The 72,089-nt window shown below is 43.6% G+C and overlaps 1 protein-coding gene across 2 annotated transcripts; it reads left to right on the top strand.

Annotated features, from left to right (window-relative positions):
* The first annotated feature begins 23,019 nt into the window (after positions 1 to 23,019).
* ICA1 (islet cell autoantigen 1) lies at positions 23,020 to 67,066 on the top strand. Of its 2 annotated transcripts, XM_075271794.1 has the most exons (15): positions 23,020 to 23,038; positions 34,887 to 34,929; positions 41,371 to 41,542; positions 44,425 to 44,497; positions 44,920 to 45,043; positions 47,259 to 47,457; positions 53,192 to 53,317; positions 57,257 to 57,355; positions 61,603 to 61,694; positions 61,902 to 61,954; positions 62,198 to 62,233; positions 62,323 to 62,382; positions 64,779 to 65,051; positions 65,500 to 65,610; positions 65,881 to 67,066. In XM_075271794.1, the coding sequence occupies exons 2-15, from the start codon at positions 34,913 to 34,915 to the stop codon at positions 66,000 to 66,002; spliced, it is 1,557 nt and encodes a 518-aa protein (XP_075127895.1). In that variant the 5' UTR covers positions 23,020 to 23,038; positions 34,887 to 34,912; the 3' UTR covers positions 66,003 to 67,066. The 2 variants fall into 2 exon arrangements, with proteins under 2 accessions (XP_075127895.1, XP_075127894.1); XM_075271793.1 differs by lacking the exon at positions 23,020 to 23,038 and having other exon boundaries at positions 34,721 to 34,929.
* Positions 67,067 to 72,089: the final 5,023 nt, after the last annotated feature.

Raw genomic sequence — 72,089 nt, 5'->3', positions numbered from 1 at the left:
GGAGCAGCTTTGAAAACCACTTCTGATTTATCAGCCTTGGAAATGAAAAGGATGTTCTTTTTAACTCCCATAAGTGTTTAGTTCTAGATGAGAAAGATGGGAAAAAATGTTCCTGCTCAGATTTTTTTTTATATATTTTTCTCTCACTCGACATGTTTCTGTGTGCCGGGCTTTCAGGAGTAGTTATCTGATGTATTCTACCTGAAAATGGAAGAGAGTCCAATATTGACGGCTTTAATTCTTCATTACTAACGCTTAGATGGGACGGATCGCTGTCTTTACTGAAAGTGAACGGAATTAATAGATAGAAAATTCTGCGCCGATCAAGGTCTCGGTATATACAAGTATCTGTCTATCCGTCGTAGACTCATGTGCTCTAAGTCCCCTGACGAGACATTAAGATTAAGTGATAAAATTCTGCCTTCAGCCACCACTAGAGGGAGCTCAGGAGTTGACTGTAGGAATCTTTTTATTTTATTTTTTTCACTTTTTTCATGTTTTTTACTTATTTTTTGAGACACAACCTGCGCTTGATATTATACTATTTAGCATTCTGGACAATGTACTAGGAAGCTGAAAAATATTCAGAATGGGGCAAAACTAGAAAATATTCTATTAGTGCCGCTTTTTATGGGTTTTATTATTACGATGCTCACCTTGCAACCAAACTGACTTGCTACCTAGAGTCTGCAGCTCGCTACGATGATGGCGATACTAAATCTATACAGTTTATATTATATTTTAACACCTTTAAAAAAAAATCTAGAAAATTTTTTTTAAAAAAAATTTGAGTAACTTTTTTATATTTCTGTGTACAGAATTGACTAAGAAGTTTTTTTCAGTTTTTTTTAACGTTGTATTTCTTTATTGATACTCAGATGTTTTGATCAATTTTTATGCAATTTTTAGAGAGGTAAAAATAAGAAAAAACCTAAAAAATGTGCCATTTTAATTTTTTTTACCGCTAAGGCATTCATTGTATAGGAAAAATATTTTTATGTTTATTTATTATTTTTACTTTTATTTTATTTATTTTATTTAACTTTTTTACTTTTATTTTTAGACCCTCTAAGGGCTTTGAACCCTCGGGGGTATTATTTTATTTTATATTATTATGTAGATCGTGAGCCCCATACATGGATCACAATGTTCATTTTGTTCCCCTATCAGTATGTCTTTGTAGAATGGGAGGAAACCCACGCAAACACAGGGAGAACATACAAACTCCTTGCAGATGTTGTTCCTGGTGGGATTTGAACCCAGGACTTCAGCGCTGCAAGGCTAATGACTGAGCCACTCTGCTAAAAAACTTTGAAAATGCTTGAAAATCTTCTTACACCCATGACATTTTTATATCTCTGTTTTTACCTTTAATAACCGATAAGGCCTCCTTCACATGGCCGGGTGCAGTGTTGCAGATCAAAGTGTACGGTCGTGTAATGGAGGCCTTAGTTTCGACAGGTTTTAAGAACGTTACCGTCAGCAGCCCAGGGGACTGTGATTGGGTCTTAGCAGTCACGTGGGATGCACCAATGTCATGACGCTTATATGACAGCCCACTTGACCACTGAGGCCCAATCACAGGCACTGAGGTAACTCCAGAGATCAGTAGAGGCCCAAAGAGGACACCAAGGAGCCTCCGGACCAGGTGTGGTGAGTTAGAGTAAGTTCACACAGGGTTTTTTGGTTGAAATCAATGGGAGCCGGTCATGCTCATTCTTTCAGGCGGATTAGCCTCGCGACATCCGCCTGAAGACACTCCCTCCTCCCAACTAGGCTCGTTCATTTGGGCCTAATCCGGAGCGGAGTGCGCAATTGGATGCCGATGCACTGCACCGGCATCCAGTCGCAGCTACCCGTATTTTGGACTGGGGCCTGAGGCGGCTTCTGCCTCAGGTTCCAGTCCGAAAAACTCCATGTGAACTTACCCTATGTTTTGGTAGGTTTTAAGAATGTTCCCATCAGCAGCCTGGGGGACTGTGATTGGGTCTTAGCTGTCACATGGGATGCACCAATGTCATGACATTACATGATATTTGCCCAGCCCATTTGACCACTGAGGCCCAATTACAGACACTAATGTAACTCCAGAGATCAGTAGAGGCCTGAAGAGGACACCAAGGAGCCTCCGGAGCCTTCACAAAGAGTAACGCGTCGCTCATTCTGACACGTAAACATGTGTCAGAGTGAGCACTATAAAACAGAATCCCATTGACTTGAATGGGTTCTGTCTTACATGTGCTACACATTGAACTCAATGGGAGGCTTTTTTTTACCTATTGCTTTCAATGTGATATGCGTGTAAGACGGAACCCGTTGACGTCAATGGGATTCTGTTTTACAGCGCTCACTCTGACACGTGTTTACGTGTCAGAATGAGCGGCGCGTTACTCCGTGTCAACGCAGCCTTACTCTGTTTGTTATGTTTACTCCCCTCCCCTGGGCCTCAACTCTGAACACACCCAGTGTACAATTGGGGTTCTTGGTCGGCACACCACCAAAATTTTGGATTTGGACAAATCCGAAATTTTTAAAAAAAATTCATACCAAACTAGACTCATTATGAACCCTCCTAAGATGCAATGAATTATTCATAGGGGTGGATGTTTTTACAAAACTATTGTTGCGGCCACGCATTTTAAGACCAATAATAACAGATCTCACCACCCCCAGGGCACATCACTTATCTCTATGGGGCCGCTCCCTAATAATCTACACCCCACAACCAGCGAGCGCTTTCCTCACCAGTTCTATCCTTTGGCTTTGGTTTGTTCGCCTCTCCCGCCTCAAGCCGAAAAATATATTCGACATTAAAACTGGTGGCTAAAAATTACAACTTTGCAATTATAAAACCTGCCAAAGCGAAACGGACATAAAAAGGGAGGAAGGAGGGGGGATGGGGGGGGTGCGGAATAAAAAAAAAAAAAAAAAAAAAACAGCCCCACAGATTCCTGACTGTGTACCTCCATTAATGCGATCAGAATTAAACTGTGGGATAATGTGCAGAAGATCTCATTAAGATAATGGAATGAAGATTATGAAAGTTGTTACTCAGTGTCTATAGAATTTTAATATACGGAATTAATAAAATGGTTGGTATTAATAAAGGGAAAAAAAAAACAGAAAGAAATCCTTTTTTAATTACTCGCATTGTGTGCAATAGTCCATCTCGTCCTGCTGAGCGTCTGCCGAAAAAACACTGGCGATGGCTTTCTAGAGTAATGAGACAAACTCTATGTGTGACAGTGGCCATGGCGGCTGCAAGAGACTCAGAGGATGGGCCCTGTGTATGGAGGAGAACAAAGATCAACAACCTCAGCTCTGCTACATCGCAACATACACATGGAGTATACATGACATTGTGTGAGGGACTGTGTCTGCTCTGCTGAACCTGCACATACAGGGTGGGGTCGTGTAAGTGACTAACTCAGCTCTGCTGCATGTAGTGTATAGGTAATACATAACCTCTATACTGCGCCAATGACAAGCACAGCTAGGATGGAGAATATCTGTTACACACCATAATAATGACTAGGAAGACTTTTCTAAAAATATCAGCTGTGCTACATATATACAAGAAATAAATAGATAGATAGATAGATAGATAGATAGATAGATAGGAGATAGATAGATAGATAGATAGATAGATAGATAGATAGGAGATAGATAGATAGATAGGAGATATATAGATAGATAGATAGATAGATAGATAGATAGGAGATAGATAGATAGATAGATAGATAGATAGATAGATAGATAGATAGATAGATAGATAGATAGATAGATAGGAGATAGATAGATAGATAGATAGATAGGAGATAGATAGATAGATAGATAGATAGATAGATAGATAGATAGATATATAGATAGATATGAGAGATAGATAGATAGATAGATAGATAGATAGATAGATAGATAGGAGATAGATAGATAGATAGATAGATAGATAGATAGATAGATAGATAGGAGATAGATAGATAGGAGATAGATAGATAGGAGATAGATAGATAGATAGATAGATAGATAGATAGATAGATAGATAGATAGGAGATAGATAGGGAGATAGATAGATGATAGATAGAGAGATAGATAGATAGATAGATAGATAGGAGATAGATAGATAGATAGATAGATAGAAAGATAGATAGATAGGAGATAGATAGATAATAGATAGAGAGAGATAGATAGATAGATAGATAGATAGATAGATAGATAGATAGATAGATAGATAGATAGATAGATAGGAGATAGATAGATAGATAGATAGATAGGAGATAGATAGATAGATAGATAGATAGATAGATAGGAGATAGATAGATAGATAGGAGATAGATAGATAGATAGATAGATAGATAGATAGGAGATAGATAGATAGATAGATAGATAGATAGATAGATAGGAGATAGATAGATAGATAGATAGATAGGAGATAGATAGATAGATAGATAGATAGATAGATAGGAGATAGATAGATAGATAGATAGATAGATAGATAGATAGATAGATAGATATGAGAGATAGATAGATAGATAGATAGATAGATAGATAGGAGATAGATAGATAGATAGATAGATAGATAGATAGATAGATAGATAGGAGATAGATAGATAGGAGATAGATAGATAGATAGATAGATAGAAAGATAGATAGATAGGAGATAGATAGATAATAGATAGATAGAGAGAGAGAGAGAGAGAGATAGATAGATAGATAGATAGATAGATAGATAGATAGATAGATAGATAGATAGGAGATAGATAGATAGATAGGAGATAGATAGATAGATAGATAGATAGATAGATAGGAGATAGATAGATAGATAGATAGATAGATAGATAGATAGGAGATAGATAGATAGATAGATAGATAGATAGATAGGAGATAGATAGATAGATAGATAGATATATAGATAGATAGGAGATAGATAGATAGATAGATAGATAGGAGATAGATAGATAGATAGATAGGAGATAGATAGATAGATAGATAGATAGATAGATAGATAGATGATAGATAGATAGATAGATAGATAGGTGATAGATAGATAGATAGATAGATAGATAGGTGATAGATAGATAGATAGATAGATAGATAGAAGATAGATAGATAGATAGATAGATACATAGATAGATAGATACATAGATAGATAGATGATAGATAGATAGATAGGAGATAGATAGATAGATAGATAATAGATAGATATTTGCAGATGTTTCTGTAGCCATGGTCACTGTCACCCTCTTCCCATAGACTCCCTGACCGCTTCTTATTACTTAGTAATTCACCTTCACATAAGTGCATCTTATTTGCATGTTAATGAGATATTGGGCGATTGCCATAGACATGTATGTGCTCTCGGGGCCCAGAGGGAAGGTCTGGAAACCAGTTCATTAGACGGGATTTTTTCCTCCTTGCTGGGTATCAGCCGCCTCATATTCTCCATATCACCCTGATGTCTGTGGAATGGTTTATCTGCTGCTATTCCATTCCGGGTGTATGATACGGCTTAAAGGAGACATGTGCCATATGTAACGTGTGCTGTGATGAGTGGGTGACCATATGGGGACGCCCATATATATAGTCAGGAGGCCTCCGCCCGCTGTCTCCATGTATCTATACATTATAGCGGATTGTTGCGGCCTCTCATATCAAATTAATACAATGTAACATTTCTTTGCAATGTTAATTACTAAATAAGAGCATCTTAAGCTGCTGCCAGGCCAAGCGTTACAAGGAAACCTGTCATATCCGAATGTAATTAGTTAATTACTTACTGCACTGTGGTAATGAAGATTTACTCTAGGTAAGAAAGAACCACAAATAAGACCGAATATGACAGAACTGGAGGCTTGGAAATGACCAGAACCAAGAAACTGGGCAGAGATGGAAGAATAGCTAGGCAGATCAATATGGAAGAGATAGATAGATAGATAGATAGATAGATAGATAGATAGATAGGAGATAGATAGATAGATAGATAGATAGATAGATAGATAGATAGATAGATAGATAGATAGATGAGAGAGAGAGAGAGAGAGATACAGTGTTGGCCAAAAGTATTGGCACCCCTGTAATTCTGTCAGATAATACTCATTCTTCCAGATAATGATTGCAATCACAAATTCTTTGGTATTATCTTCATTTAATTTGTCTTCAATGGAAAACCACAAAAAGAATTGTCAAAAAGCCAAATTGGATATAATTCCACACCAAACATAAAAAAGGAGTGGACAAAAGTATTGGCACTGTTTGAAAAATCATGTGATGCTTCTCTAATTTGTGTAATTAACAGCACCTGTTACTTACTGAGGCACCTAACAGGTGGTGGCAATAACTAAATCACACTTGCAGCCAGTTGAAATAGATTAAAGTTGACTCAACCTCTGTCCTGTGTCCTTGTGTGACCACATTGAGCATGGAGAAAAGAAAGAAGACCAAAGAACTGTCTGAGGACTTGAGAAGCAAAATTGTGAGGAAGCATGAGCAATCTCAAGGCTACAAGACCATCTCCAAAGACCTGAATGTTCCTGTGTCTACCGTGCGCATTGTCATCCAGAAGTGTAAAGCCCATGGCACTGTGGCTAACCTCCCTAGAAGTGGACGCAAAAGAAACATTGACGAGAGATTTTAACGCAAGATTGTGCGGATGGCGGATAAAGAACCTCGACTAACATCCAAACAAGTCCAAGCTGCCCTGCAGTCTAGGGCATTGACACAGTTAATGCTAAAATATATGATGGTTTAGGAATGCAAAGTAGTTAATGGTAAGACTTGAGATGGTCAAGGATGCTGAGGATACTGATGGCAATATCAGTGGTGGTCTAGGGTGGCAAGCAGGTTAATGTTAAAATCTATGGTGGTCTAATGTGGCTATTAATTAACATTGTATTCATTGCAATTTCTATAGTGATGTAGGACAACAAACGGGTTAAATCTATTCCTATAGTGTAGCTTTACAATGCTTGGAGCTCAATTTTCCTACGCTTTCCATTGCAACGCCTTATAGTTAAAGTGTATCTCCACTTCTATACAATTTTGCATACTTGAACAGTACGGGTATATATTTGAGACTTTGTAATATATCTTATTAAAGAAATCTGTTTCCTTCTCCACTTACACCGCTCCCCTCCTCCTTATCTTCTAGTATGCAGCTCACACAGAAATCTATGGAGAGGGGAAGGGGGAGGAGGAGGCTGTTCAATGGTTTATTCTCCACTGAGATTGCTCCCCTCCTCCTTATCTTCTAGTATCCAGCTCACACAGAAATCTATGGAGAGGGGAAGGGGGAGGAGGAGGCTGTTCATTGGTTTATTCTCCTCTTAGACCACTCCCCTCCTCCTTATCTTCTAGTATCCAGTTCACACAGAAATCTATGGAGAGGGGAAGGGGAGGAGGAGGCTGTTCATTAATTTATTCTCCACTTTGACCGTTCCCCTCCTCCTTATCTTCTAGTATCCAGCTCACACAGAAATCTATGGAGAGGGGAAGGGGGAGGAGGAGGCTGTTCATTGGTTTAATGCCTCACTTAATGCAGCGTTGGAGTCTTATCTTGAAGACTAAGCCATGCCAGATGGACCTTTAAACTCCCAGTGTAGTCTCCCCCTCCATAGACTTCTATGTAAAAAGTAATTCAGTCTTATATGTGGAAAAGAAAACCTATATCTTTAATGCAATATATCATAAAGTTTCTTATATCCATGTGCACTAGTTGTTTAATACCTCTAAATGATAAAATATCTCTTATCTATAGCTGCCAATGGGGGAGCTCACTGTATACTGGGTCATATAAGGAGCTCCCCCTAGTGGCAAGAATGTACTAATTTCACACTGACTTTTTGAGTATTTGGGGGTCTATGTAGGAGAATATAGATGTAAGCACATTACTATATCCCGCTGTCCCGGCTGTGTTACACTGTATATTGTCCTTACTGTAATGGCGGAATGATATTGGCCGCTTTCCTCCGGAAAAACCTTTGTTTATCCTAACACCTTCATTGAAATTGTCCTTACCCCCCCTAAGTCTGTCTCGGCACACACATTTCCTCTATTGCTTCTCCCAAGAAGAATTGGATTGCTCTTATCTCGCCTCTCCCCTGCTCACAGATAACAGACTCTCCATTCTATAAATATCTTCACTCCTTCTCAACAAAAGCCGCCGCCGCTCTCGCCAATCGCACAGAAAACCGGTCATTGACAATCCGGTCCAGCATTCATCTTATAAGATAAAAGTCTCCTTGTGCCAAGTCTCTGTCTGGCCGTATCTCATCTGCAACAGGCGTTATTTAGATAAGCTCATTTAGTGGGCGGCACAATAAACACGAAACATCGGAAATATGAGAGCACAATATCAGGAGGGGACACAAAAGCCCTCGTATTCAAGAGAGTCCATCAAAACGCAGGATCGGGGCATCCAATACACCACAGCGGGCCAGGGGCCGGTCCTTTGGCTCCAATAAAGTCCAATAGAGTAAATGAAAACGCAGGATCGGAGCATCCAATAGACTGCAACGTACCAGGGGTCGGATCACTGGCTCTAATAGAGTCCATGAAAACACAAGATTGGAGCAACCAATAGACTGCAACGTGCCACGGCCCGGATCATTGTCTCCAATAGAGTCCACGAAAACACAGGATCGGAGAATCCTATAGACCATTCAGATCATTTGATCCAATAGAGTCCATCAAAACACAGGATCGGAGCATCCGATAGACCGCAACGTGAAAGGGTCAGATCATTGGCTCCAATAGAGTCCATGAAAACACAGGATCAGAGCATCCAATAGACCGCAATGGGCCAGGGGTTGGATCATTGGCTCCCTTAAAGCCCAATAGAGTCCATGAAAACACAGGATCGGAGCATCCAATAGACTGCAACGTACCAGGGGTCGGATCATTGGATCCAATAGAGTCCATAAAAACAAAGGATCGGAACAACCAATAGATTGCAACGTGACAGGGGTCAGATCATTGGCTCCAATAGAGTCCATAAAAACACAAGATTGGCGCAACCAATAGACTGCAACGTGCCACGGGCTGGATCATTGGCTCCAATAGAGTCCACGAAAACACAGGATCGGAGAATCCTATAGACCATTCAGATCATTTGATCCAATAGAGTCCATCAAAACACGGGATCGGAGCATCCAATAGACATCAACGCACCAGGGGTTGGATCATTGACTGGAGTTGGGCTATTATAACGTATCATCTATGAGAATGTCTTAGGCTTGTAAGATGGGACTGCTGGAAATTTCTATAGATTATAAAAGGACATGATTGGGCGATGACGGGGTCCGTTTCTTCCTCAATCATCACCTTTCCCATAATGCCATGATACTAAAAATACAAAAATATACCCCAAAAAAAACCTTAAATTTGAGACTTCTATTTGTTCCCTGGAGGCATCCATTTTTATCTCCGCCCTTAACCCCTCCCCTCTAATGTTTTTGGATATGATCCAGGAAGTTTTCGATTATCCCCTTCTCACAACGGCCATTTTTAAGTTTTGTTTATTACCCCGATTCTGTGTCTTATTTACACATACATGATAGCTGTGATCACTAGTATGCTGTAAGTGAGGTGACTGCTGCAAAGAGATCTTCAACAAAAAAATGGAAGTCTTTGCACATTATTTGGATTAGTGGCCAGAGTCAGACTCTTTAAAACCCTCTGAAACATTATTTAAAGGGATTCTACCATTAAAATCAAATTTTTTTGTCGGTCACAAGTCGGAATAGCCTTAAGAAAAGCCATTCTTCTGCTACCTTTAGATGTCTTCTCTGCGCCGCCGTTCCGTAGAAATCCTGGTTTTCGTCGGTCTGTAAATGAGTTCTCTCGCAGCACTGGGGGCGTCCCCAATACTGTGAGAGAACTCTCTAGCGGCGCTCCATCTTCTTCAGGAACAGCCTCTTCACATTTCAGCGCTGGGGGTCAAACTTCTAGGCCTCAGACAGAGCCGACAGCACATGCGCACAGGCCACAAAAAAATGGCTGCTTACTTGTTGAGTAGAATCACTTTAAAACCATGTTTAACATAAATCTTGTTTAAACTCATTGCCTTTAAGGACTCAGCCCGGTAGAGTTATGTGCGGGGCAGGAAGGGGGATAATTTTCCAGTGTTTTTCAGTGTTTGACCTCTGCAGAGGCTTAGTACATTTGTCTCTTTTCAGGCAATCCGATGAGCAGTGTGTCTGCCTCTAGCACAGCGGGAAGTCCCAGCATTGTATCCAGCATCATCCAGCAGCTGCGTCAGGCAGCAGAGCCCTAGGAGCCTGTTTACACTCATGTATCATTCTGCTTGTTGGCAGCAAATAAAAGTCTTAATGATCTGGATAATATCTGAGAAATCGCGGTCACATCTGATTCTTGATCTGATGATGCTTCATCGTTGCGTCTTACAAGATTCGGCAGCCTGACGGACAAAAAAAAACATATTCACAAAGCCAATGTTTGTATCCTGGCGGCTCGCGCTAGGCTGACATTGGCAACAATCTCTCGTACGTTCATTATACTAAGAACCATGTGTGAGCTGTAAAATAAAACATCACCGTCCCACTGATACCATCAAACGCAACGTTTGGTGACATTACAAGCCCAATGCAACCAGCGTGACATTTATTCTTTCCAGACCGAGGACATAACGACGCCCCGGACGCTACTCCGACACTTGTTTCATGTGTTTGGCCGGAACTGCCAGCTCCATCAGATCCACACGTTACAATTTCACTATCCATTTGCTGGATGACCATTGGAAAAGTGAGTGGAACATATGTCTGGGAGAGCGGCCATTGTATGATGTGTGGTCAAAGGGCCGAGCCTGACAATAATAACACTGACTACAAGGAGACATTCGTAACCGCATGAGGCTCAAGATATCTGCGGATTGTTTTGAAAAACGTATTCATCTCTAGTGACAGAGTACATATATACTGGAATACATCACTGTGTGTATTACCCTGTACTGTGACATCACTGTGTGTATTATCCTGTACTGTGACATCACTGTGTGTATTATCTCTGTACTGTGACATCACTGTGTGTATTATCCCTGTACTGTGACATCACTGTGTGTATTATCTCTGTACTGTGACATCACTGTGTGTATTACCCTGTACTGTGACATCACTGTGTGTATTATCCTGTACTGTGACATCACTGTGTGTATTATCTCTGTACTGTGACATCACTGTGTGTATTATCTCTGTACTGTGACATCACTGTGTGTATTACCCTGTACTGTGACATCACTGTGTGTATTACCCTGTACTGTGACATCACTGTGTGTATTATCCCTGTACTGTGACATCACTGTGTGTATTATCCCTGTACTGTGACATCACTGTGTGTATTATCCCTGTACTGTGACATCACTGTGTGTATTATCTCTGTACTGTGACATCACTGTGTGTATTATCCCTGTACTGTGACATCACTGTGTGTATTATCTCTGTACTGTGACATCACTGTGTGTATTACCCTGTACTGTGACATCACTGTGTGTATTATCCTGTACTGTGACATCACTGTGTGTATTATCCTGTACTGTGACATCACTGTGTGTATTATCCTGTACTGTGACATCACTGTGTGTATTACCCTGTACTGTGACATCACTGTGTGTATTATCCCTGTACTGTGACATCACTGTGTGTATTATCCCTGTACTGTGACATCACTGTGTGTATTATCCCTGTACTGTGACATCACTGTGTGTATTATCCCTGTACTGTGACATCACTGTGTATATTATCCCTGTACTGTGACATCACTGTGTGTATTATCCCTGTACTGTGACATCACTGTGTGTATTATCTCTGTACTGTGACATCACTGTGTGTATTATCCCTGTACTGTGACATCACTGTGTGTATTATCTCTGTACTGTGACATCACTGTGTGTATTACCCTGTACTGTGACATCACTGTGTGTATTATCCTGTACTGTGACATCACTGTGTGTATTATCCTGTACTGTGACATCACTGTGTGTATTATCCTGTACTGTGACATCACTGTGTGTATTATCTCTGTACTGTGACATCACTGTGTGTATTATCCTGTACTGTGACATCACTGTGTGTATTATCTCTGTACTGTGACATCACTGTGTGTATTATCCCTGTACTGTGACATCACTGTGTGTATTATCCCTGTACTGTGACATCACTGTGTGTATTATCCTGTACTGTGACATCACTGTGTGTATTATCCCTGTACTGTGACATCACTGTGTGTATTATCCTGTACTGTGACATCACTGTGTGTATTATCCTGTACTGTGACATCACTGTGTGTATTATCCCTGTACTGTGACATCACTGTGTGTATTATCACTGTACTGTGACATCACTGTGTGTATTATCCCTGTACTGTGACATCACTGTGTGTATTTTCCCTGTACTGTGACATCACTGTGTTGTATTATCTCTGTACTGTGACATCACTGTGTGTATTATCCTGTACTGTGACATCACTGTGTGTATTAACCTGTACTGTGACATCACTGTGTGTATTATCTCTGTACTGTGACATCACTGTGTGTATTATCCCTGTACTGTGACATCACTGTGTGTATTATCCCTGTACTGTGACATCACTGTGTGTATTATCCTGTACTGTGACATCACTGTGTGTATTATCCCTGTACTGTGACATCACTGTGTGTATTATCCTGTACTGTGACATCACTGTGTGTATTATCCTGTACTGTGACATCACTGTGTGTATTATCCCTGTACTGTGACATCACTGTGTGTATTATCACTGTACTGTGACATCACTGTGTGTATTATCCCTGTACTGTGACATCACTGTGTGTATTTTCCCTGTACTGTGACATCACTGTGTTGTATTATCTCTGTACTGTGACATCACTGTGTGTATTATCCTGTACTGTGACATCACTGTGTGTATTAACCTGTACTGTGACATCACTGTGTGTATTATCTCTGTACTGTGACATCACTGTGTGTATTATCCTGTATTGTGACATCACTGTGTGTATTATCTCTGTACTGTGACATCACATAAGGTTTTCTGTTCCTCTGTGCTGTGTACATGCTGGTGTGGGCCCTCATTGTAGCTCTTGGTATGGTATCCTCTGTGGTATACACTTCTGCCTAAGAGATTTGTGACTGAGGAAAAAAAACAGGCAATGTTATTACAGCCTGGACTAATATCATGCCTGCTATAAAACAGATATTGTGTGATATAAATAGTGAAGGGCCCCCTACAGTATTATATTCTCCACAGTCCCCCCCCCACACACACAGTATTATATGCGCCACAGTGCCCCCCAGTATTATATTCTCCACAATGCCCCCTACAGTATTATATGCTCCACAGTCGTCCCCCCCCACAGTATTATATGCTCCACAGTGCCCCCCAGTATTATATTCTCTACAGTGCCCCCTACAGTATTATATGCTCCACAGTGCCCCCCCTACAGTATTATATGCTCCACAGTGCCCTCCCTACAGTATTATATGCTCCACAGTGCCCCCCCTACAGTATTATATGCTCCACAGTGCCCCCCTACAGTATTATATGCTCCACAGTGCCCCCCTACAGTATTATATGCTCCACAGTGCCCCCCCTACAGTATTATATACTCCACAGTGCCCCCCCTACAGTATTATATACTCCACAGTGCACCCTACAGTATTATATGCTCCACAGTGCCCCCCCTACAGTATTATATGCTCCACAGTGCCCCCTACAGTATTATATGCTCCACAGTGCCCCCCTACAGTATTATATGCTCCACAGTGCCTCCCTGTTGTATTATATGCTCCACAGTGCCCCCTACAGTATTATATGATCCACAGTGCCCCCCTACAGTATTATATGCTCCACAGTGCCCCTCTACAGTATTATATGCTCCACCGTGCCCCCTACAGTATTATATGCTCCACAGTGCCCCCCCTACAGTATTATATGCTCCACAGTGCGCCCTACAGTATTATATGCTCCACAGTGCCCCCCTACAGTATTATATGCTCCACAGTGCCCCCCTACAGTATTATATGCTCCACAGTGCCCCCTACAGTATTATATGCTCCACAGTCAGGGCCGCCATCAGGAATTTTGGGGTCCCATACAGCCTAAGTGTCTGCCCCCCCCCCCCCCCGCCGCCGCCATTTTAAAACTACTTTAATTTGCGACATACCAATTCTGTATTACATTTCCCTTTATTTTGCAGCATTACAAGGCTTCATCAGATTCTATTTTCAGGTAAAATCTGCTACATGTGGCAGCGCCTATAGAGAGCCAACACCATTTATAAGAGCCCTCCTAATAAATCCTCAGGGCTTTTTCACGTTGCGTTTTTGGCCTCCCTTGCTGGGATACGTTGGTAACCAGTCAGAATCAGCTGTCAACTTATCCCTGCACGAAGAACTGGCCATTAAAAAAAAAGGGGGGGGCCTGCAGTTCTCCGTGCAGGGATAAGTGGGTAGCTGATTGTGACTGGTTACCAACGTATCCCGGCAAGGGAGGCCAAAAACGCAATGTGAACACTCCTTTATAGTGAAAGTCCCACCCCCAAACAGGCTGCTATGCTAGTAACATAGCGGCCTACATCATTATTAATACAAAGCACACATACCTTTGGAGGTCTTGTGTGCTTTGTAGTTCTCCAGCTAAAAACTTATATATTATATATTATTGCCCCAGTTCCCTCTCCGCAGTGCCGCGCACCCGATGCCCCAACAATTCCCCTCCCCCCCCCCCCCCCCCGTCCACCTTCTAACATCTTTCCACTGCCCCCTGTACCCATACCTCCCAACTTTTGAAGAACCAAAAGAGGGACAAAATGTGCGGCGCGCTTTGCGCGCCGCGGCAAATTTGGCCCCGCCCACCGTTATGTTGACTCCACCCATTCTCATTAATTTTTCATGTGCCCGCACACAGTATAATCCTCCTACAGTCACCCGTACATTATATGTCCCCCCTCTATCTCTCCCCCAGCTTCATATACACCCTTCATCTGCACCCAGTTTCATGTCTCCCACCCAATCTCTGCCCCCAGATTCATGTCCGCCCATCCATTTCTGCCCCCCGTTTCATGTCCCCCCCTCCATCTCTGCCTCCAGTTTCATGTCCCCTCCATCTCTACCCCAAGATTCATGCCCTCCATCTCTGCCCCCATATTCATGTCCCCTCCATCTCTGCCCCCATATTCATGTCCCCTCCATCTCTGCCCCCATATTCATGTCCCCTCCATCTCTGCCCCATATTCATGTCCCTCCATCTCTGCCCCCATTGTCATGTCGTCCTCTCCATCTCTGCCCCCATATTCATGTCCCCTCCATCTCTGCCCCCATTGTCATGTCGTCCTCTCCATCTCTGCCCCCATATTCATGTCCCCTCCATCTCTGCCCCCATTGTCATGTCGTCCTCTCCATCTCTGCCCCCATATTCATGTCCCTCCATCTCTGCCCCCAGTGTCATGCCGTCCTCTCCATCTCTGCCCCCAGTGTCATGCCGTCCTCTCTCTGCCCCCAGTTTCACCCACATTACACTGACTGACTTACCTTCTCCTTCGTTCCCTCGCAGCTCTCTGCGCGCCTCTCTCTCACTGGCGCACAGTTATAGACGCGATGTGACGGCATCACATCGCGTCTACAAGCCAGTAGCGGAGGCGGCGAAGCGAGGAGCTGACACAGGTCAGCTCCTCGCTTCAGCCGCATATATGACAGCGAGAGAGGCGCACAGCGGCGAAGCAAGGAGCTGACCTGTGTCAGCTCCTCGCTTCGCCGCCGGCTACTGGCATGTAGACGCGATGGCTGAAGCAAGGAGCTGACCTGTGTCAGCTCCTCGCTTCACCGCTGCCGCCGGCTACTGGCTTTTAGACGCGATGTGATCACATCGCGTCTACAAGCCAGTAGCAGCGGCGGCGAAGCGAGGAGCTGACACATGTCAACTCCTCGCTTCAGCTGCATATGTGTCAGGGAGAGAGGCGCAAAGCGAGAAGCTGACCTGTGTCAGCTCCTTGCTTCAGCCACGTATGTCTTCAACTCAGATCTGCGTCCTCTGGATGCAGATCTGAGTTGAAATATGACATACAATGACTGCTACGGGCGCCAGGGGGCCGGCACACGGTGGCGGGCCAAAACCGGGCCCCCCCCCATTTTTCAATTTGGCCGGGCCCCTGACGCCAGTACCAGTAGTACTGCCCTATCGGCGGCCCTGCACTCTATTATACTTACCCAGGAAGAGCTGCTGCGCCTCCTCCTCCTTTTGACTGCGGGTGCTGATGACTGACGTCATCACGCCTGCGTCGGGTCACACTCTGCAGTCAGTGTAGGCCGCGGTCACGCTAATCACACTGACAGCATTTGCACATACAACTGAATACAGTGATTGCTCATCAGCGGGGAATCCTGTACTGGATTCCCGGTCAGTGAGCGATTCGGGGCGACTGTCCGCCTGCCATAGGTTTGCTATCACGGTAATAGATGAAGATATTTAGTAGGTTCCTGCACTTCATTGTAGAGCTCTGTGTGATCTCCCTCCCCTTGGATGTCTTCCCCTGTCTTTTCACCTTCTGTTCTCCTGTCTCGTCTTACCTTGTCTCATTGGTTTTCGGTGATTTGTTGATCATCTGGCTGGTGTTTTTATCACCACTAGGGTTTTCCTCTGTGGTTATTTTACCTCTTTGCACCGTTTTGCTTATTGTATTGTTTTATCACTTTTCTTAATTGTCAAAAATCTGTAAATAAACAGTTTAAAAGAAAATTGGAACTCTACGTGCTGCAATATACAAGACAACCACTAGGGGTCAGTAAAGGCCCACAGAATAATACAAGGTGTACCGCTGAAGACTAGAGATGAGCGAACAGCGTTCGATTGAATTGATATTTGATCGAATATCAGGCCGTTCGAGGTATTCGATTACAATCGAATACCACGAGGCAAATGCACTAAAAATTCGTATCCCCTCCCACCTTCCCTGGCGCTTTTTTTCCACCAATAACTGCGCAGGGGAGGTGGGACAGGAACTACGACAACGGAGACATCGAAATCAGGTGACCTCCAATTTATACGAATGATCGATTTCAGATTCGGGTCTTATGAGACTGTGAACTATGTGACTGTGAGACAGGGACAGATGTACAGGAGGGTTAGCTAGGGATTACCTTTATTTAGGGGGGAATGTCACTCACCCAGCTTTTGGGGCTCTATCTGGTCGGGATCCCTGTCAGCTTGCGATATGCACGAGCTGACTTTTTCCCATAAGAATGCATTGACCAGCGTTGATTGGCCGAATGCCATACAGAGTACAGCATTCGGCCAATCAACACTGGTTCTGCTACATCTCAGGTGTAGCAGAGCTCAGCACACGGCCAGCTCTGCTAAACCTGTGCACTCAACACTGCTACATCTGAGATCGGACCACAATGGAAACTGCTGTGGCCTGATCTTAGACTCCGCCTCCTCCAGCAGAACCAGCGTTGATTGGCCGAATGCTGCACTCTGTATTGCATTCGGCCAATCAACGCTGGTCAATGCATTCCTATGGGAAAAAGAGCTCCTGCATATCGCAAGCTGACAGGGATCCCGACGACATAGTGGCGTAATACAGTGACTTGGGCTTGTTAGATGCCCCCAGACATGCTTCCCCTGCTGTCCCAGTTGCATTCCAGGGTGTTGACATCATTTCCTGGGGTGTCATAGTGGACTTGGTGACTCTCCTGAGTCAAAGTGAGGCTTCCCCTGATACTAAGCATATTTCCCCATAGACTATAATGGGGTTCGATATTCGTTCGAATAGTCAAATATTGAGCGGCTATTCAAAACGAATAACGAATATTTTACTGTTCGCTCATCTCTACTAAAGACTAAATCACTTCTACTTACAGTGAGGTCATAGTCTATTGCATCCGATCTATCTATCTATCTACAGAGTTGGCCAAAAGTATTGGCGCCCCTTCAATTCTGTCAGATAATCCTCGGTGTCCCCCAGATAATGATTACAAGCACAAACTCTTTGGTAATATCTTCATTTATTTTACTTGCAATGAAAAAACACAAAAGAGAACGAAAAAAAAGTCACATCATTGATCATTTTACACAAAACTGCAAAACTGGTGCGGACAGAAGTATTGGCGCCCTCAGCCTAATACTTGGCAGCACAACCTTTAGACACAATAACTGCGCACAACCGCTTCCGCTAACCAGCAATGAGTTTCTTACAAGGCTCTGCTGGAATCTTAGACCATTCTTCTTTGGCTCCTGCTCGCGGTCCCCCCTGAGATGTGAAGGGGGCCTTCTCCAAACTGCCACCAAGAGATCTCTCCTCCCCCTCCCCCACAGGTGTTCTATGGGATTCAGGGCTGGACTCATTGCTGCCACTTTACAAGTCTCCAGGGCTTTCTCTCACCACCATTTTCTAGTGCTGACCTGAAGTGTGTTTTGGGTCCTTGTCCTGCTGGAAGAGCCCTGACCTCTGAGGGAGACCCAGCTTTCTCACACTGGGCCCTACATGATGCTGCACAATGTGTTGGTCGTCTTCAGACTTCATAATGCCATGCACACGGTCAAGCAGTCCAGTGCCAGAGGCAGCAAAGCAACCCCAAACCATCAGGGCCCTCCGCCATGTCTGACTGTAGGGGGCGTCTTCTTCTCTTTGAAGGCCTCTTTTTTTCCTGTAAACTCTATGTTGAGGCCTTTTCCTACTTTTGTCTCATCTGACCAGAGAACATTCTTCCAGAACGGTTTTGGCTTTCTCAGGTAAGTTTTGGCAAACTCCAGCCTGGCTTCTGTCTGTGGGTAAGAAGTGGGGTCTTCCTGGGTCTCCTACCATACAGTCCCTTCTCATTCAGACGCTGACACTGGATAGTACGGGGTGACACTGTTGTACCCTCGGACTGCAGGGCAGCTTGGACTTGTTTGGATGTTAGTCGAGGTTCTTTATCCACCATCCGCACAATCTTGCGGTGAAATCTCTCATCAATGTTTCTTTTGCGTCCACATCTCGGGAGGTTAGCCACAGGGCCATGGGCTTTACACTTCTTACTGACACTGCGCACGGTAGACACAGGAACATTCAGGTCTTTGGAGATGGACTTGTAGCCTTGAGATTGCTCAGGCTTCCTCACAATTTTGCTTCTCAAGTCCTCAGACAGTTCTTTGGTCTTCTTTCTTTTCTCCATGCTCAATGTGGTCACATAAGGACACAGGACAGAGGTGGAGTCAACTTTAATCCATTTCAACTGGCTGCAAGTGTGATTTAGTTATTGCCACCACCAATATCTCTCTCTCTCTCTCTCTGCTGCCTCTGCTGACTGAGCCGCTGACGTCACTCCCAGCCGCACCACGTGACCTCCCATCTCAATGAACCTGCTGGTGGAGGGGGAGGGGCACACTCGTCTCCGTGATGTCACCTATGACACCTGGGGACATGTGGCTTCATGTTACCTGACACCAGCGAGCACAGGTGGGAGGAAGAGACATCCCTGCACCTGGAGAGACATCCCTGCAGCTGGAGAGACAGACCTACACCTGGAGAGACAGCCCTCGCTTGGGGTAGAGGGGTATATAGTATATACACTAATAGCATCCTCCTATATATACTGTACCCTATAGAGATTGAAAGGCCTGAGCTATAAGAGGTCACATGACCCCTCTATAGGGGGCTCCGCAGGGCTATATATTACATGGCCATCCACTGACTTCTATGGACGCTGTGTAATAGTATATATTATATAACAGTATATATTACATTGCCCTGCAGAGACAGGACAGGGCATTACTATGGGGCCCTTAGTGGTAGGGGCCCAGCACTGAACAGTTTCTCCAGCTTGTCATAGTGACATCTTCCACCAGGGGGCGCTCACTACCCCTAGAGCTATACAGTTACCAGTTAGTTTCCCATATGCTGAGAGCTCCCCCTAGTGGAGAATGCACAATGTAAAATATATATTATGTATCAAGACAGAAAATCTACAGTCTCCTAAATATTAATCAGAACACACCTTAATACATGGAAATGTCACAAAATTACTATTGTAATGGCGTAGTATGTAGAGTGAGGCTCTGTGTGCACCTCTGGGGGGCAGTATCTAAACAAGGTGTCTATATACCTGTGACTATCTAAGTAATGGGCCAATAAAAGAACTTTCCCATACTTGGTGACATCATAGAACTCCCAAGATAGCCCCACCCCTCACTCTTTGCATCATCTGCCCTCCCAGACACCTCACCCACTCAATCTATGACATCATCAGCCTTCTCCTGATAACTCCGCCCTCTTCACCTTGTGACAACACCAGTCCTTTGAAGAAAACCTACCCACTCACTGTATGACATCAGCAGCTTTCCCTAGATAACTCCACCCTTCTCAAACTGTTACATCACTAGTGACATCACTAGCACCCGCCAGACAACCTACCCTCTGTCATTCCACTCAATCTGTGACATCACCAGCCCTCTCAGACAAGCCATGACATCATCAGCCTCCCCTGAAGAACCCCACCCACTTGATCTTGTGACATCACCAGTCCTCCACAGACAACCCACTCAATCTGTGACATCTCCAGCCCTCACAGACAAGCCAACCACTATATGATATCATCAGTATCCCCCGATAACACCACTCTCATCACCCTGTGACATCACCAAGCCTTCACTGACATCCCACCAACTCTATGACATCATCTTCTCCCAAGATAACCCTGCCCACTAAATCTGTGACATCATCTGGTCTCCAGACAAAGACAAACCACCCACTGTATGACATCATCAGCCTCCCCTGGATAACCCCACCCTCTTGATCCTGTGACATCACCAGCCCTTGACAGAAAACCTGCCCACTCTATGACATCAGCAGCCTTTATTCCAGGCTTCCCAGTGCTAATGTCAGCGTGACAGCCGTACGGTATTATAGGCGGTACAGTATTATAGGCAGTACGGTATTATAGGCGAGCCAATTCCCCACTGACCCTCTACTTTTTAGTTACTTCATTCAATTTTACAGCAGGCTGGAAATCAAGATGCTTCCTGTGTGGATCGGTCTGTAGTACAGCCTGTTTGGCCACTAGATGTCAGCACTTGTAATACTAAAGCATGTTATATTATGTAATATAAAGTGGCCAGAGCGACATAACCTATAAGACCAGGCGGGCGGCGTACTGTGCCTTTAAGTGAGTGCGGTGCAGTAAATGGCAGTAGCTTATCATAGGAGGTGATAAGGTGTTTTATGACTTAGGGTAGAGCCCATAAACCTGAGATAAGGGCGGGAAAGGGAGGAGTCATTTGGAGAAGAAAGGTTTTACATTAGTGGTTGATATATTCAAGACAAATCCAAGCAATCTGGATTTTTTGTAGCACTTAGTCGGTGACTACGAGATTTTTGAGGGCTATGGTGAGAGCAGGCCTCACAAGTAACTCCATCACCAGCTTCCTATAGCTGCCACTAGGGGCCATACAGCCCCCCACTATATTCAATACTTGCTGTATAAATCTATATGCAGAGAGCTCCCCCTAGTGGTGACTGCAGGTAATGAGAATTATATCCTAAGTATATTTTGCTGCAATGTGTAATATTCTATTTGGGGTCCATCTGGCGTATCACCCAGCTTTCCCAGAAACAGATAAAAACCTGAATTGGTTAATGTTTCTACAAAATCTGGATGCCATCTCCTATGACAATCCTTACATCTCCCACAAGGGTGGAGAGTCATCCCTCTTTTCCAGACTCCTGAATGGCAGATCTGTTTGGTTTGAAGACATACAGTAGTATTGAATGTATCGCTGCATATATAGACACAGAATCACCCAGCTTTTCCAGAAACGGATACAAAATCTAGTCAATTCTAGTCATAGCAAATATGAGTTATAACAGAGCTGTCATTCAGCTTTCCTAGATCCCTGAATGACATTTTCACCTCGTTTACAAGAAACACAAGAGCAGACAATGTAACTAGATTGGTTTGGCCTTAAAGGGATTTTCCAGGGTTTTGCTCTGTTTCAGAAATGCCGCCATATCTCTCTATGGGGCTCAGCTGCAATACTGCACATTACCTGTGGACAGGTGTGGCGCTGTTTTTGGATGACATCAGTCATGGTTGTCTAATCCTGGACACCCCCTTTAAGAATTGTGGGGCTTCTATACTGCTGAAGCCATAAGAATAGTCCTGTAACTTATCACACAACTTTCCCAGGAGAAGATAATCATGATATTGGTTTCATTGCATAACTTTAACGATCTGCCTCCCAGGTTTCTAGGAAAGTTGGGTTATAGCTTCCACAGCTTTATAAATTTGACTTATTCAACAATATGAGAGACAGCTTTTGCTTTCAGGATGCTAGAAAAGCTGGGTACAAAGCTTGTAGCAGCTCTATTGGTTACCATAAGACATCTATATTCTTCATTCCTTATATCTAGATCTGAGAGCCGACTAATATAACCACAATTAGATCATCCAACTTTCCTACAGTCCTGAAAGGCAATACATCTAGTCATAAAAGATCAGGCATAACAGATGTGCCATTTATTGCAAACCTGGTGCAAACTGCTACCCAACTTTCCTTGACTCCTGAATGGCAGCCACCCAGTAATAAAAGGGCACTGGCTTATAAAAGATCTAAATATGTGCTTCAGAGCTGAATTTATAATGCAACATGTGCCATCTTTTGCAACCCTGATGCAAGCTGCACCCAACTTTCCTAAAGTCCTGAATGGCGACCCATCCAGTAATAAAATGTCACCCAGTTGTTTGATCTCAAGGTGTGCGCTCCGGAGCTGAAATTATAATGCAACATGTGGCATTTATTGTAAAATTTGTGCACCCCTGCAATCGCTGGCACCTGCTCACATACATAGCATAATAGTACGTGCGCCAGACTCGTGTCCAATCCCTTCTGCGTCCTGTACACGGAGGCTGGGCGTGTAAGAGGAGGAGTGTGAGTTCAGGCACAGCTGACGTTGCACGGGATCCACTCTGCTGCTTCCACCCCTTGCACAGGATCAGCTCAGCCGTGTCATCCCACTTCATGTAATTCCACAGGGTGGCCCCCCCCGGCAGCTGATAATAAGGTAATTGGGGGTACCCGCTCTATAGGGCGCCGGGCACAATACCGTCATGATATAACGTCTAGCCTTATACCGCCATATGTTCAACTTTCTTACATAGTGGCCTGTGCCTTTAAGAGTAGCATTACTGTATGCGGCAGGTTCAGCCAGGTGTAATCTGTTCTGTAATGTGGTCGGGCCAGTTGGGTGAATCGCAGCGAGGAGAACAGGTGTACGGGGCGGCCGGGGGAAGGTGGATGTGATGCTGCACCTGTATCCGGGACGTCTCCTATGTGGTTCAGTTTGGAGGTACGCTGTAGGAAATACCGGAGAATCGCGTAGAGAGCGGCGACCTGGTGTCATATTATATGCAAAAATATCAAGATGGCCACTGGAGGTAAATTGGCCCTTCTGCTTATGGGGAGGTCTGAGCACCAGGGGAGCGCAGGAGGTAAGTATAAGCTGGGCTTTGGTTGGATATAATGGGAGGACATGCTGGACGCCATCCTAGGCGATGTCCACCAGATACGCAGAAGATTCATCGTGTAAGGGTCTGTTCACATCTACGTCGGGTCCTTCGAAGTACCTAAATGACGGATCCATCTATGGACGGAGAAGGATGGGCCCCATGGACTATAAGGGGCAGCCACTGAGTTTGAGCTTGTCGGACGTTATCGTGGTGATTTTAGACGGACTCTGAGTCTGGCCTAATACAGTAAAGTGCAGGAGATGCCGCAGAAAAATATATTCGAGAAATCGACAGATTTTTCACTTCTTTCGCTGGATTTGCACCACAGGTTTTACCCTTTGTCATACAGAGGATGAAATCCTGACAAATCCCAAATATGCAAAGAAAATATACAGGTTTTTCCAGGGATTCACAACAGAGGGAGAGCAGAGGTGTCCGCCCCCCGGGTGTTCATATATACTCCCCCCATACTAGGCCCAGGAGCCTGAGGGGCCCGCTATAAACAGTACATTACACAAGACAGATTTTGCAGGGGGCCCAGGAGCTTCCTGTCGTTGCTTATGGGGCACTATGGTGGGCACTGTTTAGGTGACTCTGTGGCTGAGTTAATGGTTATAATGGTGTTATGGGGAAACTGTGGCCGCCGTTATTATAGGGGTAGCTGCCTGACTATGGTAAGGGAATACTGTGACTCTGGTTGTCATTGTTATGGGATCAGTTCATGGTGGTCACTAGTGTAGATCACTATGGGGTCACTATTATGTGGTATCATCTGTAGCAGTCACTGGTGTAGGTCACTATGGGGTCACTATTATGTGGGTATCATCTGAGACTATCACTGGTGTGAGATCACTATGGGGTCACTGTTATGTGGGTACCATGTGTGACTATCACTGGTGTAGGTATCTATGGGGTCACTATTATGTGGGTACCATGTGTGACTATCACTGGTGTAGGTCACTATGGGGTCACTGTTATGTGGGTACCATGTGTGACTATCACTGGTGTAGGTCACTATGGGGTCACTGTTATGTGAGTACCATGTGTGACTATCACTGGTGTGAGGTCACTATGGGGTCACTGTTATGTGGGTATCATCTGTGACTACTAGAGATGAGCGAGTACTGTTCGGATCAGCCGATCCGAACAGCACGCACGCATTGAAATGAATGGACGTAGCGGAAGTACCAGGTGCTTCCATTCATTTCAATGCGTGCGTGCTGTTCGGATCGGCTGATCCGAACAGTACTCGCTCATCTCTAGTGACTATGACTGGTACCAGATTCGGCCTCAAAATCCACCTGCAAAAACCGTACCCTTAGTCAGAGTCTGTGATGGCTCCATCATGTGATAACGCTCCGCACATCCAGCTCTGTCACTCTTGGGCCGTGTTCACATGTCCGTCAAAATGTATGCTGTTCTGTTCATTATAGTAACAGAAAAATGGAGATCCTGGCGGTGATGGATCTGTCATATGACGGAAAAACTAAATGTCGATGGACCCTATTGATTGTAATGACAGACATTTGTGATTCTAGAAGGAATCTGCGACAGATGTGAACAGAGCCTTACAGACAATGTGATGTCGGGGTTACAGGGAAGCCAAGCTGATTATTTTTTTCTTTTTTTGGACAATTTATCCCCAAATCACAGACGGAAAAGATAAAATATATAAAGTGGTTATTACCAACGAGGGGTAAATATACTGAGATGGACATCAGCACAACCACAGGAACACAGACAGGGAAAAAATGGCCTATTTGTATGAACTGTCCATAAGTTTATGTCTGACGTTCCTCTTATGGGGGCACTGAATGGACGGTACTGGTATGGAGGGTCTGTCACTGGTACAGATATAGGGACACTATGGCTGGTACTAGTATGGAGACACTATGGCTGGTACTAGTATGGAGACACTATGGCTGGTACTAGTATGGTGACACTATGGCTGGTATGAGCACACTATGGCTGATATTAGTATGGAGACACTATGGCTGATATTAGTATGGAGACACTATGGCTGATATTAGTATGGAGACACTATGGCTGATACTAGTATGGAGTCATCATGGCTAGTACCGGTATGAGGACACAATGGTTGGTACTATTATGGAGACACCATGACTGGTACTGGTATGAAGACACTATGGCTGGCATTAGTATGGAGACACTATGGCTGGTATTATTATGGAGACACTATGGCTGGTATTAGTATGTAGACACCATGGCTGGTATTAATATGAAGACACTATGGCTGGCATTAGTATGTAGACACCATGGCTGGTATTAATATGAAGACACTATGGCTGGCATTAGTATGGAGACACTATGGCTGGTATCAGTATGGAGACACTATGGCTGGTATCAGTATGGAGACACTGTGGTCGGTATTATATGGAGACACTATGGCTGGTATTAGTATGGAGACACTATGGCTGGTATCAGTATGGAGACACTGTGGTCGGTATTATATGGAGACACTATGGCTGGTATTAGTATGGAGACACTATGGCTGGTATTAGTATGGAGACACTATGGCTGGTATTAGTATGGAGACACTATGGCTGGTATTGTTATGGTGACACTATGGCTGGTATTAGTATGGAGACACTATGGCTGGTATTATTATGGAGACACTATGGCTGATATTAGTATGGAGACACTATGGCTGGTATTAGTATGGAGACACTATGGCTGGTATTAGTATGGAGACACTATGGCTGGTATTAGTATGGAGACACTATGGCTGGTATTAGTATGGAGACACTATAGCTGGTATTAGTATGGAGACACTATGGCTGGTATTAGTATGGAGACACTATGGCTGGTATTAATATGGAGACACTATGGCTGGTATTATTATAGAGACGCTATGGCTGATATTATTATGGAGACACTATGGCTGGTATTATTATGGAGACACTATGGCTGGTATTATTATGGAGACACTATGGCTGGTATTAGTATGGAGACACTATGGCTGGTATTAGTATGGAGACACTATGGCTGATATTAGTATGGAGACACTATGGCTGGTATTATTATGGAGACACTATGGCTGATATTAGTATGGAGACACTATGGTCGGTATTAGTATGGAGACACTATGGCTGATATTAGTATGGAGACACTATGGCTGGTATTAGTATGGAGACACTATGGCTGATACTAGTATGGAGTCATCATGGCTGGTATTATTATGGAGACACTATGGCTGGTATTAGTATGGAGACACTATGGTTGGTACTAGTATGTAGACACCATGGCTGGTATTAATATGAAGACACTATGGCTGGCATTAGTATGGAGACACTATGGCTGGTATCAGTATGGAGACACTGTGGTCGGTATTATATGGAGACACTATGGCTGGTATTAGTATGGAGACACTATGGCTGGTATTAGTATGGAGACACTATGGCTGGTATTGTTATGGTGACACTATGGCTGGTATTAGTATGGAGACACTATGGCTGGTATTATATGGAGACACTATGGCTGGTATTAGTATGGAGACACTATGGCTGGTATTAGTATGGAGACACTATGGCTGGTATTAGTATAGAGACACTATGGCTGGTATTAGTATGGAGACACTATGGCTGGTATTATTATGGAGACACTATGGCTGGTATTAGTATGGAGACACTATGCCTGGTATTAGTATGGAGACACTATGGTCGGTATTACTATGGAGACACTATGGCTGGTACTGGTATGGAGACACTATGGCTGGTATTATATGGAGACACTATGGCTGGTATTAGTATGGAGACACTATGGCTGGTATTAGTATGGAGACACTATGGCTGGTATTATTATGGAGACACTATGGCTGGTATTATTATGGAGACACTATGACTGGTATTAGTATGGAGACACTATGGCTGGTATTATGGAGACACTATGGCTGGTATTAGTATGGAGACACTATGGCTGGTATTAGTATGGAGACACTATGGCTGGTATTATTATGGAGACACTATGGCTGGTATTATTATGGAGACACTATGGCTGGTATTATTATGGAGACACTATGACTGGTATTAGTATGGAGACAGTATGGCTGGTATTAGTATGGAGACACTATGGCTGGTATTAGTATGGAGACACTATGGCTGGTACTGGTATGGAGACACTATGGCTGGTATTAGTATGGAGACACTATGGCTGATATTATATGGAGACACTATGACTGGTATTAGTATGGAGACACTATGGCTGGTACTGGTATGGAGACACTATGACTGGTATTATTATGGAGACACTATGGCTGGTATTAGTATGGAGACACTATGGCTGGTATTATTATAGAGACGCTATGGCTGGTATTATTATGGAGACACTATGGCTGATATTATATGGAGACACTATGGTCGGTATTATTATGGAGACACTATGGCTGGTATTATATGGAGACACAATGGCTGGTATTATATGGAGACACAATGGCTGGTATTATATGGAGACACTATGGTCGGTATTATTATAGAGACACTATAGCTGCTGTTGTTATGGAGACACTATGGCTGGTATTAGTATTGAGACACTATGGCTGGTATTATATGGAGACACTATGGCTGGTATTATTATGGAGACACTATGGCTGGTATTATTATGGAGACACTATGGCTGGTATTATTATGGAGACACTATGGCTGGTATTAGTATAGAGACACTATGGCTGGTATTAATATGGAGACACTATGGCTGGTATTAGTATGGAGACACTATGGCTGGTATTAGTATGGAGACACTATGGCTGATATTAGTATGGAGACACTATGGCTGGTATTATATGGAGACACAATGGCTGGTATTATATGGAGACACAATGGCTGGTATTATATGGAGACACTATGGCTGGTATTATATGGAGACACTATGGTCGGTATTATTATAGAGACACTATAGCTGCTGTTGTTATGGAGACACTATGGCTGGTATTAGTATGGAGACACTATGGCTGGTATTGTTATGGTGACACTATGGCTGGTACTGGTATGGAGACACTATGGCTGATATTAGTATCGAGACACTATGGCTGGTATTAGTATGGAGACACTATGGCTGATATTAGTATGGAGACACTATGGCTGATATTAGTATGGAGACACTATGGCTGGTATTATATGGAGACACAATGGCTGGTATTATATGGAGACACAATGGCTGGTATTATATGGAGACACTATGGTCGGTATTATTATAGAGACACTATAGCTGCTGTTGTTATGGAGACACTATGGCTGGTATTAGTATGGAGACACTATGGTTGGTATTAGTATGGAGACACTATGGCTGGTATTAGTATGGAGACACTATGGTCGGTATTGTTATAGAGACACTATGGCTGGTATTAGTATGGAGACACTATGGCTGGTATTAGTATGGAGACAGTATGGCTGGTATTATTATGGAGACACTATGGCTGGTATTAGTATGGAGACACTATGGTCGGTATTATTATGGAGACACTATGGCTGGTATTGTTATGGAGACACTATGGTTGGTATTATATGGAGACACTATGGCTGGTATTAGTATAGAGACACTATGGCTGGTATTAGTATGGAGACACTATGGCTGGTATTAGTATGGAGACACTATGGTCGGTATTGTTATAGAGACACTATGGCTGGTATTAGTATGGAGACACTATGGCTGGTATTAGTATGGAGACAGTATGGCTGGTATTATTATGGAGACACTATGGCTGGTATTAGTATGGAGACACTATGGTCGGTATTATTATGGAGACACTATGGCTGGTATTGTTATGGAGACACTATGGTTGGTATTAGTATGGAGACACTATGACTGGTATTGTTATAGAGACACTATGGCTGGTATTAGTATGGAGACACTATGGCTGGTATTAGTATGGAGACACTATGGCTGGTATTATTATGGAGACACTATGGCTGGTATTAGTATGGAGACACTATGGCTGGTATTAGTATGGAGACACTATGGCTGGTATTAGTATGGAGACACTATGGTCGGTATTATTATGGAGACACTATGGCTGGTATTGTTATGGAGACACTATGGTTGGTATTAGTATGGAGACACTATGGCTGGTATTAGTATGGAGACACTATGGCTGGTATTATTATGGAGACACTATGGTTGGTATAATATGGAGACACTATGGCTGGTATTAGTATGGAGACACTATGACTGGTATTGTTATAGAGACACTATGGCTGGTATTAGTATGGAGACACTATGGCTGGTATTAGTATGGAGACACTATGGCTGGTATTAGTATGGAGACACTATGGCTGGTATTAGTATGGAGACACTATGGTCGGTATTATTATGGAGACACTATGGCTAGTATTGTTATGGAGACACTATGGTTGGTATTAGTATGGAGACACTATGGCTGGTATTAGTATGGAGACACTATGGCTGGTATTATTATGGAGACACTATGGTTGGTATAATATGGAGACACTATGGCTGGTATTAGTATGGAGACACTATGACTGGTATTGTTATAGAGACACTATGGCTGGTATTAGTATGGAGACACTATGGCTGGTATTAGTATGGAGACACTATGGCTGGTATTAGTATGGAGACACTATGGCTGGTATTAGTATGGAGACACTATGGTCGGTATTATTATGGAGACACTATGGCTGGTATTGTTATGGAGACACTATGGTTGGTATTAGTATGGAGACACTATGGCTGGTATTAGTATGGAGACACTATGGCTGGTATTATTATGGAGACACTATGGTTGGTATAATATGGAGACACTATGGCTGGTATTAGTATGGAGACACTATGACTGGTATTGTTATAGAGACACTATGGCCGGTATTAGTATGGAGACACTATGGCTGATATTGTTATGGGACACTGTGGTTGAATACATTATAGTGGCTAATCCTATAGTTTGCCCCTCTAGCCACGTATGTATAGCCATAGTATGTATAGCCATCCACCTCTGACATGCGCCATATTTGAGGCCTTCATAATACATCAGCTTGACCACCATTGTTGTAGTGTGTTCATAGCAACCAATCACAGCACAGCTTTCATTTTGTACAGCACCATTAGAAATGAAAAGTTGTCATGTGACTGCTTGCCAGGGGCAACAAAGACAGTTTCTGTCTTTGACTTTCAAAAATTTGCCCCCCAAAAATGAGAATTTTGCCCCTAGGTAATGAGATTGAATCTAATGATGATATAATATCAGGGGACTGCCGGTTAAGCAATTCCTTGGTATTTCCTGAAATCTAGCTCCAAAGTGGAGATGCCCTTTAAGCCCGGCCTACATCTACCTCCATCTTTGTCAGCCTACCCCACAGCAGGACTTTCCTTCCCCCATTGCCTACCATGTTATTGTTTGCGGCCGTCTTAATAGACTTTCTGCACGGTGTGTAAATATTGCACACGTCCTTGTGTACCGTACATGGGTTTAACTCCTTATTTGCCTAAGACGTATGAGTCAGCTGATGGTGTAAACTACACCGCCACCTTAGCTCTGGGCTGTATAATTTGTGGTATCGCCCGGCTACATAGTGAAATCCCAGTATCAACACCAATAAAACAGATATACCGGACTATGAGATATTCCAGATCATCAGATGATCCAAAGTGTACAAGAGCACCCAAAGAAACCACAAAAAAACTCCCCTGTGGACGCCTAAGGGTCTAATACTGTAATACATGACAGTCATGTTGCCGTTTTGTCACAGTTTTCCAAAACTGACAACGTCACACACTATGGCGGTATTATGAGGACATTGTATGATGGTATCATGTAGGCACCCTTGTATGGCAGCATTATGTGGGCACACTATGACACTATTATAAGGACAGTTTATCATGTGGCCGATCTGGCAGCATTACATGAAATATAACTGTGTGGCGGTATTTTGTTGCATGGACTAGCAGTATTTTATGGGCACTGTGTTGGCAGTATAGTGTGGACAAGGTACAATGATGTTGTCATGTATTATGTAGGCACTTTATGGCACTATTATGTGAGCACTGTATGCGGTATTATTTGGGCACTGTATAGCAGTATACTGTATATCTGTGCATTTCTATAACCGCCCCACCGTGCAGACACCTCTGGGAGATCCACGTCATATAGTCACCTGCTGTTTCTGGCCTCTATTGTGTACATAAGACAATGCAGCTTTCCATTATTTATAACCTGCTGGCAGTGAGTGGGGGTTTACTACTATGGCGGTTCAGTGTACATGTACAGTAAGGCGGGGGTTGTATTCTTGTGTCTGTGATTTTTAGGGTTTTCCTAAAGCTCCACATTCTATGTCCAGGTTTTTCAATGTCAATATTCCCTTGCTGATCTACAGTGGCGCTCTAGTCAGCGACTACTTTAACCTTTTGGCGACATCCCTAGTTATATATACACAGCACTGCTATATGGCATGGAATCTTCCAGATCTGTGATATTGATGGCATTGATCCTTGGTGTAGGAGGTCATCTTTATCTGATGAGTAGGGGGCTGATACCCGGCACCCCCGTGATCAGCGGGCTAAAGACGTTGCAGCTTTTGGAGGAGTACAGCGTCCTTTTTGGTGAATACCAAGCACAGCGCCGTACATTTAATAGTGGCTGTGCTTGGTATTGCACCCTGGTCATGTGACCAATGAATGTGATGTCACTGGCCTGAGAAGAAGACTCAAATAAACTCTCAAACAGCTGATCGGCGGGGGTGCTGGGTGTCGGATCCCCACCGGTCAGATATAGATAACCTATCCTAAGGACAGATCTTCATACCATAGTCCCAGAGAACCCATTTAATTGGAAAAAAATATATATTGTTTTACCCTTAATAAACGGACGCAAATAAAACGAACCTTCAGCCACAAGAAGGATTAGATCGGAGTTTGCGTTCCATTTGCTTTCAGGGAAATGTTCATTACAATATGAATAAACTTTATTACAAAAACTGGACAAACGCCTTGAAGGTTTACCTGTTTTTCCAGTTGGTTATACAATGATTTACTAGTGCGCTATTGTGGTTTGTTTAGGAGGAAAAAAACAGCAGAGCGGGTTATCTTTAGGGTATGTTCACACAAGACACAGGCGTCATTGCTGCAGGTTTGCTTCAGATTTCACATATTAAAGGGGCCTTGTACGAAATGATCACCTCTAACTGATATAGAGGGAATGATAAACTCCCCCCAATAACATGGAGTCGTTTTTGTGACACGACCGCCTTCGCTTTAATTAGTAATAATAGCTGCGACACCCCACAATCTATAGCCGCACAGAGTCACCGCAAAGTCACCATGTACCCCTAAAACGTAAAGGGGTTTTCTAAGTTTATTAATAGACGACCTATCCTTAGGCCTCATGCACTGTAGGGGCCACTATGGGACATTATACTGTGTGTAGGGGCCACTATGGGAAATAATACTGTGTGTAGGGGCCACTATGGGACATTATACTGTGTGTAGGGGCCACTATGGGAAATAATACTGTGTGTAGGGGCCACTATGCATACCTCCCAACCGTCCCGATTTCCGCGGGACATTCACGATTTCGGTGACGTGTCCCGCGGTCCCGGTTGGAGGGAGGTATGTCCCGATTTCAACTCAGATCTGCTTCTGGAGGACGCAGATCTGAGTTGAATACATACGCGACTAAAGCAAGGAGCTGTCAGAGCTCAGCTCTTTGCTTTGCCGCTGCACTCCGGCTAGTGGCTGTGTAGACTCGATGTGATGACGTCACATCGCGCCTACAACTCAGTGAGACTACGGAGAGAGCGGCGAGGGAGCGAGAAAAAAGGTGAGTTTAAGTGGTTTCTGTGTTTAGACATTGAGGTGGAACATGAAACTGGGGGCAGATGAAAGAGAGGACGGCATGACACTGGGGGCAGAGATGTGGGGGACATGAATCTGGGGGCAAAGATGGGAGGACATGAATCTGGGGGCAAAGATGGGAGGACATGAATCTGGGGGCAGAGATGGAGGGACATGAATCTGAGGGCAGAGATGGAGGGGACATGAATCTGGGGGCAGAGATGGAGGGGACATGAATCTGGGGGCAGAGATGGAGGGGGGACATGAATCTGGGGGCAGAGATGGGGGGGGACATGAATCTGGGGCAGAGATGGAGGGACATGAATCTGGGGGCAGAGATGGAAGGGACATGAATCTGGGGCAGAGATGGAGGGGACATGAATCTGGGGGCAGAGATGGAGAGGACAAGAATCTGGGGGCAGAGATGGAAGGGACATGAATCTGGGGCAGAGATGGAGGGGACATGAATCTGGGGGCAGAGATGGAGGGGACATGAATCTGGGGGCAGAGATGGAGGGGGGACATGAATCTGGGGGCAGAGATGTAGGGGACATGAATCTGGGGCAGAGATGGAGGGGGGACATGAATCTGGGGGCAGAGATGGAGGGGGGACATGAATCTGGGGGCAGAGATGGAGGGGGGACATGAATCTGGGGGCAGAGATGGGGGGGGACATGAAACTGGGGGCAGAGATGGGACACTATGGGACATTATACTGTATGGAGGGGCCACTATGGGACATTATACTGTTTTCTCCCCGGCCATTTTCCATCGATATCCTAAGGTCGTCCATTAATAAGGTGCAGACACTTCCTTCTCGCTCTGGATTCTCCTAGTACAATAACACTGTGGACTTTCTGCTGCGACATATCTGTTATGTGTGAACAAACCCTGAGGATGCATTCACACCGTGCAGATAAAACATTGGAATCAAATTCAATTTTTATTTTTAGCACAATTTTTTATATATTAGGGGTGAAACATGTTATATAAATGTGTTTCACCTGTAAAATTAGGAAACTTCTCCAAAAGCAGCATGCTGTTTATTGCCTATGCAGCTTTGACTGCATCTCAACCGCACCGTGTGAATTTCCCCCTAAAAAAAAACCTCCTGCACATGCAGTTGGGTAACCCTGCCTTACAGTCACAGTAATGAACACATTATTATTATTATTAGATTAGATTATTATTATTATTATCATGCAGTGTTATAGTCTCTGTTATTATTATTAGATTATTATTATTATTATTACCATGCAGTGTTAGTTATAGTCTCTATTATTATTTCGCCTCCCATAACACAGCGACACCTGCTGGCAAAACCCGCGTCATACCGCGATGCTTTAGGCGCATGCGCATAGGGTTTCCCCCCTCGCCGCGCTACTCCCCGTCTCTGTGCGAACTGCGCCTGCGTATCTAGAAGACAGCCGAGTGAAAGTGACGCACGCGCGATTAAGCGTCACCCGGCTGGCTCTCCCTTACGCGCACGCGCGGTGCTTCCCGTCCACAGATGTAATATCCGCACATCCCCGGCGTTTCTATAACAACTGCGTCAGCGCTGACATGACGAGGCCGTCTTCTGACTCCTGTCTGTTTCCTCCTTAGGTCTCTGAAGAGAAGGTGAAACAAACATGGACGGCCACAACTAGTAAGTATTGAGCTGTGTGTGGTTGTGTCCTAACCCTGGAGACTTTTGTGGGATTTTAGTATTTAATGTATTTTTATTGTATTAGTTTTTGTGGAAATATAACATGGCTGTATCATTCAGCAGCGATTATTCATGTACGTGAAGCGTCGTCGTGGTCGGCCGCCATTCCCCCGTGGTGCGAGATCCTGCGTCCTGGGGCTGCCACAAGTCGCCCTCTAGTGGTTGCCCAGATTAACCCTTTTGAGGCGCGGTTTTGGTGCAGATGACGGCGATATAATGTACATAATACATACACGGGGTATCCAGTCCTACGTACCTCCCAACTTTTGAAGAGCCAAAAGAAGGACAAAATATGTGGCGCGCGTGCATGCCGTGGTAAACTTAGCTCCGCCCACTTTATGTTGACTCCGCCCATTCTCATTCATTTTTCACGTGCCCCCACACAGTATAATCCTCCTACAGTCACCCGTAAATTATATGTCCCCCCTCCATCTCTCCCAGCTTCATATACACCCTTTATCTGCCCCAGATTCATGTCCCCTCCATCTCTGCCCCCAGATTCATGTCCCCTCCATCTCTGCCCCCAGATTCATGTCCCTCCATCTCTGCCCCCAGATTCATGTCCCCCATCTCTGCCCCCAGATTCATGTCCCCCATCTCTGCCCCCAGATTCATGTCCCCCCATCTCTGCCCCCAGATTCATGTCCCCCATCTCTGCCCCCAGATTCATGTCCCCCATCTCTGCCCCCAGATTCATGTCCCCCCATCTCTGCCCGCAGATTCATGTCCCCTTCATCTCTGCCCCCAGATTCATGTCCCTCCATCTCTGCCCCCAGATTCATGTCCCACATCTCTGCCCCCAGATTCATGTCCCCCCATCTCTGCCCCCAGATTCATGTCCCCCATCTCTGCCCACAGATTCATGTCCCCCCATCTCTGCCCCCAGATTCATGTCCCCCCATCTCTGCCCCCAGATTCATGTCCCCTCCATCTTTGCCCGCAGATTCATGTCCCCCCTATCTCTGCCCGCAGATTCATGTCCCCTTCATCTCTGCCCCCAGATTCATGTCCCCTTCATCTCTGCCCCCAGATTCATGTCCTCTCCATCTCTGCCCCCAGATTCATGTCCCACATCTCTGCCCCCAGATTCATGTCCCTCCATCTCTGTCCCCAGATTCATGTCCCCCCCCCCATCTCTGCCCCCAGATTCATGTCCCTCCATCTCTGCCCCCAGATTCATGTCCCCTCTCCATCTCTGCCCCCAGATTCATGTCCCCCCCATCTCTGCCCCCAGATTCATGTCCTCTCCATCTCTGCCCCCAGATTCATGTCCTCCTCCATCTCTGCCCCCAGATTCATGTCCTCTCCATCTCTGCCCCCAGATTCATGTCCCTCCATCTCTGCCCCCAAATTCATGTACCCTCCATCTCTGCCCCCAGATTCATGTACCCTCCATCTCTGCCCCCAGATTCATGTCCCCCCATCTCTGCCCCCAGATTCATGTCCCTCCTCCATCTCTGCCCCCAGATTCATATCCCTCCATCTCTGCCCCCAGATTCATGTCCCCCCATCTCTGCCCCCAGATTCATGTCCCTCCATCTCTGCCCCCAGATTCATGTACCCTCCATCTCTGCCCCCAGATTCATGTACCCTCCATCTCTGCCCCCAGATTCATGTCCCCCCATCTCTGCCCCCAGATTCATGTCCCTCCTCCATCTCTGCCCCCAGATTCATGTCCCTCCTCCATCTCTGCCCCCAGATTCATGTCCTCTCCATCTCTGCCCCCAGATTCATGTCCCTCCTCCATCTCTGCCCCCAGATTCATGTCCCTCCTCCATCTCTGCCCCCAGATTCATGTCCCTCCTCCATCTCTGCCCCCAGATTCATGTCCCTCCTCCATCTCTGCCCCCAGATTCATGTCCTCTCCATCTCTGCCCCCAGATTCATGTCCTCTCCATCTCTGCCCCCAGATTCATGTCTCCCCCCCCCTTCATCTGCCCCAGTGCCATGCCATGCCGTTCTCCCCCCCTTCATTTGCCCCAGTGTCATGCCGTTCTCCCCCCCGTCATCTGCCCCAGTGCCATGCCATGCCGTTTTCCCCCCTTCATCTGCCCCAGTGCCATGCCATCTCTCCCCCCTTCATTTGCCCCAGTGTCATGCCGTTCTCCCCCCGTCATCTGCCCCAGTGCCATGCCATGCCGTTTTCCCCCCTTCATCTGCCCCAGTGCCATGCCATCTCTCCCCCCTTCATTTGCCCCAGTGTCATGCCGTTCCAGATGTCATGTCATACCTCAGGTTCCGGACCAAAAGCCGGGTCGCCGTGACTTCCAGTCACGCGCTCCGCTCCAGATTAGGCCCAATGAATGGGCCTAGTCCGGAGGAGGGAGTGTCTTCAGGCCGAATCGTGAGGCGACTCAGTCTGATTTCAATGGGAGCTGTCTTTATGGTCAGAATTTTGAGGGGGATATGGCCTTGAAATCCTGACCAAAAAACTCAGTGTGAACTTTCCCTTATGGTATTGGGCTGCTCACCCCTGCAGATCCAACATGCCCTAATGAAAAGAAGCCAACCGGAGTCCTGATCTCAGTATATACTGTACATTAACCCCTTCCCGCCGATGGCATTTTTTGATTTTCGTTTTTCGTTTTTGACTCCCCTCCTTCTAAACCCCATAACTTTTTTATTTCTCCGCTCCCAGAGTCATATGAGGTCTTAATTTTTGCGGGACAATTTTTTCTTCATGATGCCACCATTAATTATTCTATATAATGTACTGGGAAGCAGGAAAAAAATTCAGAATGGGGTGGATTTGAAGAAAAAATGCATTTCTGTGACTTTCTTACGGGCTTTGGTTTTACGGCGTTCACTGTGCAGCCAAAATGACATGTCCCCTGTATTCTGTGTTTCGGTACGGTTCTGGGGATACCAAATTTATATGGTTTTATTTACATTTTGACCCCTAAAAAAAATTCCAAAACGGTGTTAAAAAATTTTTTTCTAAAAGTCGCCATATTCCGACAGCCGTAACTTTTTTATACATAGGTGTACGGGGATGCATAGGGCGTCTTTTTTTTGTGGGGCCGGGTGTACTTTTTAGTTCTACCATTTTCGGGAAATGTTATTGCTTTGATCACTTTTTATTCAAATTTTTATCAGAATTAAAACAGTGAAAAAACGGCGGTTTGGCACTTTTGACTATTTTTCCTGCTACGGCGTTTACCGTACAGGAAAAATATTTGTATAGATTTGTAGAGCGGGCGATTTCGGATGCGGGGATACCTAACATGTATGTGTTTCACAGTTTTTAACTACTTTTATATCTGTTCTAGGGAAAGGGGGGTGATTTGAACTTTTAATACTTTTTATATTTTTTTATATTTTTTTTTACTTTTTTTTTTATTTTTTTTTTGCATTTATTAGACCCCCTAGGGGTGTTGAACCCCAGGGGGTCTGATCACTAATGCAATGCATTACAATGCTAATGCATTGCAATGCATTGCAAAAAAGCATCATCTCTTTTGCAGGCTGTATACACCAGCCTGCAAAAGAGAGAATTTGCAGACCGGCTGGGAGCCTTTAACAAGGCTCCCGGCTGTCATGGCAACGGGGGGTCGGCCCTGGAGCATGCTCCAGGAGCCGGCGATCCCTGCCAAAATGGCGGCGCCCATGCGCCGCCGGGAAAATGGCGCCTCCGGCGCCTTTGACATCAGCGCCGGAGGGGTTAATGCCTCCGAACGGTCCGGGGACCAATCGGAGGCATCAGAGCCGGTTGTCTACTGCTTAAAGCAGTAGACACCCGGCGGCTATGACGGCCGCCTGGCTCCCGGGCGGTCGCCATAGTTACAGACCCGACACGCGCCATACTATTACGGCGCATGACGGGAAGGGGTTAAATACTTATATAGCGCCAACATATTCTGCAGCACTGTACAGGTATTGTCAGGCACTGTCCTATATAGGGCTCACAATCTGCATTCCCCATCAGGATGTCTTTGGAGTTTGAGAGAAAGCCGGAGAACCCAGAGGAAACCACTAAATACGGAGAGAACATACAAACTACATGTGGTCTGGTCCCTCCAGGGTGGAGTCATTTATGTACAGTACAGACCAAAAGTTTGGACGCACCTTCTCATTCAGAGAGTTTTCTGTATTTCCATGACTATGACAATTGTAGATTCACACTGAAGGCATCAAAACTCAGAAGTAACACATGTGGGATTATAGACTTACCAAAAAAGTGTGACACAACTGACAATCTGTCTTATATTCTCGGTTCCTTTTGCTGCTTTGCACACTCTTGGCATTCTCTTGATGAGCTTCGTGGGGTAGTCACCTGAAATGGTCCTCACTTCACAGGTGTGCCCTGTCAGGTATAATAAGTGGGATTTCTTGCCTTATAAATGGGGTTGGGACCATCAGTTGTGTTGTGCAGAAGTCAGGTGGATACTCAGCTGATAGTCCTACTGAATAGACTGGTAGAATTTGTATTATGGCAAGAAAAAAGCAGTTAAGTAAAGAAAAACAGGTGGCCATCATTACTTTAAGAAATGAAGGTCAGTCAGTCCGAAAAATTGGGAAAACTTTGAAAGTGACCCCATGTGCAGTTGTAAAAACCATCAAGTGCTACAAAGAAACTGGCTGACATGAGGAGCGCCCCAGGAAAGGAAGACCAAGAGTCACCTCTGCTGCGGAGAATAAGGACCGGCGCAGGAAAGGAAGACCAAGAGTCACCTCTGCTGCGGAGAATAAGGACCGGCGCAGGAAAGGAAGACCAAGAGTCACCTCTGCTGCGGAGAATAAGGACCGGCGCAGGAAAGGAAGACCAAGAGTCACCTCTGCTGCGGAGGATAAGTTCATCCGAGTCACCAGCCTCAGAAATCGCAGGTTAGCAGCAGCTCAGATTAGAGACAAGGTCAATGCCACACAGAGGTCTAGCAGCAGACACATCTCTACAACAACTGGTAAGAGGAGACTTTGTGCAGCCGCCGGCCTTCATGGTAAAATAGCTGCTAGAAAACCACTGCTAAGGACAGGCAACAAGCAGAAGAGACCACAAGGAATGGACATTAGACCAGTGGAAATCTGTGCTTTGGTCTGATGAGTCCACATTTGAGAGCTTTGGTTCCAACCACCGTGTCTTTGTGCGCGCAGAAAAGGTGAACGGATGGACTCTACATGCCTGGTTCCCACCGTGAAGCAGCGAGGAGGAGGAGGTGTGATGGTGTGGGGGGGCCAAGCTGGTGACACTGTTGGGGATTTATACTGAACCAGCATGGCTACCACAGCATCTTGCAGCGGCATGCTATTCCATCCGGTTTGCGTTTAGTTGGACCATCATTTATTTTTCCACAGGACAATGACCCCAAACACCTCCAGGCTATGTAAGGGCTATCTGACCAAGAAGGAGAGTGATGGGGGGCTACGCCAGATGACCTGGCCTCCACAGTCACCAGACCTGAACCCAATCCAGATGGTTTGGGGTGAGCTGGACCACAGAGTGAAGGCAAAAGGGCCAACAAGTGCTAAGCATCTCTGGGAACTTCTTCAAGACTGTTGGAAGACCATTTCCGGTGACTACCTCATGAAGCTCATCAAGAGAATGCCAAGAGTGTGCAAAGCAGGAATCAAAGCAAAAGGTGGCTACTTTGAAGAACCTAAAATATAAGACAGATCTTCAGTTGTTTCACACTTTTTTGGTAAGTATATAATTCCACATGTGGTAATTCATCACATAGTCATGGAAATACAGAAAACTCTTTTTATGAGAAGGCGTGTCCAAACTTATGGTCTGGACGAGGGCTTTAGTGTCCCAAATAGCCCTGTTATAGTGCTGCCCCTGCCTGCATTAAAAATAAAATCCCTTTATAGGGCAGATTCACACAGAGTTTTTTGCAGGTGAATTTTGACGCGGACTCCACCTGCAAAAATGTTTCCCATACATTTCAATGGGAGTCCCTCACTTTTTTTCCTTCCCCGCTAGTGATCTTCTCACGGCTGAGTTGCCTGCAGCGTCCGCAGCTCAAGACTCTCTCCTGATCAGCCCCATTCCTCCGGGCCTAGTCAGGAGCGGGATGCCATTGCGGCTAGCTGCACGGAAAAGGTTTCCACCCTATATACTCAATGCGTGGCTATACACCTGGACCTCGGACACACGCGTTGGGATCACCAGGGCTATTTCAGACAATAAACCATCAGTCCTAAGGACCTATGGCTGGGGTACCGTCCCAAACTGGCCTGACCGGTTCCATATCTTTGGCCCTGGCGGAAATTCTAATACAAAAACAGCATTGATTTTTTTACAGTCCCTGCAAAGTTGGTGGGATTTGGCAGAATCCTATCTGCACATTGCAGAAAAATACACGTAGCGGTAACACGCCATCCATTTGCACAGTGATTTTCTGACCACTTTATTCTAATATTTTGCGCCCCCCTTTCTTGCAGCCATTACTCTAGAGAGTTCTATGACCGCTACGCCCAAGGTCAGGACAAGTCGGTGGTAAATAAGATGCAGCAGAAGTACTGGAAGACCAAGCAGACCCTGATAAAAGTCACTGGAAAGAAGGAAGACGAGCACGTCGTGGCCTCAGACTCCGATCTGGACGCCAAACTGGAGGTTGGTGAAAGTGAACCGAACCAATATTAACCTGTTACAGACCAGGAGCAATAAACGTACAGCGCAAGGGCCTGGGATAGGAAATATAACAGAAGTGTTTGCAGTTATATGGTCGGTATATCAGACGTATCTTAATGATCTGAGTTACTGCCTCACTGCAGGACCATTGTCCTATAGACAATATATATGTCCTATAGACAGCATCTCCAGACAGGGGGGGGGGGGGGGTACAGACCCTATTATCTAGACCGCCAACGATCCTGAGTGCAGCTGTCCTTAATGTGGACCTGTATCCATAACAGGCTAATGGAGAGGGGAGGATAAGAGCAGGCACTTACTACCCATGGAGCATGATAAATAATGCCGGACCCCTGATAGATATTGTGTGCACCATTAGGAGAATGCAGGACATTATAGCTGCCAGGATGCATGGAGCGGCCATACTTTGCTTTATGCAGATGATTCATTCCCGCTTGTTGACTTTGAAGAGCACTTTGGCCAAGGTAAATAGAAACATCCCTGGGATTTCCTGCTCGTAGCCATGACATTATATAAACCACAAGTTATATTACCTGGTCTAATGGGAAGGTGGCCCTAGACTGACCTTTATTAGATGCACTAAAGACATGAAACAATGGCATTCAAAGTCCTGATAGGGGGAGGTGAAAGAACATGCAGACTACATGAAAAACAGACCTTCCCTTATTTCTACTATCCTTGAGCTGAGTTATATCCTGTATTATAACCCAGAGCTGCGCTCACTATTCTGCTGGTACAGTCACTGTGTACATACATTACATTACTTATCCTGTATTATACCCCAGAGCTGCGCTCACTATTCTGCTGGTACAGTCACTGTGTACATACATTACATTACTTATCCTGTATTATACTCCAGAGCTGCGCTCACTATTCTGCTGGTACAGTCACTGTGTACATACATTACATTACTTATCCTGTATTATACTCCAGAGCTGCGCTCACTATTCTGCTGGTACAGTCACTGTGTACATACATTACATTACTTACCCTGTATTATACCCCAGAGCTGCGCTCACTATTCTGCTGGTACAGTCACTGTGTACATACATTACATTACTTATCCTGTATTATACCCCAGAGCTGCGCTCACTATTCTGCTGGTACAGTCACTGTGTACATACATTACATTACTTATCCTGTATTATACTCCAGAGCTGCACTCACTATTCTGCTGGTACAGTCACTGTGTACATACATTACATTACTTATCCTGTATTATACTCCAGAGCTGCGCTCACTATTCTGCAGGTTCAGTCACTGTGTACATACATTACATTACTTATCCTGTATTATACTCCAGAGCTGCGCTCACTATTCTGCTGGTACAGTCACTGTGTACATACATTACATTACTTACCCTGTATTATACCCCAGAGCTGCGCTCACTATTCTGCTGGTACAGTCACTGTGTACATACATTACATTACTTATCCTGTATTATACCCCAGAGCTGCGCTCACTATTCTGCTGGTACAGTCACTGTGTACATACATTACATTACTTATCCTGTATTATACTCCAGAGCTGCGCTCACTATTCTGCTGGTGCAGTCACTGTGTACATACATTACATTACTTATCCTGTATTATACTCCAGAGCTGCACTCACTATTCTGCTGGTGCAGTCACTGTGTACATACATTACATTACTTATCCTGTATTATACTCCAGAGCTGCGCTCACTATTCTGCTGGTGCAGTCACTATGTACATACATTACATTACTTATCCTGTATTATACCCCAGAGCTGCGCTCACTATTCTGCTGGTACAGTCACTGTGTACATACATTACATTACTTATCCTGTATTATACTCCAGAGCTGCGCTCACTATTCTGCTGGTACAGTCACTGTGTATATACATTACATTACTTATCCTGTATTATACTCCAGAGCTGCGCTCACTATTCTGCTGGTACAGTCACTGTGTACATACATTACATTACTTATCCTGTATTATACTCCAGAGCTGCACTCACTATTCTGCTGGTGCAGTCACTGTGTACATACATTACATTACTTATCCTGTATTATACTCCAGAGCTGCGCTCACTATTCTGCTGGTGCAGTCACTATGTACATACATTACATTACTTATCCTGTATTATACCCCAGAGCTGCGCTCACTATTCTGCTGGTACAGTCACTGTGTACATACATTACATTACTTATCCTGTATTATACTCCAGAGCTGCACTCACTATTCTGCTGGTACAGTCACTGTGTACATACATTACATTACTTATCCTGCATTATACTCCAGAGCTGCGCTCACTATTCTGCTGGTGCAGTCACTGTGTACATACATTACATTACTTATCCTGTATTATACTCCAGAGCTGCGCTCACTATTCTGCTGGTGCAGTCACTGTGTACATACATTACATTACTTATCCTGTATTATACTCCAGAGCTGCGCTCACTATTCTGCTGGTACAGTCACTGTGTACATACATTACTTATCCTGTATTATACTCCAGAGCTGCGCTCACTATTCTGCTGGTGCAGTCACTGTGTACATACATTACATTACTTATCCTGTATTATACTCCAGAGCTGCGCTCACTATTCTGCAGTTTTCCCTCGCACAGTGCCTAGCAAAGAGAATTCATCTATGAAACTTGCAGAATTATAAATTAAGCTCTGGACTATAATACAGAGTAATTTTGTTTGAGACTGGTGGACACACTGTTTACCTGATGCATCTGCTCCTAGTGTGTGTATACCTCTATATACAGTATATATATATATATATATATATATATATATATATATATATATATATAATATTCTTCTACCTCCCCAGAAGTCGCCTTTATGTTTCCCTTCTTTCTCCTGCAGCTCTTCCACTCTATCCAGCGGACATGTATGGAGCTGCTGAAGGTTATTGAGCAGTATCAGAAGAGGATTTGCTGTAAGTTCTATGTGTGTATTACTGTGATATATGAGCTGATGTGGCTCCCTCTTGTGGATTAAGTAGCCAGTACAATGCCTTGCTCATGAAGCTTCTCTATATGACTGTACAGTGGCGCCCTCATCTGGTCCAGTTCTGTTGTTGGCACTGAATAGATGACTATAATGGCTCCTGTATCACCCTGTCACATCTATGGGAGAATATCTCTGTCCGAGTGCGCCAGGGCCGAGGTCTTACCATACACTTGTTATTTTTCCATGTAGCCAGTTGATGCTTTTGTCTTGCTTTGTGTCTTTGGTGCTCAGGACTCTAATCTGACAACTATTCTCTCATCTTCAGCCGTCACAACTATTGAAGGGTCACGAGTTGGCCCCTATTTATTTATTTGTTTCGAAGTTATTTTGCACTTTCCTTTCCTATAGTTTTATCCCAAGAAGAGAACGAATTGGGGAAATTTCTTCGTTCCCAGGGCTCTCAAGACAAGACCAGGGCTGGAAAAATAATGCAGGCCACGGGGAAAGCGCTCTGCTTCTCTTCACAGCAGAGGTACGTGGTGCTTCACAAAGTGCTCGTGGGGTGTAGGTGACCCATTTATTATGCCCCATTAGGGTGTGAGCCAGAGGCGGGGGTGGAAGTTCCTATTCAGATGTTATCTAGGCTGTCATAAATATATGTATGGGTGTGTATAGTATATATGTGTGTGTATAGATAGAATTCCACTTATGCAAATAGTACTGACTAAATTAACCTCCAACCATTTGTTCCTGCAGCATCTATGCGTTTCCATATAGAAATAGCAGTCCCGTATTATTATTATTATTATGATTATTATTATTATTATTATTTATTTATTACCATTAATCCCATGGTGCTTTACATTTGGGGGTTACATACAGTACACAGAATATACAGGTAGATATAATACTAACAATGACCGACTGGCACAGTGGGGTAGAGGGCCCTGCCCGTGAGGGCTTACAGTCTATGGGGGAGAGGGGTAGAGACAGAAGGAGAGGGGGAGACTGTACAGATGGCGGTGCGGTGATAGTGTTATTGGAGGTTGTAGGCCTTCCTGAATAGGGGAGTCTTCAGGGCCTTCTTGAATCCTGTGATTGTGGGGATCAGTCTTATGTGTCTTGGTAAGGAGTTCCAGAGTATGGGGGATGCACGGGAGAAATCTTGGAGGCGGTTGTGTGAGGAGCGGATGAGAGCAGAGCGGAGTAGGAGGTCATTGGAGGATCTGAGGTTACGTGTGGGCAGGTAGCGGGAGATTAGGTCGGAGATATATGGAGGGGACAGGTTGTGGATGAGGTCGGAGATATATGGAGGGGACAGGTTGTGGATGGCTTTGTATGTTAGCGTTAGTAGCTTGAATTCAATTCACTGGGCTATGGGTAGCCAGTGGAGGGACTGGCAGAGGGGAGCAGCTGATGAGGAATAGGGGGTGAGGTGAATTAAGCGAGCAGCGCAGTTTAAAGGGGTATTCCCACCTCACATACTCATCATTCTTTACTAATGTAAAATCTTCTTTCTTCCTGGTTTCTTGCATCATTTGGTGGGCGGGGTTTCACATGCAACCTGCCGTTTAGCTCCGCCCCCAAATGCGTGTGTATCTCCGCCCACCCATATTGGACTATGAAGTACAGGCAACAGCAACTCCATTCTGTGTTACATACAGAGACTGCCTGTCTCTGCCATAATGAACACAATTGAATTAGCTAACCTGATAACTGGGAGAACAGAAGAAATGAAAGCAGCTCCTCTCCCCTTTCTGACAGCAGGGAGCTAGGTCACGTGGTGTAGACACAGGAATAGCTAGATACACAGGCTCGCTCCCTGCACTTAGCCCCTCCTCCCTCCCCCTGAGAGCAGCAGATACATCACTTGACTCATGAGCAGCTAAGTCAGGGCTGTGGCCACAAAGAATTGAATAAAGTAAGATAGTGGACAAACAAAGCAGTTTTGCTGAAGCAGTGTATTTAGGAAAAGTCTTACATCCACATTAACAAGCAGTATAGATAGGATCCTTGTGATGGGACAACCCCTTTAAGGTGGACTGGAGGGGGGCGAGGGTGTTAGCTGGGAGTCCATGGAGAAGGGTGTTGCAGTAGTCTAAGCGGGATTAGTCTTTTATTGTTTACCTTTGTACACATGCGACTCTCTCACAATGCTCAGTGCACTCCGCTGGGTCATAGCACAGCGAGCAGGGTACATGAGCACAGTCAGCTTTTGCCCGAGGTCTAGAAGTTTGAAGCCAGTGCCAGAGGAAGAGGCCATTCCTGAAGAAGATGGAGGCATCACTGGAGAGTTCTCTCGCAGCATTGGGGACACCCCTTGTGTTGTTTGAGTGCTGAGGACCGCCCCCAGTGCTGTTTGAGCGCTTAGGACCACCCCCAGTGCTGTTTGAGCCCTGAGGACCTCCCCCAGTGCTGTTGTGCTGTTTGAGTGCTGAAGGCCACCCCCAGTGCTGCGTGAGAACTCATTTGCATACAGACTAAAACCGGGATTTCTACGGAACGGCGGCGCGGAGAAGACATCTAAAGGTAGGAGAAGAATAGACTTTCTTAAGGCTATTCCTACGTGTTAGTCACAAAAAATTGCGTTTTAATGATAGGATCCCTTTAAATCAGAAACATTAGGAAAGTTGCAAGGTAAGCTGTAAAATAGTTGGAAAAGGACGGATTAGTCTAAAAATCCGTAAACATCTCGTGTGGACGCTTTGGATTCGTTGCCATCTGATCCATTTGTGGTCTCTTGTCAGGTTGGCTCTTAGAAGTCCTTTATCTCGGCTTTATCAGGAGGTGGAGACCTTCCGCTACCGAGCAATATCTGACTGCTGGCTGACCGTGAATAGAATGGAGCAGGCCAGGACCGAATATCGGGGGGTTCTACTCTGGATGAAGGATGTCTCACAAGAACTGGACCCTGATATTTACAAGCAGATGGAAAAATTCAGAAAGGTATTTTTTTTTTTTTTTTTAGCTATATTGTGTTCATTGCATAGATATATAATACGTCTGTATATGTCCGGACGATCCGCACTTTACTCTGCAAGAATTTATGTATCTTTGCAGAGTTAAGAAGCGGCTGATATAAGACCTGGACGTCCCATAGAGAACGCAGAGACGGTTTATTATCATCCCTGCCTTGTGTGCACAGCGCTCAATGAGTACTGTGTATGCAGCTATGGGAGACTCCATGATGTCACATGATCCACCTAAGCCAGGAGCTGTATGAACCGCTGGGTCCTAGAGGAGACAGATCGGCTCTGCATCCCTCCTGTAACTGGGGCTAATATATCAGCTACAGGAGGAAATCAGTGGTAAAATGCCCCAAAAGTGTATTATGTCCATATAGGGGCACAATATATAAGTAAAGTTAAAAAAATATATAATGCCACTACTATGACATCACAGGTTCTAGCCCTGCCCCTTTGACCTATGTAAAAAATGGCATAGAGTAGAGGGAAAACCTATTTAAAAACATGAAAAATGTGAAAAACCAGACACGCTTCTCCTACATTTCTCTTTACATTTTTTCCGATATAAAGCTAAAGGGAAAAAAAATCTGAAAAAATAAAAACAACATAAAAATAACGTCCTATTGATCGCCCCCCCAAAGAAAAGATGCAAAAATTAACCCAAAAGATAAAAAAAATGTTGTAGCCCTCAAAACAGCGCGTAGGAAAAAAACGGAAAATGACCTGGTCCTGAAACGGTTAATGGTGTATAGTAATAATATTATAGTCTTTATTTAGTGAGTCTCCTCTGCAAAAGCATAAACAGAGACAGCGCCGCACCTGTCCATGTCTGGTATTGCAGCTCAACTCCATTGAAGTGAAGCTGAACTGCAATACTACACACAGCCTGTAGAGGGGGCAGTCCTGTTCCTGGAATGAGACAGCCATGTTATATCTAATGCTGGACGACTCCTTTGAATAATACAGCTCACCTGCATGCTGTTCTTATGGAGTTCAATGGATAATCATTATGGAGAAAAGCTCCCCCTAGGGGTGACTGCAGGTAGCTAGTATTTCATCATCCGACTTTGTCCGTCCTGGGAATTTGGAGCTCTGTGTCTCAAGAACACAGCACCGGACACTTAGGTTTCTTGGCAGAATTTATCGTAGATATGGGTTGGACAATTTTGGGCCAATCTGTAGTTTCCGGGGGGGCCCGTTATCTGATCTGTACCGTGGACTCAGCCTGTCCTCTGCTGGAATGGGCTGATACCAGGAGGCAATAGTCCGTCCAGCCGCACAGACTTTAGGTCTGATGCCCCTTTAAGGTATAATTCATACAGCGCAGCTTTACAGTCAGTTTCCCTTGTGTAGTAGATGTCAGCGCGCTGTTACATCATCGTTACTCTTCCTTGCGCAGTGATAATGGCGATCACTCCGGTATTTGTGTCTATACTCAGACATTTCTGAAATAATTCTTGGCGCCTCCAATCCTCCAGTGCATCAATTATTCAATTCCAATACCCTTCTTAATGGATGCAATGTGCAGTGTGGACAGCAGGTGGCGATGTTGATCCAGAGTCGTCTACTGTGGCCTCTAGCCTGAAACACCTCTACTGCTGCAAAACTACAACTCCCATCATGGCTGCACGTGTCATAGTAGTTTTGCAGCTGTTGGAGCGGGGTATACACATTACATTGCTGTCTCGTCAGACTCCTTTTACACACACTTTGTGGTTGACCTGTGTTTTGCCCGGGTCACATCACATTTGGTAATCTATTCGGGGAGTCTGCATGGGGATCCCCTGAACGGACTACTGAATGCACTGGCAAGCGGTGTGCAGTGAAAGCACTATAATGGGGTCCGTGTGCTTTCTGCACGCTGCCCGCACGAATCATGCGGACATGAAAGCAGATCACAAAGTACTTTTCTGTCCCCATGTTCTGTGCGGACACCGCGCGGAGAGCACACAGACCCCATTATAGTCTATGGGTCCGTGTGCTTTCACTGCACACCGTTTGCCAATGCGTTCGGTAGTGAAAAGGGACCAAGTCTACAATGTATCGCAGGATAGAGGATAATTTTGGGTCCCACCATGAGAACATGGTGAGGTGAGAACAGGCGTCCTATGTCCCCTGTGTAAATGGAGAGGCAAATTGTGGCTTCATACCGTGTTTCCCCAAAATAAGGCAGTGTCTTATATTAAATTTTGGTCCTAAAGATATGCTATGTCTTATTTTCAGGGAATGTCTTATTTTATTTTTGTGAGCTGCTGCTACCACTGCACTACGCAAAGACTGTATGAAGAAAAACATTGCAGCGGCGTCAGCAGCCGCCATACCTGCGCACACGGAACATCGCGCACAGTGTTCAGGCTGCAATGTTTTCCTTCACACAATCTTTGCGCAGTAAGATTATTATTATTGGGGGATGTCTTACTTTCGGGGGTGCCTTATATTAGGCAATTCAACAAAACCTCTGCTGTGTCTTACTTTCTGAGGATGACTTATTTTGGGGGAAACAGTAGTACATATGGGACTGCTTTGTTACATTGTTACAGATGAATAGATTCTCTGTTCCATGTACAGAATGTCTGTAGCAAGTTGGTTAAAGGGATTTTACCATTAAAACACTTTTTTTTTCTGGTTGACACATCGGAATAGTCTTAAGAAAGGTTATTCTTCTTTTACCTTTTGATGTCTTCTCCGCGCCGCCGTTCCATAGAAATCCTGGTTTTAGTCTGTGTGCAAATGAGTTCTCTTGCAGCACTGGGGGCGGTCCTCAGCTCTCAAACAGTACTGGGGGCGGTCCTCAATGATCAAACAGCACTGGGGGCATCCCCGATGCTGCCAGAGAACTCTCCATCTTCTTCAGGAACGTCCTCTTCACGCGTCTTCTTCCAGCGCAGGCATTGAAACTTGTAGGCCTCGGGCAGAGCCGACTGTACATGCCCGCGGCCACAAGAAAAACGGCCGCTTACACAGTAACTGGTTGTAGAGCACTATGGTTTTTTCACTCCGTACTAAGCACAGCGCCATATATTGTAAAGTGGCTGTGCTTGGTATTGCAGCTCAGCCCCATTCATAGGCCTCATGCACACAACCAAGGGCACTTCTGATATTTATAGACCTATCCTGCTTTATGAAAACTAAAACGGGGCCCCCCTATTGAAATAAGTGGAGGACAGGAGGCGCTCTGACGTCACCCTAGGGTATTCTGTTAAAAAAAAAAAATCAGAGCCCCCTCTGCGTGAATGGGGAATAACATTTTATATAGACCCAAAAATCAGTAAAACAAATCTATCCAAAGTGAAGGATCTCTACAAGATGTGGCGATGGTGTCAGACATTCTCTCGGAGCCTCTCGGAGTATTCGCTGCTGCCCGAGAGGCGACCAGATCGGAGCCGGTGGCATGAATGAAGACTGACAGGAGGCAAGTATCACACAATGGGCAGACATTGAGGTGCCGCCGGATCGGCCTGCGCACAGTTTATATATAGAAGGTCCTTATTGGAAGGGATTACGTCAGTGCTCACAGATTGCCGCGCGCCTCCGAGATTCCTCTCCATCTCTTCAATTATGCAGGAGAGGGAATTGGAGGTCACCCAGGAGGAGTGTGCATTACTCAGCGGCCAAAACCTGAGAAATTACAGGTCATGTGATCGATGACAGATGGATTGGAGATCTTCACGCCGCCTGGTGCAGCGGGACGGAGGGCCGGGGTATTATATGACCGCGGGCAGCAGCAGGTTACATCATCAATTTGTGAACATGTCAGTCTTCGGACACCTTGGCCCCAGGCCTTCCCCAAGGAGAAGATGGGATTTATTGACCGTGGGCATGGATTATTAACCCTTTCCTGCATCTCCTCGCAGAAGAGTTCTTGTTTATGACCTGTGAGAGGGCAGTTGTAATGGACAGGAGGTGACGGCGGGGGGTGCACACTGAAAACAGAGGGCCCCTATGCAAGAACAGTATATGGGCAACTTGCAAGCTCCTAGGTTGATGCTTTTGGGGTTCCACCCAATCCACCTATTAGCAGTGGTCCCACTTGTCTGCAGGGCACAGGTTCGGTTGCACTTATGGTATGACCATTGGGGTACTGGAACAACATGGCCGTGATCCTGTGAATGGTATATCATGGTGAGGGCCTGCGGGATGGGGGAGGTGTTAAGACAAGGGAGGGAGATGCGCCTTTGGGAGACATCACCAATTCCCATTGGAGAAGAACCAGAGCCCAATAGTAACACCTGAAACTATGGCGGAAAGCGGAAAAACATGGCTGCTTACTGTGGAAACGGCGTCACTCCAGCCCATGGGCTTGGCTTTGTGTTCAATCGGAGGATGGAGGGGGAGCAAAAATCCATTAACAAACAAAGGGAATGGTAAAAGGGGCCACACACATTAGAAAACCATCAGACAACCCCCCTCCTTCCTCCACAAATTGCAAGGAAACCACCTAATGTGTCCTGACTCTCTTTGTGACCATCAAAACACAGAAATGAACATAACTGTAATGTCTAGGACCGATACAGGAAAGAAAAAATCCTTGGTCTCTTCATAGATCTTGTGGTTCTACACCAAAATGTAATGTACTGTCATTAAAAATGTGGCTGTTTTCTGCCTGAAAAACTTCTCTAAAGTTCCTGTGTCTCCCTTCTAGCTAATTTGCAGTTCACTCCCTGTTACTAGGGAAGACCCGTCCATAGATTCAGGACAGTTTCACACTGAGGAGAGGCTCTGTTATGTCTTCACACATAGAGAGACATGACAAGTCATATAAGACATAAGTAATTCTGTATTCTTTGCTTCTTCCATTAGACTTGGGCACAAGTGCGTCATGTCCAAGTGTCACATTTTTGAAGACAAATAGGCAACTTATTTTTGTCTTTAATGCCACCTCTATAGAGGTATTATCTTCTGTTGTAATCCTGACTGTGATGTCAATGAAGTGACTCTTGCAAAGAAAACTCCTACAGAATTGCCAAGTGTCTGTATATTATTAGGCTTATTGACCAGAGTGAAGATTGCAGAATATAGGAATTTTTTTTGAATGTAATATGAAAAATATAAGGGACTCTTCAGATCTGGTGGCCTCAGATATCCCAACATGTCTGATAATCCAGCCCCTCTTTCCTTAGGGGTATGTGATATTCTGGTATTTTCCATGATCCTCCCCTGTAATAATATGCGGGTCACGTCTGTCTCCTCCTGTGGTGAGTGCAAGAATCGGAGCGTTTTTATCAAGGTCACCCCTCGCCCTCTCTTAGTGAGCGTGTGCCAGGCCCCGTCGCTATCTACTCTGTATAGATCTGCATTGATCCCCCCGCGCCGCAGCCGCCTGTCCTCATCCCGGGAACATTTGGTCACACAGCACTTGGCATGGCACGTCCATGATCCGATTTGACATAAAAGACTGGCATGGTGTTTGCGGGCCGTGCCAGGCCATAGACTGCTCGTTTTTGGATGGAGTAGATGTCACTGCCGCCCCCTGCTGAGTAGGATTTGTGCCGTCCTTGTGGTTGTAGAGATGGGACTGTCATCTGTTCAGTCCTTGTCTATGTCGGTGGAAATACATTGTTCTCCTCCAGTCACATCCAAAGATTGGCTCATACAGAGCTGTGACATGTGCCCTAACCTGTGTATACATGAAATTCTAGAGTAGATATTTGATACCGGCCTGTAACAATTGAAGAGAAAATATTTTATACCGTATTCTTTCCTTTGTCCATTAGGTTCAGGCACAAGTACGTCATACTAAAGCTGCGTTTGATAGGCTGAAAACTGACGTATGTGAAAAAGTCGATCTTCTGCGAGCCAGTAGATGTAACTTGTTATCTCATGTGCTGACTACATATCAGGTAATACCAGCTAACACCTGTCTGATATACATAGGAGTAGTATTATAGTAGTTATATTCTTGTACATAGGAGTAGTATTATAGTAGTTATATTCTTGTACATAGGAGTAGTATTATAGTAGTTATATTCTTGTACATAGGGGGCAGTATTACAGTAGTTATATTCTTGTACATAGGAGTAGTATTATAGTAGTTATATTCTTGTACATAGGAGTAGTATTATAGTAGTTATATTCTTGTACATAGGAGTAGTATTATAGTAGTTATATTCTTGTACATAGGAGCAGTATTATAGCAGTTATATTCTTGTACATAGGAGCAGTATTATAGTAGTTATATTCTTGTACATAGGAGCAGTATTATAGTAGTTATATTCTTGTACATAGGAGCAGTATTATAGTAGTTATATTCTTGTACATAGGAGTAGTATTATAGTAGTTATATTCTTGTACATAGGAGTAGTATTATAGTAGTTATATTCTTGTACATAGGAGTAGTATTATAGTAGTTATATTCTTGTACATAGGAACAGTATTATAGTAGTTATATTCTTGTACATAGGAGCAGTATTATAGTAGTTATATTCTTGTACATAGGAGGTAGTATTATAGTAGTTATATTCTTGTACATAGGAGTAGTATTATAGTAGTTATATTCTTGTACATAGGAGCAGTATTATAGTAGTTATATTCTTGTACATAGGAGGTAGTATTATAGTAGTTATATTCTTATACATAGGAGTAGTATTATAGTAGTTATATTCTTGTACATAGGAGTAGTATTATAGTAGTTATATTCTTGTACTTGGGGGCAGTATTATAGTAGTTATATTCTTATACATAGGGGGCAGTATTATAGTAGTTATATTCTTGTACATAGGAGTAGTATTATAGTAGTTATATTCTTGTACATAGGAGTAGTATTATAGTAGTTATATTCTTGTACATAGGAACAGTATTATAGTAGTTATATTCTTGTACATAGGAGTAGTATTATAGTAGTTATATTCTTGTACATAGGAGTAGTATTATAGTAGTTATATTCTTGTACATAGGAGTAGTATTATAGTAGTTATATTCTTGTACATAGGAGGTAGTATTATAGTAGTTATATTCTTGTACATAGGAGTAGTATTATAGTAGTTATATTCTTGTACTTGGGGGCAGTATTATAGTAGTTATATTCTTATACATAGGGGCAGTATTATAGTAGTTATATTCTTGTACATAGGAGTGGTATTATAGTAAATATATTCTTGTACATAGGAGGTAGTATTATAGTAGTTATATTCTTGTACATAGGAGGCAGTATTATAGTAGCTATATTCTTGTACATAGGAGCAGTATTATAGTAGTTATATTCTTGTACATAGGAGCAGTATTATAGTAGTTATATTCTTGTACATAGGAGTAGTATTATAGTAGTTATATTCTTGTACATAGGAGTAGTATTATAGTAGTTATATTCTTGTACATAGGAGGCAGTATTATAGTAGCTATATTCTTGTACATAGGAGCAGTATTATAGTAGTTATATTCTTGTACATAGGAGCAGTATTATAGTAGTTATATTCTTGTACATAGGAGTAGTATTATAGTAGTTATATTCTTGTACATAGGAGTAGTATTATAGTAGTTATATTCTTGTACATAGGGAGCAGTATTATAGTAGTTATATTCTTGTACATAGGAGTAGTATTATAGTAGTTATATTCTTGTACATAGGAGTAGTATTATAGTAGTTATATTCTTGTACATAGGAGTAGTATTATAGTAGTTATATTCTTGTACATAGGGGGCAGTATTATAGTAGTTATATTCTTGTACATAGGAGCAGTATTATAGTAGTTATATTCTTGTACATAGGAGTAGTATTATAGTAGTTATATTCTTGTACATAGGAGCAGTATTATAGCAGTTATATTCTTGTACATAGGAGCAGTATTATAGTAGTTATATTCTTGTACATAGGAGCAGTATTATAGTAGTTATATTCTTGTACATAGGAGCAGTATTATAGTAGTTATATTCTTGTACATAGGAGTAGTATTATAGTAGTTATATTCTTGTACATAGGAGTAGTATTATAGTAGTTATATTCTTGTACATAGGAGTAGTATTATAGTAGTTATATTCTTGTACATAGGAACAGTATTATAGTAGTTATATTCTTGTACATAGGAGCAGTATTATAGTAGTTATATTCTTGTACATAGGAGGTAGTATTATAGTAGTTATATTCTTGTACATAGGAGTAGTATTATAGTAGTTATATTCTTGTACATAGGAGCAGTATTATAGTAGTTATATTCTTATACATAGGAGTAGTATTATAGTAGTTATATTCTTGTACATAGGAGTAGTATTATAGTAGTTATATTCTTGTACTTGGGGGCAGTATTATAGTAGTTATATTCTTATACATAGGGGGCAGTATTATAGTAGTTATATTCTTGTACATAGGAGTAGTATTATAGTAGTTATATTCTTGTACATAGGAGTAGTATTATAGTAGTTATATTCTTGTACATAGGAACAGTATTATAGTAGTTATATTCTTGTACATAGGAGTAGTATTATAGTAGTTATATTCTTGTACATAGGAGTAGTATTATAGTAGTTATATTCTTGTACATAGGAGTAGTATTATAGTAGTTATATTCTTGTACATAGGAGGTAGTATTATAGTAGTTATATTCTTGTACATAGGAGTAGTATTATAGTAGTTATATTCTTGTACTTGGGGGCAGTATTATAGTAGTTATATTCTTATACATAGGGGCAGTATTATAGTAGTTATATTCTTGTACATAGGAGTGGTATTATAGTAAATATATTCTTGTACATAGGAGGTAGTATTATAGTAGTTATATTCTTGTACATAGGAGGCAGTATTATAGTAGCTATATTCTTGTACATAGGAGCAGTATTATAGTAGTTATATTCTTGTACATAGGAGCAGTATTATAGTAGTTATATTCTTGTACATAGGAGTAGTATTATAGTAGTTATATTCTTGTACATAGGAGTAGTATTATAGTAGTTATATTCTTGTACATAGGAGGCAGTATTATAGTAGCTATATTCTTGTACATAGGAGCAGTATTATAGTAGTTATATTCTTGTACATAGGAGCAGTATTATAGTAGTTATATTCTTGTACATAGGAGTAGTATTATAGTAGTTATATTCTTGTACATAGGGAGCAGTATTATAGTAGTTATATTCTTGTACATAGGAGTAGTATTATAGTAGTTATATTCTTGTACATAGGAGTAGTATTATAGTAGTTATATTCTTGTACATAGGAGTAGTATTATAGTAGTTATATTCTTGTACATAGGAGTAGTATTATAGTAGTTATATTCTTGTACATAGGAGTAGTATTATAGTAGTTATATTCTTGTACATAGGAGTAGTATTATAGTAGTTATATTCTTGTACTTGGGGGCAGTATTATAGTAGTTATATTCTTATACATAGGGGGCAGTATTATAGTAGTTATATTCTTGTACATAGGAGTGGTATTATAGTAAATATATTCTTGTACATAGGAGGTAGTATTATAGTAGTTATATTCTTGTACATAGTAGTAGTATTATAGTAGTTATATTCTTGTACATAGGAGCAGTATTATAGTAGTTATATTCATGTACATAGGAGTAGTATTATAGTAGTTATATTCTTGTACATAGGAGGTAGTATTATAGTAGTTATATTCTTGTACATAGGAGTAGTATTATAGTAGTTATATTCTTGTACATAGGAGGTAGTATTATAGTAGTTATATTCTTATACATAGGAGGTAGTATTATAGTGGTTATATTCTTGTACATAGGAGGTAGTATTATAGTAGTTATATTCTTGTACATAGTAGGTAGTATTATAGTAGTTATATTCTTGTACATAGTATATTAATCTATATCCTCTTTCTGTTACAGACAACACTACTTCACTTTTGGGAAAAAACCTCTCACACAATGGCTGCCATCCATGAAAGCTTCAAGGGCTACCAGCCATATGAATTCACTACACTAAAGGTGAGCCCTCTGTTTATTCTCAGACTCCTCTGTATTAGCACATATGGTAGAGAGGAAAGTTTAACAGTAAAATGGGACACTCCCTCTTGTTTTGGGAATATTGTAATCAAGGCTGTGGAGTCAAGTTGTATTATTTTAATTATTATATTATACAATTATTGGTATACATAGGAGCAGTATTATTTATCCCTGACTTAGTAGTATGGTAACCACAGTTATCAGGTTATTCCCACATTGCCTTTATGGTTATTTTGTATCTATAGTTTCCCGGTTCCGCCATGTTTTTGGAGTATTTGGCCCTGTTGTTGGTGCTATCGCAGCGATGACTCCTGTTTTCTAAGACATTTTGTTCAGTTACTAAAATATGTTCATTAATAAAACGTGTGACTAAATCCTCCTCCGAAATGTGATCGTCGCCTTCCAGCGCCATTAATTACCAGCCGCGTAGGCGTCCTACGAGAGGCGCAGGGGGGAGACATCTTGTTTACTATTGTGACAGCTTCCAGGCCCGATCCTTGTTTTCTTGACTGTTATTTTTGTAGTCACGACTGAGCACAATGTGACAAACAGGTTCCTTTCCCAGCCGCTTGCGGAAAACCAGAGCGCGATGTCTCTGCAGCCTTCTCCGTGAGCAGGTGGCTTTGTCCTTTATTTGGCAGCGAGGGAGAATACACAGACTGGGGAAGTGCCGGCCGTATGCACAGCTTTACATTTCATTTAACCCCTTAATGACCATGTTGCAGCAGTCGTCAATAAGCTTCTGTAGGTAGAACATCGCTCGTGTCCCTTCTTCTCGTATTGCACTGTGTATCCCGTAGCGTCAACGGCGATCTCATGGGGTCACAGCGATCCAGTGATATGACCCTGCAGTGCTAAAGGCTAAAAACAAATGCCCGGAAATTTTTAATCACTATATAGTCATCTATGTCATATATTGCTCCCCAGTGACACATACAGTGTAATGCTCCCCACACAGTATAATACTCCCCACACAGTGTAATGCTCCCCACACAGTGTAATGCTCCCCACACAGTATAATGCTCCCCACACAGTATAATACTCCCCACACAGTGTAATGCTCCCCACACAGTGTAATGCTCCCCACACAGTATAATTCTCCCCACACAGTATAATGCTCCCCACACACAGTATAATGCTCCCCGCACAGTATAATGCTCCCCACACGGTACAATGCTCCCCACACGGTACAATGCTCCCCACACGGTACAATGCTCCCCACACGGTACAGTGCTCCCCACACCGTATAATTCTCTCCACACAGTATAATGCTCTCCAATGGTACTCCCCACATGTCGCTCCCCAGTGTCACTCCCATAATGCAGTATGATATTCCCCGCGTGTGCTCCCCCCTCACACACAGTATGACGCTCCTCAATGTCACCCCCACAGTGCAGTATAATGCTCCCCCGAGAGCAGGGTCCTGCAGAGAACCTGACTACAGCCATGATTGTCCCTGGCATTCCCATAGAGGTGAATAGAACGGCTCCCGCAGACTAGGGAAAGGCTGATCAACGTTCTCATAATCTTGTGGTCTAAAACAGCATGAGTATTAAGGGGTTAAATTATAGCCATTCTGTTTCAGGGACTCGCTCTGCACACTCGTGTGTTGCAGGGACGTGCTCTGCACACTCGTGCGTTGCAGGGACTCGCTCTGCACGCTCGTGCGTTGCAGGGACTCGCTCTGCACATTCGTGCGTTGCAGGGACGCGCTCTGCACACTCGTGCGTTGCAGGGACTCGCTCTGCACACTCGTGCGTTGCAGGGACTCGCTCTGCACACTCGTGCGTTGCAGGGACTCGCTCTGCACACTCGTGTGTTGCAGGGACTCGCTCTGCACACTCGTGTGTTGCAGGGACGCGCTCTGCACACTCGTGTGTTGCAGGGACGCGCTCTGCACATTCGTGTGTTGCAGGGACGCGCTCTGCACACTCGTGTGTTGCAGGGACTCGCTCTGCACACTCGTGTGTTGCAGGGACTCGCTCTGCACACTCGTGTGTTGCAGGGACACGCTCTGCACACTCGTGTGTTGCAGGGACTCGCTCTGCACACTCGTGTGTTGCAGGGACTCGCTCTGCACACTCGTGTGTTGCAGGGACTCGCTCTGCACACTCGTGTGTTGCAGGGACTCGCTCTGCACACTCGTGTGTTGCAGGGACTCGCTCTGCACACTCGTGTGTTGCAGGGACTCGCTCTGCACACTCGTGTGTTGCAGGGACTCGCTCTGCACACTCGTGTGTTGCAGGGACTCGCTCTGCACACTCGTGTGTTGCAGGGACGCGCTCTGCACACTCGTGTGTTGCAGGGACTCGCTCTGCACACTCGTGTGTTGCAGGGACTCGCTCTGCACACTCGTGTGTTGCAGGGACACGCTCTGCACACTCGTGTGTTGCAGGGACTCGCTCTGCACACTCGTGTGTTGCAGGGACTCGCTCTGCACACTCGTGTGTTGCAGGGACTCGCTCTGCACACTCGTGTGTTGCAGGGACTCGCTCTGCACACTCGTGTGTTGCAGGGACTCGCTCTGCACACTCGTGTGTTGCAGGGACTCGCTCTGCACACTCGTGTGTTGCAGGGACGCGCTCTGCACACTCGTGTGTTGCAGGGACGCGCTATGCACACTCGTGTGTTGCAGGGACTCGCTCTCCACACTCGTGTGTTGCAGGGACTCGCTCTGCACACTCGTGTGCTGCAGGGACACGCTCTGCACACTCGTGTGTTGCAGGGACTCGCTCTGCACACTCGTGTGTTGCAGGGACTCGCTCTGCACACTCGTGTGTTGCAGGGACTCGCTCTACACACTCGTGTGTTGCAGGGACTCGCTCTGCACACTCGTGTGTTGCAGGGACTCGCTCTGCACACTCGTGTGTTGCTGGGACTCGCTCTGCACACTCTTGACATGTTGTCAAAAATCTCTACTCTCCCTTTATGATGGTGTCTTCTCACATGGGTCTTTGCAGTGGTCCTTTTGGACCCCTTGGGCATCACTGGCTATAGTGGTATTATGGTAATGTCAAGATACCCCCCTAGCTACCATGGCTTCATTCATGTGGGGAACACAGGGCCTCTTCTTGTTACCCTCTGCATAGGAGATCACTTGACATTGCAGCGGACCCCGTTACTGTTACTCTGAGCGGCTCTTCACATGGGTTTGCAAAGTTAATTTGTGTCTTATACTCCAGTCCCTTCCAGAGCTGCATTCACCATCCTACTTGTGTGTCTATGAGACCCGTTCTCCGAGGGTGCGGACACCCACCTAGATTGTAATAATCTTCCGCTCCCCGTTTTTCCGTTCTCTCCGGTTGACTTTGGATTTGTCACACTCGCGCCCTCAGAACCAGGATTTCCCCATCCGAATCATTCCTACACTCGTGTGGGCGTTCCGTGGGCACTTCAGCAGATTGTACAGCAGCAGATTAGGCCGCCTGCCTGTGTGGAACTACAAGTACCAGCAGGGGAGCTTTGTAGGATCAGATGAAGTCATCACGTGGAGGTTTCTATAAATGTCAGTGCTGATTACAGGCGATATGCCTGATCGGTGGGGGTCCTGGCTAATGGTGGCGTCCCTGTGCACGTCCCCAGCTGTGGACAGTCCTTAGGCTCTGTGCACACATGCAGATTCCTGCACTATTCCTAGCAGCGAGTAGGAAACATTATACAGTTTTTGGCCCCATTGGCTTCAATAGGGTAAAATTGCACCATTAAAGGGGATTTCTTGGACTTGTATATTGTATTTGATCTGTGGGGGTTGTGAAGCCCTGGACCTCCGCTGATCAGCTGTCATGAATAATGTGGCCTCTTCCCTTTGCTGATGTCATGTTCATCAGTCACATGGTACAGCAGCTGCTCACTCTCATTGAAGTGAATGGGGCTGAACTGCAATACCCTAGACCTCCGCCGATCAGCTGCCACGAACAATGTGGCCTCTTCACTTTGCTGATGATGTCATGTTCATCGGTCACATGGTGCAGCAGCTGCTCACTCTCATTGAAGTGAATGGGGCTGAGCCGCAATACCAAGCACAACCACTATACAATGTATGGCGCTGTGCTTGGTATTTGGTGAAGAGGCTGGAGCGCTCACCTACTTCAACCAGCTGATCAGTGGGGGTACCAAGTGTCAGACCCCACCGATCCAACATTGATGGCCTATCCTAAGGTCCTGGAAAACCCCTTTAATTCCTTAATGCCCCTTAACTTTATTTTATTTTTTTTTACATTTCTCTCCAGAGTTTACAAGACCCGGTAGATAAACTGTGCCATCAGTCCAAGAAGAAAACCAAATCCAAGGAGGCCCCTCCTGAGACGCAGGACATCGACCAGTAAGTAGCCGGAACAATAAAAATGTCTGACTGCTAGGCCAAGATATAGCGACTTCACGCTACAGATCTGAAAGCCTGAGGCTGCACTACTGACAGATCTTGACCGGAGCGTAGACGCGTGGCCATGTCACAAGATCGGGACGACAGGACTACCCTGACTACACCAGTGTTATTGAAACCAAAAACCTTCTCCTCTTTCCCAAACAGACTGATCTCCCTGGACGAACAGCAGCAGAATGAGACCGAGTCCGTGTCATCAGGTAAGACAATAAACCCGCCACTACGTGACCCAGAAGCTGCACATGTGGCCCTGTGACCTGAACCGCAGTGAAGACCTGGATATAGCGGAAATGAGATACAGAAAACAAACGCAGACTCTTCCCTGGCCACTAGAGGCGCCCTAACAATGGTACTGCAGGGGTTAAAGGCTCTGTACAGAAGGGAATGTTGTGTGCCGTGTATGGATGATTCTTTTTTTTTTTTCTTTCATGTCCTGTTTGAAGCCGAACTGGATAAGGGAAACAACCCCATGTTTGATGGTAAGAAGGGGAAGTGGCCACATATATGTATGTATGCAGGGTCGGCATTGTTACAGACTCCTGATGGCGGTCTTCTTTTTTTTTTTCAGGTTCATTGGATGATTTGTTAGATCTGAAACCAGAGGAGAAATTTATCTTTGAAGAAAGTGGTAAGGGGCTATACAATTGTATCCGAATAGTTATATTCTAGTACATAGGAGGCAGTATTATAGTAGTTATATTCTTGTACATAGGGGGCAGTATTATAGTAGTTATATTCTTGTACATAGGAGTAGTATTATAGTAGTTATATTCTTGTACATAGGAGCAGTATTATAGTAGTTAAATTCTTGTACATAGGAGGTAGTATTATAGTAGTTATATTCTTGTACATAGGAACAGTATTATAGTAGTTATATTCTTGTACATAGGAGCAGTATTATAGTAGTTATATTCTTGTACATAGGAGCAGTATTATAGTAGTTATATTCTTGTACATAGGAGCAGTATTATAGTAGTTATATTCTTGTACATAGGAGGTGGTATTATAGTAGTTATATTCTTGTACATAGGAGGTAGTATTATAGTAGTTATATTCTTGTACATAGGAGCAGTATTATAGTAGTTATATTCTTGTACATAGGAGGTGGTATTATAGTAGTTATATTCTTGTACATAGGAGCAGTATTATAGTAGTTATATTCTTGTACATAGGAGGTAGTATTATAGTAGTTATATTCTTGTACATAGGAGCAGTATTATAGTAGTTATATTCTTGTACATAAGAGCAGTATTATAGTAGTTATATTCTTGTATATAGGAGTAGTATTATAGTAGTTATATTCTTGTACATAGGAGCAGTATTATAGTAGTTATATTCTTGTACATAAGAGCAGTATTATAGTAGTTATATTCTTGTATATAGGAGTAGTATTATAGTAGTTATATTCTTGTACATAGGAGCAGTATTATAGTAGTTATATTCTTGTACATAGGAGGTGGTATTATAGTAGTTATATTCTTGTACATAGGAGCAGTATTATAGTAGTTATATTCTTGTACATAAGAGCAGTATTATAGTAGTTATATTCTTGTATATAGGAGTAGTATTATAGTAGTTATATTCTTGTACATAGGAGCAGTATTATAGTAGTTATATTCTTGTACATAGGAGCAGTATTATAGTAGTTATATTCTTGTACATAGGAGGTAGTATTATAGTAGTTATATTCTTGTACATAGGAGGTAGTATTATAGTAGTTATATTCTTGTACATAGGAGGTAGTATTATAGTAGTTATATTCTTGTACATAGGAGGTGGTATTATAGTAGTTATATTCTTGTACATAGGAGCAGTATTATAGTAGTTATATTCTTGTACATAGGAGCAGTATTATAGTAGTTATATTCTTGTACATAGGAGGTGGTATTATAGTAGTTATATTCTTGTACATAGGAGTAGTATTATAGTAGTTATATTCTTGTACATAGGAGCAGTATTATAGTAGTTATATTCTTGTACATAGGAGGTAGTATTATAGTAGTTATATTCTTGTACATAGGAGTAGTATTATAGTAGTTATATTCTCGTACATAGGAGATAGTATTATAGTAGTTATATTCTTGTACATAGCAGCAGTATTATAGTAGTTATATTCGTGTACATAGGAGCAGTATTATAGTAGTTATATTCTTGTACATAGGAGTAGTATTATAGTAGTTATATTCTTGTACATAGGAGCAGTATTATAGTAGTTATATTCTTGTACATAGGAGTAGTATTATAGTAGTTATATTCTTGTACATAGGAGCAGTATTATAGTAGTTATATTCTTGTACATAGGAGTAGTATTATAGTAGTTATATTCTTGTACATAGGAGCAGTATTATAGTAGTTATATTCTTGTACATAGGAGCAGTGTTATAGTAGTTATATTCTTGTACATAGGAGCAGTATTATAGTAGTTATATTCTTGTACATAGGGGGCAGTATTATAGTAGTTATATTCTTGTACATAGGAGTAGTATTATAGTAGTTATATTCTTGTACATAAGAGCAGTATTATAGTAGTTATATTCTTGTACATAGGAGTAGTATTATAGTAGTTATATTCTTGTACATAGTAGTAGTATTATAGTAGTTATATTCTTGTACATAGGAGATAGTATTATAGTAGTTATATTCTTGTACATAGGAGTAGTATTATAGTAGTTATATTCTTGTACATAGGAGGTAGTATTATAGTAGTTATATTTTTGTACATAGGAGTAGTATTATAGTAGTTATATTCTTGTACATAGGAGTAGTATTATAGTAGTTATATTCTTGTACATAGGAGCAGTATTATAGTAGTTATATTCTTGTACATAGGAGATAGTATTATAGTAGTTATATTCTTGTACATAGGAGCAGTATTATAGTAGTTATATTCTTGTACATAGGAGTAGTATTATAGTAGTTATATTTTTGTATTCAGGGGCGGTATTATAGGAGTTATCTCTGGTACATCCGCTAGTACTGATACAGGATGGGTCTTCTTATAATTTCATTGTTTTCTGTTATCAGCCACATCCCAGGACCCTCTTGCAGATCCCATTGAGGCGGATACTCTGGAGAAGGACGAGATGCAGCTGCTGAATGAGATCTTAAGTGCATCTTCCTTGGATGCCGGGGACCTCGGCAGTGAGTGGACGGCCGTGTTCGGGGAGCCCCTCTTCAATGCCCAGCCTTTAAGTCCAGCATCTCCAGGACCAGAACACAAAGCTGAATCTACGTCCGGTTTCCTTCCTTCACAATTATTGGACCAAGAATTTGGCGGTTTTCAGGCCTCACTACACGGTTTGTCCCGATCGCTCAATCATTTCATCTTTGTCTCGTTCTTTCCTTGTGTCTGAATTTATAGATACGGCATCTGAGACGGTGCAAGGATGAAATGGGCCATGTTAACTAAACTCTTATTAATTAACCTCTTACAACTTAGTAATATTGTAGGATCTCTGCTTGCTGTCAGTGAATAGGAACATTCTTTATATGTCCAGCACAGACCTTACACATCACAGCTGAGTTTGCTCTAGTTGTATCCAATCTAGACTGTCCTGTGTGATCTACATCTCCAGTGTGATACAATGTATCTGTATAGGTCAGTTACATCACTGAGGGGGTCTGGATTGGATACAGTTGTAGCAAATTCTCCGTATTCTGATCCCAGTAGCGAACCTTGCCCTATGCCAAGTCCATGAACATGAGGTCATCCATGATTTGTCATTTGTATGTCCCTGTGTTTCAGACTGGTCAGCTAACATCGGGGCCTCATCATCATCATCCTCATCACCGCCACCCTGTCTCCCAACCCCACCCACTAACCTCAATCAGAATATTACCAGGACCCCAGTGAAAGGTAAGATCACTGCCGGCGGCCATTCTGTGGCCCCCCCATGTCATATATATAAGCCGCTATACAGTATGTGTCCAGCACTGGTGGGTCAGAGCAGAGATGACCTGTTATTAAAGGGGTTGTCCAAGAATTGGAGAAGTTGGGGGTAGCGGTATGCTTGCCTCTCGCTGGCGCCCCATTGTCCTCCACCAGGGCTGTGTTACCCGATGCCCCATCTCCTCTTAGCTTTGGATATTTTACTTTATCAGATTTTTTTATTTCCTATTTTCCCAGATGCCTCAAAAAGCACAAAAGATCTCTCCACCTGGTACAACCTTTTCGCCGACCTCGATCCTTTATCCAACCCCGACGCCGTGGGCAAAACCGATAAGGAACATGAACTTCTTAATGCCTAAGATGACTCCAGGTCACGATCCATGGTGCCGAGGAGGGGGCGCCGCACACGTCTTCTGCGCCCCACGCTGTAGTGAAGGAGGTCGGCCGCGTCTCCCGTCCTCACCTGGTTTGCCAAAACACTTGCTGGACTCGCCAACAGACTCTTAAAGGGCAAGGCACCTATTTTTCTATCGGCCATATCGTTACTGCGTTTCCACCTCTCGCTCGGATACGGGATCTTCATGTAGATGAATGGGATTGGTCAGCTCGGTGTAATCGGGAGTAAAATTCAGGAAGCCTCGCCTACCCAGCATGCACTGCTTTCAGATATGTGGAGGGGAACATATATAAAGAGCAATCCTAGAGTTGTCAGGTTTATCAGGTGCCAGGAAAGCTGTGTAGTCACCATTGCAGGTGTGGTCGAGGTTGTCACCCAGCTTTTCTACAGTACTGAGCAGCCACTCTCAACCAGCAGTGTCACTATCAGTGTCGGCCATCTTTACTGGTCTACTAAATAACAAATCTGTCTTGGTAATCGGGAAATATTAGCACATGAAAATTTAGGGGACAACCATTATGTTCAGCATGATAGCTCTAATCTCGTCACCCTGCTTTCTCAGAGTACTGAATGGCAAGGCTGATTAGTTATGAGGCAGTAGGATCGTGAGGGTGACAGCAGCCTGGTTAGTCTGGGAAAGCTGAGTGTTGTTGCACAAAGGCTGCCATATTAGCCCTCACCCAGCTTTCCCAGATACAGATGTGACTATGGACAATATAGTATAACTATAGAGGGCGACTCAAATACTTGGATTCACTCTGGAGGTAAAGCTCCGTATACGCCGCTCTCATATCCTATATATACACTGGAAGGACTGGGTATACGGCGGCCCCGCACACTACATGGGGGGCGCAGGGTGACTTCGGGCTCACATTTCCTCTGGATGCTGCAGGTCACTTTTCTTCTGGATTTATTTTCTTTGTTCCATTTTCTTGAGATCTGTCACTTTGCAGGATGAAGTATTAACCTTGTTCACACTGAGCATGTCTGCAACATCAGCAAATAAAGCCTCTGGGTTTTTTTTTTCTGCCAAAGGAGGTGTGGTGTCCTTATTTTATCTACAGTCAGGTGACTTCTACTGACCTATCAGAGAACAGGATGTGATAGAGGAGAGGAGAGAAGCTGAGCTCTGTGATATATAGGGTTATATGATAGAGGAGAGAAGCTGAGCTGTGTGATATATAGGGTTATAGGATAGAGGAGAGAAGCTGAGCTCTGTGATATATAGGGTTATAGGATAGAGGAGAGAAGCTGAGCTCTGTGATATATAGGGTTATATGATAGAGGAGAGAAGCTGAGCTGTGTGATATATAGGGTTATAGGATAGAGGAGAGAAGCTGAGCTCTGTGATATATAGGGTTATATGATAGAGGAGAGAAGCTGAGCTCTGTGATATATAGGGTTATATGATAGAGGAGAGAAGCTGAGCTGTGTGATATATAGGGTTATAGGATAGAGGAGAGAAGCTGAGCTCTGTGATATATAGGGTTATAGAATAGAGGAGAGAAGCTGAGCTCTGTGATATATAGGGTTATAGGATAGGGGAGAGAAGCTAAGCTCTGTGATATATAGGGTTATATGATAGAGGAGAGAAGCTGAGATCTGTGATATATAGGTTTATATGATAGAGGAGAGAAGCTGAGCTCTGTGATATATAGATTATATGATGGAGGAGAGAAGCTGAGTTGTGTGATATATAGGGTTATATGATAGAGGAGAGAAGCTGAGCTCTGTGATATATAGTGTTATATGATAGAGGAGAGAAGCTGAGCTCTGTGATTTATAGGATAGAGGAGAGAAGCTGAGCTGTGTGATATATAGGGTTATAGGATAGAGGAGAGAAGCTGAGCTGTGTGATATATAGGGTTATAGGATAGAGGAGAGAAGCTGAGCTGTGTGATATATAGGGTTATATGATAGAGGAGAGAAGCTGAGCTGTGTGATATATAGGGTTATATGATAGAGGAGAGAAGCTGAGCTGTGTGATATATAGGGTTATAGGATAGAGGAGAAGCTGAGCTGTGTGATATATAGGGTTATAGGATAGAGGAGAGAAGCTGAGCTGTGTGATATATAGGGTTATATGATAGAGGAGAGAAGCTGAGCTGTGTGATATATAGGGTTATAGGATAGAGGAGAGAAGCTGAGCTGTGTGATATATAGGGTTATAGGATAGAGGAGAGAAGCTGAGCTCTGTGATATATAGGGTTATAGGATAGAGGAGAGAAGCTGAGCTGTGTGATATATAGGGTTATAGGATAGAGGAGAGAAGCTGAGCTCTGTGATATATAGGGTTATAGGATAGAGGAGAGAAGCTGGGCTCTGTGATATATAGGGTTATAGGATAGCGGAGAGAAGCTGAGCTCTGTGATATATAGGGTTATATGATATAGGGAGAGAAGCTGAGCTGTGTGATATATAGGGTTATATGATAGAGGAGAGAAGCTGAGTTGTGTGATATATAGGGTTATATGATAGAGGAGAGAAGCTGAGCTCTGTGATATATAGGGTTATATGATGGAGGAGAGAAGCTGAGCTCTGTGATATATAGGGTTATAGGATAGAGGAGAGAAGCTGAGCTCTGTGATATATAGGGTTATAGGATAGAGGAGAGAAGCTGAGCTCTGTGATATATAGGGATATATGATAGAGGAGAGAAGCTGAGTTGTGTGATATATAGGGTTATATGATAGAGGAGAGAAGCTGAGTTGTGTGATATATAGGGTTATATGATAGAGGAGAGAAGCTGAGTTGTGTGATATATAGGGTTATATGATAGAGGAGAGAAGCTGAGCTCTGTGATATATAGGGTTATAGGATAGAGGAGAGAAGCTGAGGCCTGTGATATATATAGGGTTATAGGATAGAGGAGAGAAGCTGAGCTCTGTGATATATAGGGTTATAGGATAGAGGAGAGAAGCTAAGCTCTGTGATATATAGGGTATTAGGATAGAGGAGAGAAGCTGAGATCTGTGATATATAGGTTTATATGATAGAGGAGAGAAGCTGAGCTCTGTGATATATAGATTATATGATGGAGGAGAGAAGCTGAGCTCTGTGATATATAGGGTTATAGGATAGAGGAGAGAGGCTCAGCTCTGTGATATATAGGGTTATACGATAGAGGAGAGAAGCTGGGCTCTGTGATATATAGGGTTATAGGATAGCAGAGAGAAGCTGAGCTCTGTGATATATAGAGTTATATGATAGAGGAGAGAAGCTGAGCTGTGTGATATATAGGGTTATATGATAGAGGAGAGAAGCTGAGCTCTGTGATATATAGGGTTATAGGATAGAGGAGAGAAGCTGAGCTCTGTGATATATAGGGTTATATGATAGAGGAGAGAAGCTGAGCTGTGTGATATATAGGGTTATAGGATAGAGGAGAGAAGCTGAGCTCTGTGATATATAGGGTTATATGATAGAGGAGAGAAGCTGAGCTGTGTGATATATAGAGTTATATGATAGAGGAGAGAAGCTGAGCTCTGTGATATATAGGGTTATATGATATAGGGAGAGAAGCTGAACTCTGTGATATATAGGGTTATATGATAGAGGAGAGAAGCTGAGCTGTGTGATATATAGGGTTATATGATAGAGGAGAGAAGCTGAGCTCTGTGATATATAGGGTTATAGGATAGAGGAGAGAAGCTGAGCTCTGTGATATATAGGGTTATATGATAGAGGAGAGAAGCTGAGCTGTGTGATATATAGGGTTATAGGATAGAGGAGAGAAGCTGAGCTCTGTGATATATAGGGTTATAGGATAGAGGAGAGAAGCTGAGCTCTGTGATATATAGGGATATATGATAGAGGAGAGAAGCTGAGTTGTGTGATATATAGGGTTATAGGATAGAGGAGAGAAGCTGAGCTCTGTGATATATAGGGTTATAGGATAGAGGAGAGAAGCTGAGCTCTGTGATATATAGGGTTATAGGATAGAGGAGAGAAGCTGAGCTCTGTGATATATAGGGATATATGATAGAGGAGAGAAGCTGAGTTGTGTGATATATAGGGTTATATGATAGAGGAGAGAAGCTGAGCTCTGTGATATATAGGGTTATAGGATAGAGGAGAGAAGCTGAGCTCTGTGATATATAGGGTTATAGGATAGAGGAGAGAAGCTGAGCTCTGTGATATATAGGGTTATAGGATAGAGGAGAGAAGCTGAGCTCTGTGATATATAGGGATATATGATAGAGGAGAGAAGCTGAGTTGTGTGATATATAGGGTTATATGATAGAGGAGAGAAGCTGAGCTCTGTGATATATAGGGTTATAGGATAGAGGAGAGAAGCTGAGCTCTGTGATATATAGGGTTATAGGATAGAGGAGAGAAGCTGAGCTGTGTGATATATAGGGTTATAGGATAGAGGAGAGAAGCTGAGCTGTGTGATATATAGGGTTATAGGATAGAGGAGAGAAGCTGAGCTCTGTGATATATAGGGTTATAGGATAGAGGAGAGAAGCTGAGCTCTGTGATATATAGGGATATATGATAGAGGAGAGAAGCTGAGTTGTGTGATATATAGGGTTATAGGATAGAGGAGAGAAGCTGAGCTGTGTGATATATAGGGTTATAGGATAGAGGAGAGAAGCTGAGCTCTGTGATATATAGGGTTATAGGATAGAGGAGAGAAGCTGAGCTCTGTGATATATAGGGATATAGGATAGAGGAGAGAAGCTGAGCTCTGTGATATATAGGGATATATGATAGAGGAGAGAAGCTGAGTTGTGTGATATATAGGGTTATATGATAGAGGAGAGAAGCTGAGCTCTGTGATATATAGGGTTATATGATGGAGGAGAGAAGCTGAGCTCTGTGATTTATAGGATAGAGGAGAGAAGCTGAGCTCTGTGATATATAGGGTTATAGGATAGAGGAGAGAAGCTGAGCTGTGTGATATATAGGGTTATAGGATAGAGGAGAGAAGCTGAGCTCTGTGATATATAGGGTTATAGGATATAGGGAGAGAAGCTGAGCTGTGTGATATATAGGGTTATATGATAGAGGAGAGAAGCTGAGTTGTGTGATATATAGGATTATAGGATAGAGGAGAGAAGCTGAGCTCTGTGATATATAGGGTTATAGGATATAGGGAGAGAAGCTGAGCTGTGTGATATATAGGGTTATATGATAGAGGAGAGAAGCTGAGTTGTGTGATATATAGGGTTATAGGATAGAGGAGAGAAGCTGAGCTCTGTGATATATAGGGTTATATGATAGAGGAGAGAAGCTGAGCTCTGTGATATATAGGTTATATGATAGAGGAGAGAAGCTGAGTTGTGTGATATATAGGGTTATATGATAGAGGAGAGAAGCTGAGCTCTGTGATATATAGGGTTATAGGATAGAGGAGAGAAGCTGAGCTCTGTGATATATAGGGTTATAGGATAGAGGAGAGAAGCTGGGCTCTGTGATATATAGGGTTATATGATATAGGGAGAGAAGCTGAGCTGTGTGATATGTAGGGCTATAGGATTGGGGGGAGGGACTATCTATATAAACCTATTATTCCCTCATTGCAGTATTGGGGGGGCAGAGGGATAGACGAGACGTCGGAGACATAAGGAATCTCAGGAGTCTTTGTGGTAGAGATAGAGGAAGGGATCACAATGGTCTGGGCCGAATGGAGGAGAAGAAGAAGAGAATGACGACAATCCTAGAAGACATTTGTGAATTACTGGATGTGCAAAAAAAAAACAAAAACGTATGGCGGACATCTTATCAGTGCTGTCGTCTTTGGGAGGTGAGAATTTGGTACTTATACATTGGGTCTTGTGCTCTGGATCTTTTAGTAATGCCCCTGACTGAGAATAAGGTAAATTCACCAGCTGTAGTACGCTGCCACAAACTAGCACAGCAAATGTACAACAGCATGACTGCTCTCTCCAGACGCAGCGCCCCTTGTACCTTGTGGTTGTGTCTGAAATTGCAGATCAGCTCAATTACAGTAAATGGGAGTGAGCTGCAGAATAAGACAGATCTGGCGCTCTTATTGGAAAAACGTGGTCATATGAGCAAACTCCTAGAAGAAAGGGGCCAAGTT

The sequence above is a fragment of the Leptodactylus fuscus genome, chromosome 4 (assembly GCF_031893055.1).
Source record: "Leptodactylus fuscus isolate aLepFus1 chromosome 4, aLepFus1.hap2, whole genome shotgun sequence".
NCBI classification, from domain to species: domain Eukaryota; kingdom Metazoa; phylum Chordata; class Amphibia; order Anura; family Leptodactylidae; genus Leptodactylus; species Leptodactylus fuscus.
The sequence above is the reverse complement of the archived record's forward strand: the minus strand, read 5'-3'. Positions and strand labels throughout refer to the sequence as shown.

Coding starts and splice junctions, on each gene's coding strand:
- ICA1 (XM_075271794.1), top strand. Junction 44,498..44,919: donor GTATCAGAAGAGGATTTGCT/GTAAGTTCTATG, acceptor CCTTTCCTATAG/TTTTATCCCAAGAAGAGAAC. Junction 62,234..62,322: donor AAACAACCCCATGTTTGATG/GTAAGAAGGGGA, acceptor TTTTTTTTTCAG/GTTCATTGGATGATTTGTTA.